The following is a 67,902-nucleotide window of genomic DNA, read 5'->3' as shown; positions in this document are numbered from 1 at the left end:
TGAGCCATCAGACTTCAAACAGCTTTTGTGAGCAGCCCCAAGCTGTTCCCTGGGGCTAGGAAAACCAAAGGGCTGGGCTACCAGCTTGGAACAGGGAGGGGAGCAAAACAATTAACATATCAATACATTATCCTGCCGAGGGAGTGGGTTAGTGACCCTAGCAATGACGCTCTGAGACAGCTCCGAGACTGAAGGGACACGCCAGGGACAGGAGGGAGCTCAGACGAGGGGCACCGGACTCATTCCTAGGGGGTCTCCTCCCAAGGAGCAGAGTTTCTGCCAGACTGAGCCCTGAAGATGGTGAGGAAATTGTTCCAGGAGAAAGGAACAGCAGGTGGGAAGGCCTCTCGGTGAGAGCCAGCAGGGGTGTGTGAAGAACTGACCGTTGGCCTTCGTGAAGGAGGTGGGGCTAGGTGGTGAAAAGCGGAGGCTTGGAGTTCTTGACCATAAAAAGCCTTTGAAAGATATTTACCAAGGGAGTGACAAGACCAGATTTCTGATACAAAACACCACGTTGCTGGCAGTAAAGAATGGATGGGGGAAGGGGTAAAATTGGAGGCAGGGGCGGCGGTTGGCAGGAGCTGCAGAGATCCAAGGACAGTGGCTGCCTGAACCTGGGGCAGTGGCCTTGAGGGACGGCGTAAGAAGACACCATCCACAGATCATTACGAAGAAGGGGCAGGACCTGGGGCTGGGGGTTGGGATTAGGGGAGGACAGGCCTTCGAATGACTATCTGGGGCCAGTCCCCGAGATGGAGCAGATTGGGTTGGGATGTAGGTGCCAGCAGGACACCCAGGGAGAAGAAGGATTTGGGGTGCCATGGACCCCTCCCCCCACCCCACCTCGGCATCCCCCCTGCGATTCCCAAACTTCCCGCTAGATGGAGGACTGGTGCTAAGAGACCGGCTCCCCTCCCATCCTCTGCACCTCACCCTGGGAGGGATGGGCCTTCACTTGGGCCTCCTCAAACCCCGCGTCCCTGAACTCGCCACGAGAGCTCAAGTATTTGGGGCCCTCAGCTGCCCCCGCTCCCCAGGACCGTGGCCTCAACCTCTACGGTCCAGTAGTGGGGGTATCAGCCCAGTGACCTCTGCCCCAGCCTCTTCGGCATACCGCCGTGTGCCCGCGAATACAGCAGTGTTTCGGTGTTCCGAGGGGCCTCAAAAACCGGCGGGCTCCCACAGATACGCCCTCAGCTTAGAGACCTTCCTGGCAAGGGCGCCGTGGTTGACCCCCACCCCGCGACGCTCTCCTTCTCCCCGACCCCACGCTGAGGGAGGAGGCACCCGTTCCTCTCACTTACGTCCCGGCCCCCAGAGGCAGGCCTACGTCCAGTTCCAGGCCGTCAGATGTCCGGCATCTGGGCCTTTCTGGACCTTGCAGACGCGGTGCAAGGTTGGCCAGGGCCAGGCAGAGCCAAATAGGAGGCGGGGCCTAGGGTGGAGTCGACCGTGGGTGTGGCCTGAGGGGGCGTGGCCTGAGTGGTCCGGAGGCGCGGCTGGCGGGAGTGGGGGTGTGTTCGGGATCCCCCGAACTTGGAAGCTTCTTCCTCTCTTTCCCTAGCCTCTTGGCTCGCCCGGGAGCCCCGCCCGCCCTGGCCCCCAGTCCAATAGCCAGACAGACCCGCCGTCGGGAGGCTCCTGGCCCTGCTTAGCAGAGGTCATTTCTCGGGAGGCCGCGCCCAGCTCCCTGGAACTGCCAGGCCTTGCAGGAAGGAGGGTGGACGGGGGATGCATTTTCGGGCCTGCGCCGAAATCCCTGCAACTTCCCCCCACGCCGTGTTTCCATTCTTTTCTAGATAGGCCGCTGGAGGGCCTGGGGCTTGAGCCGGGAGCGGGGAGGAGTTGGTCAGACCCCTGCGCCCCTCCGAGGCCCCCCTTTCCTGCCCCTCCGAGCTCAGGCCTGGAGCCGGCTCTAAAAATAGACCTAGGCGCCTAACGTGCCCACCCAGGAGGGGGTCTGGGATGCCTGAGTCACCCTGCCGGCAGGGCCTCCCCTCATCTCTGGGAGCCGAGGCCAACTTGATGGCCGGGCATCACTCCGACTCTGTTGGCTGCACTCTGCGCTCTTGGCTGTGCCTTGTCCCCCTCCCAGGCCCCGGGAACTGGCCAGGCGATGGCAGGCCAGGCTGGGCGTAGCGGTAGCAGCCACAGCCGGGAAGGATTAGAAGTTCTCGGCCCTGATTTATTTAGTTGTTTTTGTGCGTCTGGCGACGGTGCTCCCCCACCTCCCTGGCGGGACAGTCAGGTCTACACCTGCCCTTCTCTCCCGCCCAGGCCCTCTGGGCTGTTCTAGGCTTCTGGGTGGGGACCTGAGCTCAGAGCTGCAAAAAGTCTCAATGTGGATCTTATAGATTCTGGAGCTACCACCCCATTCTACAGATGAAGAAACTGAGTCCCAAAGAGAGGAAGGAGTCTATCACAGAGCAGACTGTACTGTAAGAGCCCTGGATTCAAATCCAGTTCTGCCTCTTAGCAAGCCACTGTTTCCTTACTGTAAAGTGCTCAGGCTGAGGATGAATAGATGATAGATATGTAGGATTGTCCTGATGATTAAAATTACTTTTTAGAAAGCAGCCGAGGCGTATTGGGAGTTTCACTTGGGTTCAACCCCAGCCCAGCAAGTTCGTTGCCATCACTGTCACCTCTATTTCTCCCCTCTGGATGTGCAGAGGCGGATGAGTGGGTGATCTCCCCTCCTTGGAGCCACTCAGCTAAGGTGGTGTGGGCATGGTCACAGGGACGCTGGGATGGACGCGCAAAACTTGGCTCTGAGTGGGGAGGGGGGAAGGGGAGGTGGCATTGCACCTTGGGCTTTGCACAGGTCTGGCTCACCCGACCCTGTTTCCAGATCTGACGAGGGGGAATATTTGGGTCAATCCAGGTTTAAAACCTGCAGACTTGGGGGCATGAACGGGCTCAAGAGTTCCCAAGTTCAGTTTTACCTCATTGCCAAAGGGTAGGGACACCTCCTCTGCACCCCCCCCCCCCCCCGCATTGAGGAAGCCCTGGCCTTGAACCCTGGTCCACAATCTTAGGCTCTCTGGAAGAATCCACCTACTTCCAGCCACCTGTCCTCTTTGTCAGGCCTTCTCTGAATGGTCAAGGCTGACAGCCCTCCAGTCGGTTTTATTTCTTTATATATGACTTGTTATTTAGGCCGCTTCGAGGCGGCGGGGGAGAGGGGCGGGGGCGGGGGGAACCTGACTTATATCGGTCAGAAATGTCACTGACCTCTCAAGATGACATGAAATCAGCCATGTAAATAGTGAAGGGGCCAGGGTGGGGGTCAGATATGAACATGGATGTGAACTACAGGGCAGGAATGAATTATTAACACTCCCCAATAATAATAATGTTAACAATGAACATTTGTGAGTGTTTACTATGGGCTTGGCTTAGTTTCACATGCACGTATTTAATCCGCCCCCCAATTCCATGTGGTTAGGGTTATCATTAAAACCCCATTTCATAAATATGGAAACCAAGGGCTCAGAGAGGTGAAGGAATTTGCCTAAGAGAACAAAGCCAGGAAGCAGCAGAGTCAGGATCAAACCCTCTCCAACCTTTGATTTTATTTTCTGCCTTGATGAAAAAGTTGAATTTTCACCCTGAACTTCCCCTTCCCCTGCCCAATCCCTTAGGTTCCCTTCCTGGCCCAGTTGCCAGGGTTGACAGGCGCCGCCCCCCTCCCGGCCCCCCCCAGCCCAGCCCTGGGCACCACTGGGAGGAGGTGGGGCAGGAAAACAGCAAAGCTTCTCTCCACCCAGAGATTCCAGGATTCAAGGAATTTACGAGTCCAAATGTCTGAGGCTTTTGCATGGAAAGGAAGAATCTGGGAGTCCCTGGATGCTCTCCTCCTCACCGCACCTCCCCCAGGAGACTCCTTGGCCTGCCCTCCAGGGCGGGGAGTTTGTCCTTTAGAGGGGCTGGGCCCCTTCTTTCATTCATGCGGCAAATATTTATAAGGCGGCTTAGTCTGTCATAGGCTCTGGGGGATAAAATGGTGGCAAAGCAGCTCTTTGTATGGCTTATAGTCTCGAAGGGCACAAAGACACTCAGATAAATCGGTGGCGGGTAACTGATGACACCGCTCCCTCTTCCAAGCTTCTGTTGAGATGTGCCTCTTCTGAAAGACGGGCCCCCACCCCAGAGTGGGCAAGAAGGTGAAGACAGTCTCAAGAAGAGTGTAGAGGGCTGGGGGGCGGGGTGGGGGGAGAGCCTGCCAAGAGCTCGCGCGTGTCGTGGTGGTGAGGGTTACCCTTTCTCATCGTGTGTACGGAATAGCTGCCATCTACGGAGGTCCGGGAACCGAGCTCGGCACTTTCGACGTGTTGTCTCATGTAGCCTTCAGTGCCCCCTTGTGAGCTGCCAACAATTCTGTTTTACCGACAAGGAAACCGAAGCTCCCTGCAAGGGGTGGGGTGATTTGCCACAAGTCACAAAGCTGGTAAGTAAGTGGTGAGGCGGGGTCTGAGCCCAATTATTCTGGGGCTGGAGACCCCATCCTCACCTACTATGCTGAGTTCTTGTTTGATTTTTAAGTGAAGAAACTAAGATCCAGAGGGGACTAGGGATTGGCTAAGAGTCACACAGCACAGCACGATTGACTCGCCTTGGTTGGTGGCCAAAGGGAGGCCTGGGTACTGGTCCAAACTGTCTCCCACCAGGGTCTTGGGAGGCCAACGCTCTCCCCTCCCACCCTCCATGAAAGGGATTACTGGGGGTGGGGCAGAGCTCGGAGGAAGGCTGGGGGCCAGGGGGGCCTGGGGGTCCTCAATGCTGCCTGTGCCCTATCCTCACCATGTTCCTGGAGGCCCTGTGCTGTGGGGTAGAGGCCCTTTGGGGTGCCTTTTCTTTGTTTAAAAAAAATTTTTTTAAAAATATTTGTTTATTTTTGCGAGAGGCAGACAGAGCACGAGTGGGGGAGGGGCAGAGAGAGAGAGAGAGGGAGACACAGAATCCGAAAGCAGGCTCCAGGCTCTGAGCTGTCAGCACAGAGCTCGACGTGGGGCTCGACGTGGGGCTCGACGTGGGGCTCAATGTGGGGCTCGAACTCGCATCTCGAGCCGCGAGATCACGACCTGAGTCGACGTTGGACGCTTAACCAACTGAGCCACCCGGGTGCCCCTGGGGTGCCTTGATCAATGAAAGCTACGTCTACCGCCCCTTCGGTGCTTGTTCTGAAATGTCCCCTCCACGCAGGCCTGGGGCCGTGGCTGGTAGTCAGGAGAAGAAGTGTCCTTCACCTTCCGGGAGCTTCCAGTCTGTCTGGGGAGGCGGGGAGTTGCCTGGCTTGGGGATCCTTTTACCAGTGAACATCTATGAGCATTTACTAGATAGCCGGCACCATAAAAGTGCCTTTCTCTTTGTCATTATCTCCCTTAATCCTTTCGGCAAACTCTAAGTGGTAGATATTGCCGTTATCTCTGCTTTGCAGAGGAAGAGGTTAGGCGACATCCCCTGGTTATGAAGCAAGCAACAACCAGAGCCAGGATTTGAACCCAGGGACAGGAGATCTAATCCCAGGCTCTCCTGCAGGAGTTCTCTATACGGTTTCTGGGCCAGCAGCATCTGCATGGCCTGGGAACTTACTCAAAAAGCAAACTCCACTGAATCAGAAACCCTGGGGGGCTGCTGTCTTTGACGAGTTCTCCAAGCTGGAGGACCTCTGCCCTCCCGCTTTGTAGCTTTGTAGCCCTGGGGCGGTTGCAGGTGACTGATTAGGATCAGGAGCCCTGGGGTCGGGCAGAGCTGAGTTCAAATCTCGGCTCCACCACTTCCCAGCGCTAGGACCTTGAGACTTCAATCTCGAACCCTTGGCTTTCTAGCCCACGAAGAGGTAAGGACGGTGCCTTACCTCCTGCAACGGCTGCTGGCTGGGTTAAGTGAGAGAGTCGATCCCACGTGCTAGGTGGAAAAAGAAGGGAGGGGAGGCTCAGAGATGGAAAAGGACTTGCCCAGGAGTGTTCCCAGCGAGGGCTCTGTCCTGTGGGTCTGTCCCCAAATGACCAGTTCGAATCCATCTCTACCCTTGCCAGCTATGTGACCTTGAGCTGATGACGCACTGCTCTCTGCCTGCGTCCCCACACTTAGAACGGGCAGCGCAATAGTGCCCGGGGCCTCCTGTGGATGATTGTGCGACTGAGATGAGTTTCTCTACGTTTGGTGCCACCCAGTGCTTTAGAAAGGCTCAATAAATCTTAGCTGCCGCTACTAAAGGCCGAGCCGGGATCAACGCTGGTGTCTTCTCACGGCCCCCACCCCTGGTCAGAGCACGAAGAGTTCGCGGGCGGTCAGAGAGCGCGGGAATTCTGAGAAGCAGAATTTCCCCCGTGGCGTAGAGCAGAGCTCCTCCACCTCGGCACTGCTGACATTCTGGCCGGATAATTCTCTTATTACGAAGGGACCGCCCCGCGGGTTTGTAGGATGTTCTGCGGCATCCCTGGCCTCTACGGCCCCAAGTTGTGACCACCAAAAACGTCTCCAGACATGGCAAAATTGGGGAGCAAAATTGGCTCGGTAGAGAACGACTGAGGTAGAGTAGTCAGGCGAGGTGCTTTGAGGTGCTGTCGCACACCAGGTTAGGTGGGTTGATGGGGGATCCTACAGTGCTACGCTGGGGAGGCAGGAGCCTAGGGTCTGCGTAAAGGTAGGACCAGAATCCAGGGCTCTTGTGTGCCTGTTACCTCCCCAAAGATCCCTCGGAACAGGTGCGCTGAGCCCAGGGGACAACCGAGTTGGGGCCCAGGACTGCCTGGCATGTTCTCCCTTCCTCCCTCAGGTGTCCACCTGCCTGGCCGCTGCCACATCTGCATCAGTGCCCGTCAGTACCTGTGTAACAGGTACTTCTCCAGAAGCTCCAGGGTGGTCAGACCAAGCAGGTGCCTGGTGCTATGCGCTGTTGAAATAAGGCCCCCTGGTTGGGCATCTGTAAATGCTGCCAGGGCCAGGGCTGTCTGTGTGGAGGTCGCCGCGGGCCTGCAGGGGAGGTGGGCATCGGCAGAGTAGAGCACTGGCCCAGCCGCTGGGGCCATAAAGCTGCCACCAGAGGTGACAGATGGGTCTCTCTGCCACAGGGATGTGGACAGCCGTGGAGATGTGGAAGCAGGGCTGATTTAAGACGGAGGGAGGGAGAACAAAAACCAGAGTCAGAGAGTCAGAGATACAGAGCCAGAAACAGAGACGCAGGTAGATAGAGACAGGGAGAGACAGAGACAGCGGCCGGGTGAAGAGAAGCAGAGAACAGGGCAACTCTGAGACAAAGAGAGACAGGAGAGAGGGACATAAAGATACAGCAAGTGTAAGGAAAAGGACAGAGACCAGAGACACAGAGAGACAGAGATTCGGAGTTAGGGAGGCAGCTCCCCAAACAGAGGGACACAGGACAGTTAGAAGCAGCAAGACAAAGGCAAGAAGAGAGAGCCAGAGAGCCACAGAAGGGCCAGAGTCACAGGGAAGAAGGCGGGTTGGAGAACCAGAGGTTGACAGAGACACAGAGGAAAGAGGACAGAGAGAGGGGGAGACAGCCAGGGTCATAAGGAGATGGGACAGAGACACCCAGAGAAACCAAGGGAGGCAGAGAGTGACCTTGGCGCTCTGGTCTCAGTTTCTCCTCTACGGCCCAGAAGCTGCGTGCGTGTGGGTATTTCTTTTTTTTTTTTTTTTAATTTTTTTTTTCAACGTTTTATTTATTTTTGGGACAGAGAGAGACAGAGCATGAACGGGGGAGGGGCAGAGAGAGAGGGAGACACAGAATCGGAAACAGGCTCCAGGCTCTGAGCCATCAGCCCAGAGCCTGACGCGGGGCTCGAACTCCCGGACCGCGAGATCGTGACCTGGCTGAAGTCGGACGCTTAACCGACTGCGCCACCCAGGCGCCCCTTCGTGTGGGTATTTCTGCACACGTGTACCTGCATGCCTACGCTTGTGGGGCATACCTCCTGTGGGCGCGCGTCTGTGTCTGAGTGCCTGGAGGGTGCCCGTGTGCATTTACCTGCTACTTCCCCAGTAGATGCCTCTGGGGTGCCAGGCTCAGCTGTCGGTGAAGGGTACCAGTGGATATGACCCCTCGTGGAGCTTCTTGCTTATTAGTAGAGAAAGATGGTACACACACATGCACACACACACACACACACACACACACAAATACCACAGCTACGCAGAGATTTGAAACAGACTCAGGATTAGGAGCGCCTTGGGATTCCTCTGGATCTGGTGGACGGGGAAGGCCATTCTAGGAGGTGACTTCGAGGTGAGGCCTGTCAAAGAGCCAGCCCAGTTAAAGATCAGGGGCAAACCCAGGCAGAGGGAGGGGTTGGTACAAGGGAAAATCAACCTGGCGAATTCAAGACCGAGAACGGAAGCCAGTGGGGTCCACAGCTTCTGGGGTGAGGCTAAGGAAAAGATCTGGGGTTTCACTCTAGGTGAAATGAGAACTGGAAAATTGGAGCGGGAGCGTCAACCCAACAGGTACAGATCTGGAACGGCCTGGATGGCTGCTGGGTGGGAAGTAGGGGTTGGGAGTCTCCCGCAACAGTCCAGGCAGAAGAGCGCATGGCTTGGTCTGTTGTGGCCATGTGTGCGCGCATGTGTGTGCACCTGTGCATGTGGAGCTCAGACCACCTCTGCTTGGCTGTGGGAGCCTCTAGGGCCTGTCCTGGGACCAGGCCCCAGCTTGGCTTCTCACTTTCCTCCGGCTTCATGTACTGCCCCTGCCAGATGGGGATTCCCCAACGGCCAGCTGGGACAGTGGGATGGGTGGCCCTTGGGCACAAGCTGACATCTGGGCATCCTACCCGGGGCCCAGGAGGCCTTGGTAGCCCCACCCGGCAGCGGCAGGCAGGCTCCAGGGCAGCTGGTGGCGATTAGCAGCGTTGATTATCTCGTGGCGATGCCATCTGGGGTGAGGGCACTGAGCCCAGCCCCACAGGATACCCTGCTTGCTGGCGTGTAGAGCTTTCTGGGGCTGAAGCATATAAATGTGTCAGCAATGCTTGTGTGCCTGTATGTGTGTACATGTGTCCGTGTGTGAGTGGGGGGTTTCTGTGGGAGCTGCCCGTGTCTGTGTGCACATGTGTGTGCACCCCGTAGATCCTCGGGCTTCTCGGCTTGCATACGTGAGTCGTGATACCTGTGGGCACGGGTTTGTGTTTCCCTGTGTATGTGTATACATATCTGTGCGTACCTGCATGTATCTGTACGTTCAAGTACATACAGGGCCGTGCGCATGTCCGGGGATACATTTCTGTGGGTTCGTACGTGCTCACGTACGCGTCTCTGTGTGTCTGTTTATGTGGAGTATGTGTGTGCATGTGGTGGTGTAAGCATAAGTGCCCACATCTGCGTGCGACGTCTACACGTGTGTTGTGAGACAGCGTATCTGTATGTTCCTGGATATGTGCACGTGCGCGTCAGAGGGAGGGAGGGGCATAGGTACGTTTCCAGACTGTGCCTGTAGTATCTCCAGGCTTGGCTGTTCTTGCGAGTGCCTTGGGGTGCTACGAGGGGTTATCTGCATTCCACCTTCTCTGGTCCCTCCAGCTCTGGCTGATCTGGGTCCAGCCCTCCCTTCCTGCCTGGGAGAGTCGACTCTGAATGGGGGAAAGTTGGGAGTTGCCCGGGATGGCACGGTAGTTAAGAACGCGTGCTGGGAGTCCAGACTAGCTGGGTGTGGGTCCCCGTCCCACCACCTACTAGCCATGTGATCTTGGGCAAGTTGGGCTGTCCCTATGCTCCAGGTTTCCCCAACTGTAACATGGGGATAAGAATAGAATTCTCCCCGGGCACCTGCGGGCTCAGTCAGTGAGGCACCCGCCCCTTCATTTAGGCTCAGGTCATGATCTCACGGTTTCGTGAGGTCAAGCCCCATGTCAGGCTCTGCGCTGGCCGCTCCGGAGCCTGCTTGGGACTTGCTCACTCTCTCTCTCTCTCTCTCTCTCTCTCTCTTTCTTTCTCTTTCTCTGCCTCTCCCCTACCTCCCTCTCTCATAATAAATAAACTTTATTTATTTATTTATTTATTTATTTATTTATTTATTTTTAATGTTTATTTTTGAGAGAGACAGAGCGTGAGTGGAGAAGGGGCAGGGAGAGAGAGCGAGACAGAACCTGAAACAGGCTCCGGGCTCTGAGCTGTCAGCACAGAGCCCAGTGCGGGGCTGGAACGGCGAGATCATGACCTAGGCTGAAGTCGGACACTCAACCGACTGAGCCACCCAGGCGCCCCATAAATAAACTTGAAAACATTAAAAAAAAAAAAGAAAAACAAGAATAGAATTCTCCCTCCTGGGGTGGTTGTGAGGAGTCAAGGAGTTAGCCTCTGTGAAGTTCAGTTGGCACAGACCCTGACCTATTTGTGTTGCCTGTTAGTTCCCAAGTGCCCCCCTCTGGGACAGCACCCTACCCCGAGGCAGAGCCAGAGCTTACCCACCCCTCAGGCGGGGAGTGCCCAGAAAGCCCCACCCCTCCACTTCCCGCCTGCTGAGCTCAGCATTTCCCAGGCCCCACCACTGTCGTAGCCACATCTGGGACGGCTCCCTGGGCTGGGACCACAGTGGGGCTCCTCTTGTGGCCTCGGTTGGGGTTTCCGCTGACTCAGCGCCTCTGGCTCTTAAGGCGGGAAATCCCAGGCCTGCTCCCCGCTCTCCCGGGTTAGATGGGGCCACAGGGCTACCATTCAACCATGTTGTGTCTACAGGAAGTCTCCCCTGGTCAGGACACCCCAGTTGCACCCTCCTCCCCCCATATCCATTCCTAGGACTCGGGAACCGATTTATTTATTTATTTGAGAGGGCAAGCTGGGGAGGGGCAGAGAGAGGGGGAGACAGAATCCCAAGCAGGCTTTGCACTGTCAGCACAGAGCCCGAGAGCCCGATGCGGGGGCTCGACCTTACAAACCGTGAGATCACGACTTGAGCCAAAATCAAGAGTTGGCCGCATAACCAACTGAGCCACCCAGGCGCCCCCCTCATGAGTCTTTTGAACCCAATTCTGGGTAGTTCCTCAGCCTTGGTGCCCAGAAATTTGGTTGCTGCCTTGGGCAGGGGACCCTTGGGAGGGTTTGATCATCCCTGCCTCTGGATAGAAAGGGACACTGTACCTGCTCCTTTCTGCTCAGAAGTCCCATCGCTGGTGTAGATGCTTGAATCCCGACCTCCTTCCCTCCCGCTACCCCCACCCCTGGCTGGTGTTCACAGTCATAATAACAGTGAATTATTTATTGAGTTCTTTTTTTTTTGTATGATACCATTTTTATTAGCTGACAAACCTAGTTTCTTACAGCTCTTCTTTTTTTTGGGGGGGGGGGTTATAGCTATTCTTGCATGTTTGTTTATTTTTTTATTATTTTTAAGTAAACTCTACCCCCAAGGTGGGGCTCGAACTCACCACCCCAAGATCAACAGTCCCATGCTCCAGCGACGCAGCCAGCCAGGCGCCCTATACTGGGCTCTTTTGTGCCAGACCCTGTATAAGCACTTTCACAGACTAACGGTATACAGGTCATTATCTCATCATACAGATGAAAAAAGGGAGTCAAATAGTAAGTTCCAAGCCACAAAGCTAGAGCCGAGGACAGAGACTGGAGCCCTTCTAACCTCACGGAGTCAGGAAGAATAAGGGAGCTGGCTGGGTCCCACTTCCCCGGGGACGGGGACGAGGCTAGAGCAGAAGGGGTTAATGAAGCGCCCACTCCCACTCCCACACCTGAAGGGGCCCTCCCCCCAGTTCCAACCGAGAGAAACCGACTAACTGGGACTGTGAGGCTGAGAAGCTGGAAAAAGCTGACCGAGGAGGCATGGGCAGCAGCCACGTCACCGCTGCCACGGAACTGGGGAGGAGGGTCTCCAACACCCCCCCCAGCCCCCCCCTCCCGCAACACTCCTCCCCTCCCCCCCCTCCCCCCGCCCGCCCCAGCCTTCTGAAGGCCCGGCCAGGAGAGGCGAAGGGGGTGGCACCGGGGAGGACCTTCACGTCCAGCCGGGCCCTTAAAGGGCCGGACTCCCCGCCCACCCGCCAGCCCCCGCCAGCTGCGGAGCCCCCCTCGCCGGGCAGCTCCGGGCACGCAGGGTCCCCGCCCCGCTCGCTCGCTCGCTCACCTGGCGGGGAGGCGGGCGGGGCGGGCCTGGGCGCGGGGCCAGGCAGGGAGCGGGGCTCTGCGTCCCGCCGGCCGCCTCTGCCACCGCCGGAGCCCCCTCCCGGCCCTCCCTCCCGCCTCCCGCGCGGCGGGCGGGTCCAGCTGTGTTCCATTAGCGGCCCTGGCGAGTCCCCAGCCCCCTGGAACCGCCCCTCTTCCCCCACCCGGAGTGGCCGGCGGTCCCCGGCAGACAGGCGCGCGCTGGCTCGCGGGGCAGCCTTCAGCCCCAGGAGCTTGCGACCTGGGAAGCCGGGGCCCCGCGCCGCCAGAAGTGACCGAGGACCCTCGCAGCGGGCCTGAGGATCCCAGGCCCTTTTTCCCCTGGCTGGCTGCCCTGGGCTGCCTGCATTACTCAGTGAGGTGGGGGATCCCCAGCCACGGTAAGTGGGGGTGGAGTGGGCTGCCTCCGGTGGGGGGCTGGGGACTCGGCGGCCCCCAACGTGCTGTGTGACCTGGGCCAAATGGCATCCCCTCTCTGGACCTCAGTCGCCTTCTCTGTAGGGGAGCTCTAAACTCCATCCCAGGTCTGCGCGCTCGCTTGCTCGCTCCCTGCCCCCAAACCTGCGCCTCCGTATTGGGATGGGATCACATCCTCAGGAAGCTTCTCTCCTGTCCCCGCAGCCCCTGCCGTGGCTGGGGCCCAGGGGAGTGGAGGCTAGAGAGGAGGAGTCGGAAGGGGACACAGGCACACTGATATTCCCGCCTCCACATGCGTCCACATGCCTCCCGCGGTTGGTAGCTCTTCCACTGACTGGCGAGACTAGGAGGCCGGAACAGGGTTCAGCGATGGGATGTGCACCCCACTAGGAGGAAGGATGAGTAGGGCGGAGAAACAGTTCTGCCCCAGGAACAAGGGGTCTGGGGTCCTATCTCCAAAAGTATTGAGGTGAGGGGTTCTTCCTGTGCTCACTCCCTATTCAGGAAGGGTGATAGAATTCCATAACAGCTGGGGGGGGGCGGGGAAAGGAGGTCAGACTTGCACAAGAACTTCCCGGCAGGAGGGCCGACCGGAGGGACGGTCACAGGCTGGCTATGGGCACGTGCGTATGTCAGGGTGTATCCGTGAACATGTGTCTCGGGGAGGATGCCGGTGTGCAGGTAGGTTTGGATGCATGCATGCACTGGCACAGATGTGTGTGTGTGTGTGTGTGTGTGTGTGTGTGTGCCCGTGTGCCGGCATGTGTCATGCTGACACACGAATGACTCCGGGTGTGCCCGCGCGAGCTGCCCGTCTCAGGGGAGGCCGGATGATGTATGGCTCTCCTGGCCGCTCGCTGAGCCTGCATTGATTTATCTGGGCCCATCCATCAGGGTTTAATAAAACTAAGAGACGAGCATCCATCAGCAGGGGAGGTTGGCAACAAGGTCCTGAGCCCGGCGACCTGCTCTCCCACCCACTGTACCCAGGGGGGGAAGCTTCCTTGGCCGGCACACAACTCTGTGATACCTGCCAGGAGACTTGGCCTCTGACCTTGTGGGTGCCTGGCAGGGCTGCCTGGCTGAGCTGGGTGCAGCTAGCCAGGTTCCAGGCTAGTATATGCACAGGCGGTTAAGATCTCGAGATACTTCCGAGTGGCTTGGCAAATAGTCTCTGTCTCGAGGCCCCTCCCTATCCCAACTCACCTGGCCTTCTAGGACCCTCTAGATTTCTCTTTCATGCAGCAACTATCCACTGGCGCCATCAGATACCGCCTGGACCCAGTCTCAATGCTCCGGCCAGCATTCTGCTCTGGCTGGTCGGTGTCCGTGCCATACCGGTGGTTAAATATTTTGAATATCACCCTGGCGAAAAGCCTAGCCCAAGGCCTGTGGTCGGGCCTCTGAGAGGGACGGATGCCTGGCCAGACCTCCTGCCACCCCAGTACTAGGGCCTGGGCCCCATGGGCCGGCTGCTACTCGCCTATGTATGATGCTGCGTGAACTCAGGAATCCGTGTTCACAGTCTCTGTGGTTTTCAGGTGCTGCAGCTGTGGCCGACCTCTCTGGATCAGGATGTGGGCACCTTGGGTTTCTGGCTTGTGGCTGCTCAGTCTCTGGGCCGCCTGCAGCCATGGGGCAGATACAGGTGAGATGACACAGGAGGCTCAGGGTGCCATAGGCCTATGACCGGCTCCTTGAGATACAGGAGCCCTGTGTACATATGTGACCCCGTGCCTCGATCACGTGGGCATTTATAAGGGTCCCAGGCTGGGCTCAGGGTGGTCTGAGGTGTTTGCACCCGTGAGCCTGTGCAGTGTGAGCTAGAGTGTATGTATGTGTGTTTCTGTCTGCATGTGTGTGGACCTCTGAGCATCGCAGAGTCTCTCTGTGCATCTGTACATATCCCTCTGTCCCCGTGTACGAGAGAACAACTCTCCTCCCGGCACGTAAACTCACCGTGCGCACAGAGTGTTGGCAGGGCCGGTGAGGTTCCTGCAGAAGGAAGCTGCATCTTGAGAGAGGCCCAAGCCCTTCCAGTGCCTTTCATGGAGGAGAATCCATCCTCCAGCCCACGTGTTCCTCCTCCACACGGCTGGCCCTGGATCCTGGATAAAGAGCCCGCCTCGAGGCCCAGACGCTGGATGGGACAGAGGGTGCAGCTTTCCAGGGCCCAAAGCCAGAGGAAGTTGACCGGGCAACTTGCCCTGCCCTGCTGGGTGCCCTCTGGGCTTCGTAGCTTAGCTGCCTCGCTGAGCAGAAATAGAACTCCTAGAACCCTCATCTAGCTGAGGGCGGCAGAAAAACCAAGGTGCAGATGTGAGAGGGGTGTGCCCCCAGGGTGCACGTGACTGCCTGCAGGGCTGTGTGCGTACATGTGTGTTTCTGCATGTATGCGCGAGTGCCTTGCTCTCTCCCTTACCGGGTCGCCTGGGGGATGGGGCAGAGAGTTTCAACATCTGTAAGGAATCTGGGCCCATGGCCAAGGGTGAGTCACCCATTGCTGCTGCCGATGCTCAAGACAGTGATAGTCTTTCTGGCCAGACCTGGGGGAGGGAGACTCCAGTGGGGTCACCGGGCCTAGAGATCCAGGATTCCTTCCTCCAGTTAGGCAGCCAGGGAGTCCAGTGCCCAGCTTCTAGGAGTTGTCCTCATTATCCTGTCCCAGCTACCGCAACTGCACTGATGGGAAGGCCTTTTGGAGTCTCGCCTCTAACTCCTGTTATAGCACCTTTCTTAACATTTTGCTCAGTCAGCCTGGAGAAGAGGCAGCCCCATCGTTGCCCATCTGTCCCTTCAGGGTTCTGAAGACCCTAATTAAGCTACCTCCTTCTCTAGGAGCCTCTACCCACTTACCATACCCCGTCTGGACCCCCAAGGTCCTAGTGGTTCCCTTTAGCTTGTGGTCTCTTGAGGCCCTCAGTCTCTTCTTACTGTTTCATAAGGTAGTTATTATCTAGGTGAAAAGTCATTCTGTTGACTCAGGTCTTCTGTCTGGCCTGCCTTTCTGCTTTAGATGTAGGAAGCGAACCCCAGCCGTTGCTGAGAACACGTGTACCAGCTGCACGTGGCATCTCTGGTGGCACGGGTATCCCCAAGTCACACGTGTGCAGACATGCAAATGTACTTGTATATAACACAGGCATGCATAATGTGAGCTTTCTTTACCCCCGAAGTGTTTCTCTGCACCCCCCCTCCCCGCGCACACCGACTAGGGTATATCGAGGAGGGAGCACATGTATATATCCAGCCCCCATTCCGTCTGAGTTCTAGGGCTGCCCCGAGTTTCTTTTGCTCTCTCTCTTGCTGACCTGCCTCCTGAAATCTCGGGGGTTCGGGTTCCGGGAGTTCTCGTCCTGCTCTGCTGTGAAATCAGTGGCCCTGAGCGCAGCCTCAATCTCTGGGCCTCGGTCTTCCCATCTGTATACTGGGGGTCCTCCTGGCTCCCGGGATAGCCAGGGTCAGAAGGCAAGAGGTAAAAACAGCCCCAAGGCAGGGCCTGGTTAAAGGTCCAGAATGGGGAATAAAAACTTGCTTCTCTCCGGCTTTCCCAAGGGCCTGGCTGTACAGCCACCTCAGCCAGAGCTTACTGAGTGCCCCACTGCCAACTCTCTTCCAGGTGAGCAATGCCCACCTTCACACCAGGAAGGACTCAGGTTAGAACACAGAAGCCATGTATCCACCAACGTGACTGGTGAGTGCCCATCTCGTTCAGCCGTCCCTCCTCTACGTCTTCCTGGAGAGGCTGTTACCCCTTCCTCAGCTGCCCAGCTGAGCTCTTCATCTGGTGTCTCCCCCCAAAGGCTTTAATCTCATCCGCCGACTCAACCTCATGAAAACATCTGCCATCAAGAAGATCCGCAACCCCAAGGGGCCCCTCATCCTGCGACTGGGGGCAGCCCCCCTCACCCAGCCCATGCGGTAAAGGCCCCAGTGTGACCACTGGGAATCAATGCTCCCCAGCAACTCTGGACGTGGGGGCCTGAACCCAGAGGCCCCTGTGGGTCATTTTATCCCACCCTTTGCCAGGGGTCGACCTGGTCTCCACCCCCTGGGGGCTTACAGGATAGGCACAGAGGAGATGCCTGGCAGGCCCACCCTCTCCTCTGTCCCTCCCCTCTTTCTGGCTAGCAGTCGGGGGACAGGTCTGTACCCTAAGGGCACTGTGAGGACTCCAGGATGTGTGTGGGAACCTGGCAAGAGCTGTGTGTGTGTGTGTGTGTGTGTGTGTGTGTGTGCCCACACACACCTACATGTGCCCACATGTGAAGTTCAAATTCCTACAAGTCTCAGGGAGGTCTGGCCCCTCCTTCCCTCTCCAGCCTTATCTTCCAAAATGGCCCTCTTTCTTTCTTCCTGCTCTCGTCGGGCTGCATGCTTTTTAGCTTTCTCCAAAACCTCTTCTCCTAGGCCAGCCCCGGTTATTCTGGATTCCAGGGCATCCTGGATTCTTTGGGAGAACTTAAGTACAACTGTAATGAAATGGTGACATGGCCATCCTGGGGAGTCTGTGTTTAGGGCCCTACCTCTCCCCACCCCGTCATCAGACTTGAAGGCTCCGCGAGGGCAGGCACCTTCTCTGTGTTTTCACCACTGTTATCCCCGGCAGCCAGACCCACCTGGCACATAGTAGGCACCCAATAGCTGTCGGTAGAGTGACATGCCCATGGCTGTGTCGGCTTGGAGGAGGGGGCCGGTGCGTGTCCCACGCAGGTTCAGCGGTCCTGAGGGCCCAGGGTGGGCAGCAGCTGGCCTCTCACCTGAGCCTCAGGGTCCCCTCCCTGCTCTACCCCCAGACGAGTATTCCCTCGGGGCCTCCCTGATGAGTTTGCCCTGGTGCTGACACTATTGCTGAAGAAACACACCCGCCAGAACACGTGGTATTTGTTTCAAGTGACCGATGGAGACGGGTACCCACAGGTGAGCCGGACCCCCCGCCCCGCCCCCCCCCATGGATCTTGGGGCATCTAGCATGCCAGTCCGGCCCAGCCTCTGACCCAGCTTGTGAATTCTGGGGCCTCTCTGCTCCATCCCGGCGCCCACCCTCCAGGCTAGCCCTGCCCCAGCGACACCTATGCCTTTCTTTCAGGGCGAACTGCTCTGTGACCCCCACCAGCTTCCTTCTCTCTCTGGGCTTCAGTTTCCCCTCCTGTGAAATGACCTCGAGGGCCCCGAACTTTGCCATACTGGGGGCTCTGGGGCTCTGATTCTCTGTCCTTTCCTTGTTCAATTCCGCACAGATTTCCCTGGAAGTCAACAGCCAAGAGCGGAGCCTGGAGCTCCGGGCCCGCGGCCAAGATGGTGACTTTGTGTCCTGCATCTTCCCGGTGCCCCAGCTCTTTGACCTGCGCTGGCACAAGCTGGTGCTGAGTGTGGCTGGACGCGTGGCCTCCGTGCATGTGGACTGCACGTCAGCCTCCTCTCGGCCTCTGGGGCCCCGGCGACCCATGCGGCCTGTGGGCCATGTCTTTCTGGGCTTGGATGCCGAGCAGGGGAAACCCGTTTCGGTGAGTGCGAGGTCGGGCTCTGGCCTCTGCTCCCGCCTTCTGGGAGCCTGAGTGAGCTCCCGGGGATCTGCATCTGACCAGGTCCTTCCCTTGCTCAGAATCCTCTCGTGGTTCCCCACTGCCCTCCAGATGCAGCCTCAACATATTAACCTCGCATGCAAGGCCCTTCGTGATCTGGTCCCTAGAAATGTCTATGGTATTATCTTCCTTTACATCTCTCCGTACTGTTTGCTCTGGTCAGTTCCTTCCTAGCTGGACATCTCACCTATTACTTCCCCACCCCCACATCTTTGTCTTTGCTGTCACCTCCCCCTGGAATGCTTTTCCGTGCAGACCCATCTGCGGAATATCTACTGGTCCTTCAAGGCCCAGCTTAAATGGAACCTCCTCCGCCTTGTTCCTCTGGGCCAAAGTGAACTTTCCTCCTTCCTCTCCCTCTTTCCTGCGTGTGCGGTTCCGTTTTGCTTTTGGTGACCGCCATATTCTTGATGGTCTCCCCAGGTGAGACCGGAAGGTCTCTGAGGGCTAATCCTGGGGTGGAGCCATCTCTGTGCCTCCCTGGCAGCCAGGACACTGAGCTATTTGGTAAAATGAAGTGAAACTGACTTGTGTGTCCCCTGCAGTTTGACCTTCAGCAGGCACACATCTACTGCGACCCAGAGCTTGTGCTGGAGGAGGGATGCTGTGAGATTTTACCCGGAGGGGTGAGTGGCCCAGCGCCAGCCCAGCTGGGAGGGTTTGGGGCACTTCCCAGGGGCTAGTGTGCTACAGATGGGGAACCAGGGAGGGGATGCGTTGAAATCTTGGGATGAGAGGGTGAGGGGCAATCTGACTTCTGTACTGACCCCAGCCCTTCCCCTGTGCTGGACAGTGTCCCCCAGAGACCTCCAAGGCCCGCCGGGATACCCAGAGCAATGAGCTCATTGAGATCAATCCACAGACCGAAGGCAAGGTCTACACTCGCTGCTTCTGCCTGGAGGAGCCTCAAAACAGCAAGGTAGGTGGACAGGTACCTGTGGCACCTACCACAGGTAGGTACAAGTGGGACTCTCCTCCCCTGACCCGACTGAGGTCCAGCACTGGGTTCAGTTGTTCCCAGGGTAGGGAGGGCACCGGAAGTCCCGCCTATCTATGAACTACCCCTATAGGATTCAAGGAAGCAGAGAGCCCACTGCGTGAACTTGTGCCTACCTGCCTTTTGGCACTGAGGGATGTATCCATCTAGCTCTGCCACTACCCAACCCCTCACTGATGCCACCCCAGACCCTTCTGGTGAGGTCAGGACCAGGCTTGCACCCAGGGGCAGTTTCTCCAGGACAGGGGTACCCGGGATCAGAGGCCCGGCCATACTGCTTCCCTCGGGGCTTGCTCGCTGTCCTGGGCCCAGCCCCAGCCACTGCCAGGCTGGTTCTACACCCCAGCACCATGGCCAGCTGCCCTACCACTCTCAGGTTCTTTAGGGTGGCAGGGAAGCCCAGTTCCTCCCTTAGCCCCACCCCCAGGCTGGGCAGCCTCCCTGCCCGCTGGGCATCGTGCCCAGCCTTTGGCTGCAGGAACACAGGATCCCATTGATTCATGGTCTTGTTTTCTCCGACATCACGTGGGTGGGGGGAAAAGGAGGGGGGGGCCTGTGGGAGTGCCAGGGGCCTGAGCAGGCTCTTGATGCCTTGGGACGTGCCCGCTGAGGGGGTACCTGGGGCCCATGCCCCTACCTGGGTGCCCCTTTCCAGCATGGGCCCCTGCGCTGCCCCCTCTTCAACAGTTCCTGTTTGCTCTCTCTGCCCAGGTGGATGCCCAGCTGACAGGAAGCATCAGCCAGAAGGCAGAAAGGGGAACCAAGGTAGAGACAGTGGGTATAGGGGGAGGAGTTCACGGTGTCCTCGGTCTGCTCTCCGCGCCCTCTGTAAACCCCTTGACTAAGCCACTCTACTCCCACATTCTTTCCACCTGCCCCCACTCCTGGACAGAGCTTAGGATGTATAGGAGCCAGCTCTGGGAAGGAAGGATGACTGGGGGCGAGACAGACAGTAACTGGCACTGTGTAGGGCACCCGCTCCTGGCAGTTCTTGGGTAGGAGTGTTGGAAGCAGTGCTTCGTACCCTCTGCTTCCTGCCCATTACCATGCCCTCCCTCTTCCCAGGCCCGTCAGGAGACAGCGGCCGATGAGGTAAGCCTCCCATCTAGACTGGCAAAGAGGAGGTGCCAGCATGAACCCTTTGGACAAGGCTCTGGGGCACTGGAGGCTGGGCGTAGGGGTTTGGGAGGACTACATAGCTCCCAGCATTCCTTCGGGGCTCAACGCTGGGCCCTGTCCGCCTGCTGCCTCTCTCCTTGGGTGGGTGGGTGGGTGGGGGGTGGGCTTAGTCCTGGACACTCCTGCTGTGTGGGCAGCAAGCGGCCATATGCATCGCGGGAAGAGTCCGGGCCTTGGCTACGGGACCCCAGATCCTGGGCCTCACCCTGCCCCCCACATGCGGTGTGACCCAGATCGCACTGCTCTTCCTCTCTGGGCTACAGTGAGAAATGGCTCTGGGTTGCTGGGAGTTGGGAGATGAGGCTTGTCTTCCTGCTCCCTTGGACTTCACACAGGACACACGTGATGTTCTGTGTGCTCGCTGTGTGTAAGCGGGGGAATGGGGTGGTGAGGGCTGGTCCCAGGCTCTCAGAACTGACCTCCTGGCCCATTCTTCCCTTGCAGTGCCCACCCTGTGTCCATGGTACCCGGGAGAGCAATGTGAGTGAATAGAGCGTGTGCAGGGTGGGGTGGGCGGGGGCTGGGAGTGGGTTAGAGGTTGGCCTGGTAGCTTCCTGGTTAAGCACAAGGGGGTCTTTGTGCTTTTATCACACCGCCTCCCTGCCCATCCCCCAGAGCTGGCCTTGACGCCCACCCCAGCCCCACCAAGGGCTGCACGGAAGGAAGCCTCACGGCTTGTGATCTGGGCAATGCACTGGGGACAGGGTGGTGACTGGTGGGATCAGGACCTTGGTTGATGATCCCAGCTTTCCGTTCCTCCGCGAGGACTCGGGGCCGTTCTGCTTGAAGGCCTCTCACATCACCTTGGAGGCCTCGGGAAGGGGAAGGCTGACTCAGGGTGACACAGCCCAGCACTGGTGCCCAAACACATGTTGACTCCGGACCCCCCTCCTATCCCTCTCCAGCTGGCTCTGGTCCAGCCTCCCTCTGGGGGTCTAGAAAGACAAGGGAGAGGGGCTCAGTGAGAGCACAGCTGGTACCCAACTGTGCTTCCTCTGTGGGTAGCGTGAGTCATTACTTTCCCACGGCCTGACATCCTGAATTGACGTACCACGTTGGTCCGCGAATGGCATGATCCCGGCTGCCCTTGGCTCCAAGCCCCCTGATCTCGGGGGACATCAGGAAGTACCCCCTCTGCTGCCTGGCCTTCTTTCCCTCTGGCCCCCCACCAAATCTGGTGAGGCTGATGGTCCCCAGGTATGCAGGAGTTACCATGGCAACCGCACAGCTGTGCAATCCTAACAACTAGGGGGTGGAGCTAGCCAAAGTCAGGCAGTTTAGAGAAGGTAGGTTAGACCCCTCTGCAAGTCTGACAGCCTTGGGATATAAAGTCGGCGGCGTGGTGCTTGGCCTGGGAGGCAGAGCAGGGGCTGGGATTCAGGCTGTTGTTGGTGCAGCCACAAGGCTGTGTGGCCCTGGCTTAATTGCTTGCCTTCTCTGTGCCCTCGGTCTTCTTTCCATCGCTGCGGTCTAATGTTCTCTTTGCCTCCCCACCCCCCATCCAGGTCACAACTGGTCCTTCTGGACCCAAGGTGAGTCCAAGATGGAGAACAGGACACTCTTGCCCTCTTTGGCAGTCCCAGCCTGTCTCACAGCATGTGACCCTGTGGCTGTGTGTTTCTATTAGGGCTACCCAACCTTATGTGTGTGGGAGGTGAGTGTGTGTGTGTGTGTCTGTGTGTGTGTGTGTGTGTGTGTCGGAGAGAGTAGGGGGTTGTGCACGTGTGTAAGGATGTGATGAGCTCCCCCTTTCTGGCTCCTCCTGGCATCGGGCTTTGGGCCTCACTTGTGCACACGTTGCCTTCCTGCCTCCTCAGGCATCCAGTGGGGACAGGTCCTATTATTTTGCTTCAGAAAACACTGAGTGAGACCCAGCTGTGCCCCTGTGGGGGACTGGGGGTGTCAGAGTGATCGTGTGGGGGTCTGGCGACGTGCTTCCTGGGACCCGTGTTCTCCTGTGCGTGGCCCGCTGTGATGGGGAGAGCGAGCCCGTGTGCCCGTGGGCCCGACAGCCCCGCGCGGCTTGTGAGCGACGGGACAGGCCGTGCACGCGTGAAGGTGCGACAGCGTGCTGGTGCGAGCCGGAGAGTATGTGGCACAACTTCCGGGGGCCGCCTTCGTGTGAGGGCCCAGTGAGTGCCAGGCCCCGCGCTGAGCACCTGGCCTGTGGTGTCACGTTCCGTCCTTGCCACGGCCCCCTGAATCCCTTTTTGTCGTTAAAGACCCTGAGGCTCAGAGAGGTGACTTGCGACTTGCCCTGAGTCACGTGCCAGTAGGTGGCGGGGGCAGGATTTGAACCGAGGGGGCCTGACTCTCGCCATCACCGGCTCTGTCGTTCTACGTGTGCGTGTCCACGCACATGCGTCCATGTGGCCCCGGGCGGGCTGCGTGCGAGCTTGCGTGCTTGAGTAGGGGCGTGGGGGGAGTACCCTCTGTGTGAGACTCTAGATTTGCCAAATATAGCCTCTTGGGGTGGGAGGGCCATATGGACGAATGCATATGGAATCCATATGCTGCGTGCACGGTTGGGGGTTGGGGGCTAGTGTGCTCACTTAAACACCCTTGTGTGGTCGATGTGTAGAGAATTCAGACTGGGAGAGCTTCCTCAAGTCTCCCGTGTGGTCCCTCTGGTCCCAGCCCCCGATTTGATCTCGTCCACAGGGAGGGAGAGGTGAGCGAGGCCTTCCTGGCCCATCAGGCCCCAAGGGAGAGAAGGGAGCCCGGGTAAGTGCCCCAGCCAGGCCCACCGCGGGGCCCTCCCCGGCTGTGCCCTGAGGCTGGGCTGGCTCAGCCAAAAAACCCTGCAGCCCAGCCCACACGGGGGCGGAGGGGTAAGGTCTTTCTAGGAGTTAGTATGGGGAAACGTCTAGTTTTTAGGGGTCCTTAGAAAATGACTGCTGGGACTGCGGGATTCTTGAGCCCAACCTTCTCAGAACAGGGTCCCACCCCTGATCCCTTGTTCCCTACCCACAGGGCAGTGACTGTGTCCGGATCTCCCCGGATGCCCCGCTTCAGGTAAGACCTGGAGGCAAGGCCTACTTCAAGACCACTATGGGGTCAGCCCCCGGGGAAGGCCACAGGGTGACCCCGGAACCCTCTCAACGCCTTATCTCCCTGCTCAGTGTGCAGAAGGCCCGAAGGGAGAGAAGGGAGAGTCAGGAGCCTTGGTGAGTGTGGGACCAGGGATAGGGCAGGGCGGTGGGGCTCTGGCCCAGCCTCGCCCGCCTTCCCTCACCCGTTCTTTTGTGACCCCGCCTTATCTCAGGGACCCTCAGGACTTCCGGGCTCTACAGGCCAGAAGGTAATGGGCGTGGATTTGGAGGGGTGGGTGGCAAGGAGGTGCGTGGGCCTTGTAGACTTGAGGAAAGATGTCTGGAATCTTCCCAGAGGAAGGAGGCCGCCATCCCTATGGAAGGCACAGAGCTGGCACTACTCACTCTCCCTCCCAGTCACCCTGTCCTGTCCAAGTTCCCACCAGACCCAGAGGGCAATGCCATAGACTCCCCGAGAGTGGCCTGGCTGGTTCGAAAGTTCTTTCTGTCGTCTACGTTCCTGTAGTGACTGAAGCCGTTCCGTCTCGGGGGGAGGCAGAGACCAGGGGTCTAGAAGGCAACTGTCCTTCCTCTGGTTCTTCTGGCCCCTTCTTTCAACCCCAGTCACTTTGCCTTTTCCTTCCCTAGGGCCAGAAAGGCGAGAAGGGAGACGGAGGCGTTAAGGGCTCGCCGGGAAAGCCAGGCCGAGACGTACGATGCTGGGGACCCTTCCTCACCACAACCCCGTGTCTCTCAGTGAAATGCTGGATTTTGCCATCAGAACCCAGCCTGCTAGCCTTGCTCCCCAGAAAGGGGGAGGCTGTGCCCCAGGAAGCAGAGCACAGAGGGGACAGAGAAGGACCTGAACCCAGGAGCCCTGGCTCCCAGCCTAACAGCCCCGGATCTCTAATGCCCAGAGGTTGACCTCTGATGACCTTGGGACACAGGGATGGAGTCTGGCTTTGGAGAGGGGCCCTGAGGGTGGGCAGGTAGGTGTGGCCTCTTCTCAGCAGGGCTGCTGCCTCAGGGCCTCAGGCTTTTCTTCCACCTTTCCCGACCCCACAGGGCCGGCCCGGGGAGATCTGCGTCATGGGACCCAAAGGGCAGAAGGTGAGTTGTGGGTATCTGTGCGATGGAGAGTGGGAGGTGGGGCTGGGGCGGCGGCTCTCTCATACCTGCCTTGTGTCTCTGCCAGGGAGACCCTGGCTTTGTTGGGCCTGAGGGACTGGCAGGAGAGCCTGGGCCCCCTGGCCTCCCTGGGGCCCCTGGGATAGGACTTCCTGGGACCCCGGTGAGTACTTCCTGCCCCTTCTGCTATTCTTTTTTTTTTTTTTTTTTTTTAATTTTTTTTTTTTTTCAACGTTTATTTAGTTTTTTGGGACAGAGAGAGACAGAGCATGAATGGGGGAGGGGCAGAGAGAGAGGGAGACACAGAATCGGAAACAGGCTCCAGGCTCTGAGCCATCAGCCCAGAGCCTGACGCGGGGCTCAAACTCAGGGACCGCGAGATCGTGACCTGGCTGAAGTCGGACGCTTAACCGACTGCGCCACCCAGGCGCCCTGACCCTTCTGCTATTCTTTCCTCGGAGACCCTTCTGCTGCCTGGCCAGGGCTGGGGAGATAAGGCTCGGTCTGGGGGTCCTGGTTGAAAGGAGGGGGCTAGAGTTGGTCTTACTGTGATGTGGGGGCTCCCTAGGAAGCCTCTGGCTGATGCTCTTTCTGCCCTCAGGGGGACCCGGGTGGCCCGCCAGGCCCTAAGGGAGACAAGGTAAGCACAGGCAGGGTCAGGGGCGCTTGGGGGAGCTCCCTGCATGATGGAAGGAGAGAGGAGAGCGGTCCAGGGGCAGCAGGCATCCATGGGGGGCAGGAGCCAGGCGTTCAGCTGAGGCTGGCTCAACTCAGCCAGGCCCCTCGGTGGGGAGTGTCCCCATCCCAGTGCTTGCTGACCTGGGAGCCCTGGCCTGGGTTCCAGACATGGGGACAGATAGGCCGAAGTCTAGTAATGACCAGAGAGGCCTTAACTAGAGGGCCCGGGCTTATTTTAGGATCTTGTGCCCTGGAAACGTCTGACTGTCTTGTCTGCTATGGTTCCTCTGGCGTCACCTAGATTCCTCTTGACCTGCTGTACCGGGGAAGGGGTCTACAGGGGTATACAAAGGGAGTCTGAGAAAGGACTAAGTGGGGGAGGGGTGAATGGGCTGAGGTCATGGCCAGGAGCCTCCCCCTTAATACTTCTTCTGACCGCAGGGCAGTGCGGGGGTGCCAGGAAAGGAAGGTCCCGGTGGGAAACCTGTAAGTAAGCCCAGTCCGGTGGGGAAGGGGTGCTGTTGCCCGCCGTGCCCAGGGCTGCTCTACCAAGGCCTCCAGAGAGAGGGGGGCTAGGTTCTTGGGCCCTCTCTTGGCCTATCAGTCCCTCTGCCCGGCACTGATGTTCACTGCTTCTTCTCCAACAGGGGAAGCCAGGGGTGCCGGGGCTGAAGGGAGAGAAGGTGGGTCCCAGGCTGGGTTGCACCAGGGTATGGTGGGAGTGGGATCTCCTCTCTGAGGGCGACACTCTGAGCATCAGGGGTACTGGACCTTCTCTAACAGACCCCATCTTTGTTCCTACGGTGTGTGCATAATTACTAAATCAAGAGCCTGGCTTGGGAGTTAGACAGCAGGGTTTGAATCCTGCCTCGGCCGCTCACATAGTTTATGAATGTGGCAAGTCAATTAGCTCCTCTGCGCCTAAGTTTCCACATCTGTAAATGGGACATAGTGGCTTCTCGTGGCTTATTGTGAGGATATCGTTTTGTGATGTCCAGGAACCGTAAGTGGAGTGAATGAGTCAGTTGAACAGAAGGCCCCTCCAGTGATCCCACTGTCCACCTTGATGTTGGGGGTAGGGTGCCGGCACATCCAATGTCTAGGGCTCCTTGTCTTCCTCGGGGTCTCGGCCTCAACTTGTCTGCTCACGGTCTCTCCCTTCTGTTAGGGTGACCCCTGTGAAGTGTGCCCAACGCTGCCTGAAGGGTTCCAGAGTTTCGTAGGGCTCCCTGGAAAACCAGGGCCCAAGGGGGAACCAGGTGATCCTGCACCAGCCAAGGTGAGTGCCCAAGGAGGGGCGCCATTGAGGGGCACCACAAAAACCTGCAGGCGTGGTTGTGAAGAGGAGTTGGGTACTTGGCAGAGGGACTGGGTACATCTCTTGGCCATAGAGAGATTGTGGGCAGAGGGTCCCTGCTCTCAGCTTGAGGGTAGGGGGGCTGAACCATAGAGTTTAGGGCTGGGCTAGAAGGTCACCCACGTCTCCACAGCTACCTCCTGGGGTTCTTGAGGAGGCTCTAAGATGCCCTTTGGGCAAGCTGGGGTGGATGGAGCCCACCCTTATAGTGAGTGAGGCTGGCCCTCCTCCTGGCGATTGGGGATTGGTTGGGGGTGGAGGAAGGGAGTGGGCTGGGGCGGGTTCGGGTCCTGGCCTTGACTCCCCACCCCACTCCCTCACTGACACTTTCTTTCAGGAGGGCCTGAGATCTGCTGGATGGAAAGGTGATAGGGTAGGTACAGGAACTTTCCAGTGAGGTAGCTTAGCCTGGCCTGATTTCCTCCATCTATTACATGGGTTGATGAGCCCCGGCTCTGGGTGCTAATCTTGAACCTCACAGGACCCTTGGGTATTTGAAGGGTCTGTGGTATGTACCATTGCTGTCCTCGCATATGGCTAGGAAGTTTGGGGTGCCCCGACGTGCCCAGTCTCAGCCAATAAACCTTTTTCCCCTGCAGGGAGACCCTGGCATCCAAGGTCCCAAAGGAGAGAAGGTAAGGGAACACTGGTCCCCTGGCTGCCCCCCTCTGACTCCTGGGAGCCTTTCCAATTCTTTCACTTCCTTCCCCAGGGGGACTCCTGCTTGTCCTGCAGCTTAGCGGTAGGGGCCCAGCATCTTGGGCCCTCTACAGGGACCAAAGGAGACATGGGCCTCCCTGGCTTCGGTTTGCCCGGCCTTCCGGTGAGTGACCAACCCATCTTTGCCACACTGGTGGCTTCCCTGGCCCCACAGCCCCCGAGTCTCAAGGCAGAGACCAGGAAGGAGGCCCTGAGGCAGGTGTCCCAGGCCTGCAGCCTGGTCTCTCCCTCCACCCCTATGCCCCCCCGGGTTGCTTGCCCCGGAGTTCCCTCTTAGAATCTCCAAGTGCCCGGCTGCATAAAAGAAGTAACTGCCCAGCTACCGCTGGGGTTGTGGCATTCGTAATTCCGAGCTGGCCTTTCTCTTTCTGGGGGGACACTGGAACCGTGGGGTTTTGCAGGGGTGGGAGTGGGAAGGTGCTCTAACTGTGACTTGGTTGTTTTTCAGGGGAAAGTTGGGGCTCCAGGGCCAACAGGGCTGAAAGGAGAGAAGGTGAGCTCTGGGTTAGCTGTCAGTGACGCCACGGTTTCTTGGCAGGGTGGCAGGGAATAGGGACGATACAGACGAGAGATCAAACTGTAAACCCACAGTGAAATAAATTCATCCGTGCTTTGCAGACTGGAGTCAATGAGCTTATTTGGAAGAGCCCTTGCCTTCTCCAAGAGAACTCCTTAGTGCCGTGTGTTTATTTTATTGATAATCTAAAACAATTAAGCACGTTTAAGACTACCTTTTAATAAAATAACAATATTTGCCTCTCCTTTACCACTTACGATGTGCCGGGCATCGTTCCAAGTGCTTAGGCACGTATTAACTTGTTTCATCCCCCTAAAACCTTTTGGGGGAGCTACTCCATTATTGTCATTTTACGGATGAAGAATCAGAGGCATAGAAGGCCAAGTCAGCTACCCAAGGTCACATGGGTGTTCGGCTGTAGAACTGGGATCCGAGCCTAGGAATCTGGCTCCAGAGTCTGTAATCTCCGCTGCTCGGCTGGGTTACTCGATTTCAGTGCCCGTGTTCACATTTGTATTTATGATTGTGTTGGGGACAAATGACAGCGTTGAACTTATAATGCGGTGTTACCCAAATGAGGGCTTCCACGGGTGGATGCGTGTCCAAGCGTGAGAAATACCAAAATATATGTTCGGACTCTGCTCTGTCAGGCAAACCACACCCGTCATTTCTCAAGACGGGGCCCCTGTACCCTCACTTCACAGCTGCCTCCTCTTCTAGATTTCTCTGTCCCAGTAAATGGCACGTCCCCAGCTCCTCAGATCCCAAACCTGCAGCAGCCTGGATCCCTGCCTTCCCCCACGTCATCTCCCCCAGTCCTGCCAACAGGCATCTCTGTCAGCTTCCCCCGCTCCTCTCCACCTCTGTGAGCGCCACCGCCATCTGAGTCCCGACCAGTCTCACCTGGACTCTGGCGGCAGCCCCCCAGTCTGGCCTGCCTGTGGCCACCGTAGCTCATCCACAGCCCATTTGACACCCAGCAGCTAACATAACGTGCCCTTGCAAAAAGAACTCGGGTTTCATTATTTCCCTGCTTAAAATCCTTCATGATTGACTCTGTAGCAAAGTCCTGCTATGCTTAACAAGACCCTGGCCGGACCCTGCCTGCCTTCCCGGTTCTTCCGGCTCTCCTCTCCTCCGTTTCCCTTTCCGTTTCCGGGGCTGTGGATGTGCTGGCCTCCTTCCGCTCTGGAACCAGGAATGTCCCCACCTCTTAGATTCTGTACTCGTGGCTCCCACCATCTCGTACGTTCTCTCTCTCTTCCCCCCTCCCCCTATTCTTTCGCTGGATGGCCTTCTTCTCGTCTTTCTGATAATAATTGTGGTCAACACTTCTCCGACCACCCTGTCCAAAATGGCCTCCCTTGTGTCTGTGCCCTTCATAGCCCTCCTGGCTGTTTACACTTACTGTGACTTAAAAACTACTTCTTGTCCCCCACACGTGTGTAAATTGCACAAGGTGTTTGGGCGTGCTGTTCACTGCGACCCACCAGCACCTTGCCCGGGGCACAGCCGTGTAGGCATCCAGTGAACAAATGGATGAGCTAATGATCTTCGTGTGCTGGGTGAGGGCTGCGTGCGGGGCTAGGATTCTGTGAAGTGAGCCTGGGGAACATGCCACAGACTCTCCTGGGGACCTTGGGGAAATCCCTGGCCTCAGTTTCCCTAGCCAGGAGATGAGAGGGGTAGTCTAGACGTCCTAAGAGGCAACTTTTGTGGTTTGTGGCTGGGGACTGACCCAGCACCCTCTCTTTGACCCTTTGCTCTCTGCTTTGCACAGGGTAATTTTGGGGAGGCAGGGCCAGCTGGCCGGCCGGTAAGTGCTCTAGAAACAACAGCTCTTGGGAAAAGGGCAAGACGGAGGTGCTACCTACTACTGGGGGGGACGACAGACATGGACTGTGCCCCAGCATAGCCCAGGCAGGTGCTGGGCCTCACACGTGGCCTCTTTTTTTTTTTTTTTTTTTTTTTTTAATCACACAGGGTCCACCAGGGCCAGTGGGATCCACAGGCATCAAAGGGGAGAAGGTGAGTCTGGCGACACTCTCCCCTCTGCAGCCGGGGTGAACTTCCTAAACACACACTTATCTTGCTCTAATTCAATCCCCACAAGGCTCCCCACTGCCTGAGGGTAACATCTTAGTCCTTAGCATGGCATTCAAGACCCTTAATGACTTGGCCCCCACCTTCATTTCTTGCCTGTCCTCCCACCATCTCTCCTGAGATATCCCTTGCCCAGCAGGGACGCTGTGTCAGGCCCGGCTCCGTTCCCCAGCCCCCGATTCCAGGCCCGGCCTGGTATCCCCCAACCCTGTGTCATCACTTGGCAGGGGGAGCCTTGTGAGCCATGCCCAGCCCTGTCCGAGACTCAGGATGGGGACAGCTACGCGGTGGCCTTGCCTGGCCCTCCTGGAGAGAAGGGAGAGCCTGGGCCCCCGGGCCTTGGCTTGCCAGGGAAACAGGTGAGCTCCCAGGTTGCTGCAGGAGAGGCGCAAAGGAAGGGACGAACCCTGCCCGGGCCTTTTGGCTCCCTGGATGCTGGGGAGTAGGTGGGAGTCGATGGAAGGGTCGGTGCTTCTGTCCCCAGAGGATGCCTCAGCCCTTCATCCTGGGACCCGGCCTGGCAGGGCCTATGAAAGAAAGAGCACCAACTCGGGACCAGGCGGGCCTGGGTTCAGATTCTAGCTCTGCCTTTCACTCACGCTTTGACTTGAACACGTTACCGTTCTCCTCTCTGTGCCTCTGTTTCCTCTGCGTGGTGGTGTTGCAATCACCAACACCTAGGGCCTAGGAATCGCGTGTGTGAAGCACTTCGCGGCATACGATAGGTGTTCAGGATGACCCGTGGTTACCACGGGACTGATTATTATTGTCCTCGCTCTCCTGGTCACAGCGAGCACTGCCATAGCGTATGCTGGGTGCCACACACTGCTTCACACACGTTAGCTCGTCTAATGTCACAAGGACTCTACAGGGTAGAAGCCAACGCCATTCTTAGCATTCCCATTGACAGGTAAGGAAACCGAGTCACAGAGAGGTTAGGCAGCTTGCCGGGGGTCACCCAGACAGGACTCTGGCTCGGCTCCTCTCTTAATCTATCCGGCATTGCTTCGCTAGGACGAGAGAAGAGATTTTGGACTGTTTTGTTTTTTCAACGTTTATTTATTTTTGGGACAGAGAGAGACAGAGCATGAACGGGGGAGGGGCAGAGAGAGAGGGAGACACAGAATCGGAAACGGGCTCCAGGCTCTGAGCCGTCAGCCCAGAGCCCGACGCGGGGCTCGAACTCACAGACCGCGAGATCGTGACCTGGCTGAAGTCGGACGCTTAACCGACTGCGCCACCCAGGCGCCCCAGATTTTGGACTGTTTTGTGCCCTGTTGAGTTCCCTGGGTCTAACACGGTGCCAGACGCTTAGGGGTGTCCGCTATGAGTGAGTGGGTACTAGAAATGCTTTCTCCCCAGGGCAAGGCTGGAGAGCGTGGACCGAAGGGGAACAAGGTGAGAGAGCCTCGTGGGCACGGGTGGGCACCGCCTCTCTGAGGCGCTTTCCACCTCCTTTTCCTGATCGCCCTGTGCCCGCTCTCCACTCCCTGGGCAGCCCCCAGGCCCCAGCAAAGGGCTCTGAGTGCCTTTAGTTCCCAAGAGGCAGTCTGCCCCCAGCTGGGCCACCTCTGCCCTCCTTGAAGCCTGCTCCTTACAGGGTGATGCTGGGAACCCTGGAGATCCTGGAGTGCCAGGCACCACGGGGCGGCCGGGACTGTCGGGAGAGCCTGGCGTGCGGGGCCCCATGGGCCCGAAAGGAGAAAAGGTCAGTCGGGTAGGGGGGACTTTGTTGCCCGGACAAAAAGAAATGGGGCTGAGAGCTAATGAGGTGAAGGACTGCGGAGTCAGGCTGCGAGCCTCGCGGGGGTACCGGAATCGCTGGGTGATGCCTCAGCTCTTCTGCAAGGCAGGGAGGGGAAGAGCAGGGAGGGTCGGGGGCGTGTTTTGATTTCCCAGACCGAGGTGGGGGCAGTGGAGGGGCAGAGCTCTCAGAGGGGCGCAGGGACCCCCCCCTTTCCGGTGCCTCTTCCTGGCCTGCCTGTCAGCCCTGGCTCAAGGACTGCTGGCTGCGCCTCTCTCTGACCAGGGTGATGGCTGCACTGCCTGCCCCAGCCTGCAGGGGGCGGTGCCGAGCACGGCAGCACTGCCTGGGAAGCCGGGCCCCAAAGGAGAGCCGGGCCCAGAAGGTGTGGGCCGGCCTGGGAAACCGGTGAGTTCCGGCTACCAGCCCTCTGGTCTCTCCCTGCCTGAGCTTTGCCTTCTCTCCCACCTGCACCCTTTTCCCTGTGGGACCCATGGGCCACCTGTATCTTTTAGGGCCAGCCCGGTCTACCTGGAGTTCAAGGGCCCCCAGGACTGAAGGGCACCCAGGTAGGTGTGTGTACGGGGAGCCTGGGCTGCAGGTATGTGTGGTGAGGGTTGGCAGTGGGGGGCATGAGCCTGGAGTGGGGAAGATCAGCCCCAGAGAAGGGAGAAGGTGGAGGTGCGGGGGTAAAGGAGAAGAGGCTGGGGAAGAGGCTATTGGGTGAGTGGGGAATCCCAAGCCAAGGTTTGTCCTTCTGTCTCTTCAGGGAGAGCCTGGACCTCCGGGAAGGGGAATCCAGGGGCCGCAGGTGAGTCTCTAGCCTTCCCTTGGCCTGCCTGCCCCCAGCCTCCCAACACTTCTATTAACCATCTGCCCACTCCTATCTGTCCCCAAAACTATGGGGCTCTGCCTGGCCTCCAGTGCTCAAGGGCACAGCTTTGGGAAGAAGAACTGGGCTGTAGCCCTGGCCTGTCATCACTCCTGCGGGCGACCTTGGCTTTGACCCCCGCCCCTCTGACCCTCACGGTCTTGCCGGGGAGCTCTCTTGAATCTGGGCTGGCAGATACCCCACCCCAGACCAGGTCTGCCAGTGGGGCAGGGCCTGTGGCCCAGTCTGTCTTTTCTAAATTGCAGGGGGAACCTGGAGTCCGGGGTTTGCCTGGCATTCAGGTACGTCTGCTTTTGGCCTAGAGGAGTCTGGCGAGGGAAGGGGCCACTTCGGGCCAGGGGTTAAGGAACTGTGCTTCCTTCTGTCTGCAGGGGCTTCCGGGACCTCGGGGACCACCTGGCCCCACCGGAGAGAAAGGTGCCAAGGTGAGCCTCTGCTTCGTAGGGCGCTAGACCTGCGGTGCTTCTGAGGGCCCTGGCAGGGGGGACGGGGACATGGGAGTGAGTGATGCCCATCGGTGGGCCACCCAACACCTGGTCTGATGCGTCTCACCTGCCCGATTGACGCCGTCAGCCTCTGTGCTCTCTCTTCTGCAGGGGTCTCCGGGGCTGAAAGGAGGTGCCGGGCCGATGGGGCCCCCTGGTGCCAGTGTCTCTGGGCCTCCGGTAAGGGTTCTGTCTGTGCTCTGTGCTGGAGGCCCTGTCGGGGCCGGGCTGGTGCTGCTGGGAAGAGGGCACAGGGCTGACTGACCGGGCCCCACAGCGTGGGGAAGGGGAGGAGAGAGGCCCAGCCTCCGAGAAGGAAAGCCGCACTGTCTGGAGGGGAGGGCACCTGAATGACATCACTGATCACCACCATTTCTGGAGCAGTGACTGCGCTGAGGCCTTGTGCTGAGCTCTAAAGCAACAGAGATTCACTTGAACCTCACAACAGCCCTATCAGGGACTGGCTATCATTGTCCCCCGGAAGGCCAGAGAATGAGCAGGCAGAGTCAGGACTTGAACCCGGGTCTGTCTGACTCAAAGCCCATATGTTAACTCACCCACCCCACTTCAAAGCCTGGTCCTTGGGGGCTCATCTAAATGGGTGCTGCCCCATGGAGCTGTCCACAATGATAGAAATGTTCTATTCTGCTCTGCCCGAGAGGGTAGCCGGGAGCCACGTGGTTTTCAAGCGCTCGAAATGTGGCCAGTGTGACCGAGGAGTTAAATTTTACATTTCATTTCATTTGAATTCATTTAAATTTTAAATAAGCACATGCGGCTATTGGCTACCATACTGGCCAGCACAGATCTATCTAGACCAACCTCATTACCCTCAAAGACCTCTCTTTATTCCTGTCCCACCCACGATTCCCATGTTTTATTTATTTCTGAGAGAGAGAGAGAGAGAGAGAGAGACAGAGTGTGAGCCAGGAAGGGGCAGAGAAAGAGGGAGACACAGAATTCGAGGCAGGATCCAGGCTCCGAGCTGTCAGCCCAGAGCCCGACGCGGGGCTCGAACTCACGAAGCATGAGATCACGACCTGAGCCGAAGTCAGACGCTGAACTGACTGAGCCACCCAGGCGCCCCTCATTCCCGTGTTTTAAAAGATGTGCCTATTGAACAAATTGCATAGATTAAGTAATAATAAATGCCTTTCCTTATTTTCATTCATCAAATACCTGTATAATAGTCAGCGTCTACTCCACATGAACCCACTAGAATTTTACGAGATGGTATAATTCTAGCCTAAATCAAAGCAGTGCTACCTTTCAGCCAGGCTGTGCCATGCCAGGTCGTGGGCAAGTGTGTAATTTCTCTTGGGTTTCTGGGAATGTTGAAAACAGCCCAGTGAAAGATATCTTTTCTGTGTTTATGGATCCCTAGAGAAATTCCAGTTCCGATTTGGCAATATCACTGATGGGGTCCTCCTGAGGGTGCCCTGAAGCCCAGAGGGGGCCAGGGACTCGCCCACATCCATGCAACCAGTCTGTGTCGCCCAGACACGGGGTCCCTGGCTGTTCCAGGGAGCCCCTGGGTAAAGGCGGAGGTAAAAGTGAAGACAGTCCCGATTCTCGTGGAGTTGCGAGTCCCGTGTGTGAAGGTGGCATGTCCCACAGGAAGGCAGCCATCAGAATGCCCCTGAACAGCCAGGCAGACTTTTCCAGATCTTCTTCCCTCAGGCTGAACCCCAGCCGGGAGGCCCCCCCCCCCCAGTCCCAGCCCCACACACCGTGCAAGTTGTGTGACCTTAGGCCAGTGACAGCCTTTCCGAGTCTTCAAATCCTTGGTGATAAACTAAGGGCAGAAATTCCCATCTCCTGCTAAGTCATCTGAGATGACCTTTGTGATGGAACGTGTGGCGAGCACTAAAGGGGGAGAGAGAGGGCGCGAACAGGGACTTTGGGCCGCGTATAGCTGGGTGCAGTGATTCTGGTGGGTCTATTACAAAGTTTCTTTAAACCTCAGTTTTCTCACCTGGGAAACAGAACGGGACCGTCCTGCAGGGATGGGAGTGGGGTGCTTGGCCCCGTGTCTGACCCCCCGAAGGTGCTCAGGAAATGCCAGTCTTTCTCCTTCTTTCTCTCCTTGTCTCCTACGCCAGAGTCCCCTCCTCTAGGACACAGGCACTGGGGTGCAGGCTTCTGCTTGTCCCATTGCCCTCCCCTGCCGGTGGGCCACATGGCTGGCTGCTGTCCTGGCTCGCCACTGACCATGGGCTCTCTCCCCTCAGGGCCCCGATGGGCAGCAAGGACTTCCAGGAGCCAGAGGGATTCCAGTGAGTACAGTGCCTCAGGGCGGCAGGAAGCCCCAGCAGGTCTCGCCTCCACACCCCTATCTACTCACCTCACTGTGTTTCTTCCCTGCAGGGTGAAAAGGGACCTCAGGGAGAGAAGGTAAGTCCCCAGGCCCTGTGGCCAATACCGTGGAGAAATTAACAACCCCTATAGCCCCCCACCCCCCACCCCCGCCGGGGGAATGTATGCACACGGTGGTGGACTCGAAGACAGGAGCTGAGGAGTCATTCTGGTCTCCTTGCTACTATTCCGACAGGAATAACAGGTAGCGCTTAGAACTTGAGGGCTGAGTGCTTTCCGTGGGGCAGGAACTCTGTATGCGTTCATCCATTCCATCCTCCTGATGGCCTATGCGTTTGGTGCTATTCTGCCCATTTTACAGATGAGGAGACTGAGGCTTGAGAACAGGGTGCCCAAGGGCACAGTCGTAAGAGGCAGATTCTGGATTTAAACCCTGGCCTCTCCATCTTAGAGCCTGTGCTGCCTCCCGGATGTTGGTTTCCAAAAGGTCCCCCATCCTTGCCCCCCTTTGACAAAGGCTCTTATCTTTTCAGGGCGAGCCAGGGGAGTGCTCCTGCCCTTCTCGAGGGGACCCCATCTTCTCTGGCATGCCGGTAAGTGGTGCTGAGAGCTCTCCCCCCGGCCGGGGGGGAGAGGCCTGGCTTCCTGTGTTGGCTCAACATGCGAGGGCCCCGCAGGGCTTTGCGCCCCAGCCAGCTGCCTCCCCACGCAGCCCTGCGCTTGGTGTGAACGTTGCCTATAACCTCTCCCTTCTTTTGCGACCTCCACTCCCACCCAGGGTGCTCCGGGACTTTGGATGGGCAGCTCCTGGCAGCCGGGCCCGCAGGTGTGTGTCGCTTGTCTCCTCTGTGTCTCCACTTGTCCGCCAGCGCCCTGTGGCTTGCCCACCGTGATGCCGCTGCCCCCAGCGGTGGGGCAGAGCTTTCTTTTGGGTCTGATTGCTTCTTCTCTCCCTCAGGGTCCCCCAGGTGTTCCTGGACCCCCTGGACCCCCTGGAATGCCGGGGCTGCAGGTAAAGGGGGAGAAGAGAATGGGAGTTTGGGAGGCGCGGTGGCAGGGTGGCAGGGTGGCAGGGCTCGGGGTCTGTGTGGGGCCCTGAGTGGGCCGCATCTCCGCCCGACACCGACGCGTGCCATCCTCACTCCTCTGTGTTCCTGCTCCCCAGTGCGGCATGGGGTGGGGGGCGAGGCTCTGAGCCCTTAGCACGGGCTGTGGGCAGTCCTGGACCTTTCTCGAGCAGGGAATACCCTGCTCTGTGCTGGCCCAGACACCCTATGGACACCCGGGCCAACCTCAGGCCTTGGTCAGCTGTCAGGAACCCAGGATCTGGGTCAAATAGTTCCATATACCGTGTGAAGCTCCCCTGTTTTGGAACGGTGTCCAACATTCATTCATGCAACAAATCTTTTTGCACCTCTGCTGTTTTCAGACACTATTTTAGATGCTGGTGCTATAGCAGTGGGCAAAAATAAAAACCCCTCCCCTTTTAGAGTGTGCATTCTAGTAAGAGAGACAGACAATAAGCAAGATAAAAATAAAACACAACATCGCATGTTAAAAGAGCGGTATGTGCTAAGGAGAAAGATAAAGCAGGGAGTGGGGTCAGAAAATGGGAGGAGGGCAAGGAAGATGTTGGAGAGGCGTGTTGGAAGGCATCCAGACTGAGCGGAAATGAGCGAGGGAGAGTGTTCCTGACAGCGGAGAGCAGCAGGTGCAAAGGCTCGGAGGCGGGACTGTGCCTGACAATCGCGTGGAGGCCAGAGACAGTGAGGGGAGAGCAGTGGGAGGGGAGATCCGTGTGGCACTGTGATGAGAGCGTGCATTCCAGAGCCAATGAACCTGACCTTGAAAGCCAGCCCTGCTCTGTGCTAGTTGTGGTGCGATGCTGGGCAAATTCCTTACCCTCTCTGTGTCTCAGTTCCTTCATCTGTTAAGTGGAGATAATTACAGCAAGTACCTCATGGGGCTTTTGTGAACGTGAAGCAAGTTAATGCACGCGAAATGTGTGGGACCATATGTCCTAGCACATAGTAAATGCTTAGAAGGCATTAGCCATCATTAGGACCATGACTTCCATTATTATCTTACGTCCGTACTCTCGTTCGTTTGAGTCTTACATCAACTCCAGCAGGCAGGTGGTGTTATCCCCAAGTCACAGCGAGGCAAACAGGCTCCAAGAGGTGAAATATCTTGTCTGAGGTCATCCAGCTAGGAACCGGCCACGCTGGACAGGGCTTCCCAGGACAGAACATTTGCTTCCCCCTGCCGCTGCCCCGCAGGACGGTTCCCCAAGGGTTTGCACACCAGGTCACATTTCCTGAAGGTCCTAGGCTTCTGCAGGTCTGGCCCCCAGCTCCTGAGGAAGCAGAGCAGAATCCCATGGAAGCTTCTTACAAACGACTCCCCCTGCCCTGGAGATTTTATACATCCCCCGCTGCCACCCTGGGGTGAGAATCTGTTCTGGTGAGTCCCCATGGCTGATGGGAGTCTCTGCCGGGATCCAATTTTCTCTGTCTCATCAAGAGCTCAGCACCAGAGCCAACTCTCAGTCCCCCACGGGCCAGCCACACATTTGCCAAGTGTCCCCGCATCCTGCCACACCACCAGGAAACAGGAATCTGTCTGCAGGGGTCTTTTGCAGTTTGCTTGGGGAAGCATGAGAGTCATTTCAAAGTGACCCATTAACACGCTGATGGAGTGTGAACCCTGCCAAGCCACGCTGGGGGAACAAGGCAGAAAGAGTGACTGCAGAGTCTGGTCCCAGGCACCGGAGTCCTCGTCTGGTGCCAGTGCCGTAGACCAAGCCAAGCTGCCACCAATAGGCACCTGCCCCGTGCCAGGCAAGGTGCAAGTCTTCCTGGCCAGGTTGGCCCTGCAGCCCTTTCAGGGAAGGGAGGCCCGGCAGCTCCTGTCTTCAGGCTCAGAAGTGGGCCCAGAGATAGACAGCATGTATTTGCCCAAGTAATGTAATCCCGCGTAATCCCCATCCGTTTCCCAGCGGGGGAAACTGAGGCAGGGAGGTCAAGCAATGTGCCCGAGGCCATACAGTTAGTAGCTAGTGAGTGCGTAGCTTCTGGCTTCTAACAGTAGGACAACAGGTGGGACGTTTGGTTCCAGAAGGGCAAGAAAAGAAAGTCACCAAGTATCCGGCTTGAAGTAACACACGGGCAGTGGGGAGGGGAGCAGGGGTGAATGATTTAGGTGCATAATGATCACGAATGGATTCGAGGTGTTTGCCCCGCGCCAGGCCCTGTCCTAAGCACATGACCCTGGTAACTCACTCAGGACGCAGAACGAGTGGCACAGGGGTTGCCGGAGGTGGGCCGACCCCAGTCGGCCTCGGGCCTCGCTAGAAGCCTGGGCTGAAATAGGGCGGGCTCGCCGGGGAAGGCGGTGCATTCTGTCACCGGAAGCCGGGACTTGAAGGCAGGCCAGCTCTCAGGACGGGCCAAGGAAATCCCGGTGTGGGGAGAGCAGGGCGAGCAGCAGTGCGTTCACTCGACACGTATTTAATGCATGCCTCCTCTGTGCCGGGCACTGGGGATTGAAAAGGGAACATTCTCCTGGCCTCCACGGGGTATTTAATATGCAAATGTGCACCGCGAGCCTGCAGGGGCGACAGGGAGTCTGGGCGGCAAAACCTCTCGTGTGAGCTCCTTTATGCCTCACCATAAACTGTCCCTGTGTCACAAATAAGGAAACTGAGGCACAGAGCTTTCTTTTTTCCAAGTAGCCCTCCAGAAATTACCCAGGTAGTTGGGGTTCACACCAACTGGCTCCCGAGCCTCCACCTTGCTGTGTTCCAGGGAATGTGTTTTGAGGAAGGTGCTGGAATCACGGTTAAGGGAGGGGTTGAGGCCAGTGGTCCTGACTCTGAGCCTCACCTCTGCATTTTGCTCGTCTTGTGGCCTTTGGCAAGTTACTTGCCCTCTCTGAATTCGTTGCTCTGGTTTCAAGTTGGAGGTGATAGCACCTAGCTGGCCAGGAAGTCTGTGATTAAGGACAATACAGAGGACACGTGTGCAAGAAAGAAACGCCGTTACTTACGGTGCAGAAGCCCCTTTGCCTGATTTCTGATGCCCCTCTAACATGTAGGAAAAACTCCCATCGGACTGGTTTTGGGGGTCACCCTTCTGGGCCTCCTCGGCTCTCCCTGCAAACAGTCTGGAGGTTTTGAGCTAAGAATGGGTGCCAGCCTTTTGCCAGCCAGGCCCCCGGTTCTGCAGGAAGAGAAGAGGCAGTGGGGGTGGCGGGCACGAAGCAGGGTGGCCTTCGGGCTCAAAAGAAGAGCCCGCTCACTCGTGTCTCTTCTTGGCTGCAGGGAGTGCCTGGAAACACCGGTTTGCCCGGACAGCCTGGGCTAACGGCGGAACTGGTAGGTCCCAGCCAGGCGTCACTGGGCAGCCCCCTCCCTGCCCTTCCCTGCCCCTCCCGGGGCTGACTTGTCATGCCAGCTCCCTTAGATGCAGGGGGACCCTCTTCTCTCCCTCGTGCAAGGCAGGGAGAAGCCGGGGTGGCACGGGGCTTCCCAAGGTTCTACCTGATCCCAGAAGTCTCCATCCCCCTTCCCCACACCTGCCTGAGCCCTGGAGCCCTCCTGTCTCCTCTCTTGCAGGGATCCTTACCAATTGAACAGCACCTCCTTAAGGTAAGAGGGTAGGCGGGGAGGGGTAGGAATTGGCAGGGAAGTCTCCTGAGGGGATTATCGTAGGAAGTCTCAGCACAGCACAGGGGAGCTACAGACGGAGCTGTTTGTGGGGAATGTGCATTCCAAGCACCCATCTCCGAGGGCCTAGCACGGCGCCTGGCTGCTGCCAGACCCTCCATTTCACCTGCTGGATGAGTGCGTGAAGGAATCCCACGAAGGTACCCACGTGAGGGATGTTGTGGGTAGTTCCTGCCCACAGGAGCCACCAGTGAGGCCCTGTGCCACCCTGGTCATACCGGGGCAGGGTCCAGCAGCTTCTAGAGCACAGCAGGAGGGTGCAAGTGCAGTTATAAGGGTCATCAGGCAGCGAGCTGCAAAGGTCGCATAGGTTTGGACGGGACTGGGTTGAGGGCCTGGAAGAAGGCTTCAGCTGTCCTCTGGTCAATGCAGAAAGAATTCAGGGAGGTGATGGGATTTCAGGAACAATTCCAGTGGCACAAGAGAGGGGACTTGGGGTCCTGGCAGGGTTGGCCTGTGCCAGGCCATCAAGATCTCACTGGGGGCTCTGGCCTGGCCTCCCAAGCTGGGCTGGACCGAGGGTGACGCGGGTCTCCCTCGCTCAGTCACCTTTGGAGATGAGGGCTGGTCTCTTTTCTCCTCCAGCCCAGCGACTTCTGGGGCCCTTCCCTTCTAGCACTGACTACCCAGTGCCCTGGACCTCCCACTTCCCCCCGTGGGTCCTGGTCAGACCACAGCATGAGGACTGCCTGGCCGGCCCTTGCTCTGGACAGCAGATGTCTCCAGAAGCAGCTTGCACTTAACCTCATGAGAGCTTAACTCAGGGTAACCTCCTGACAGCAGCTATAGGTTGATCACAGGGGAGTGTGGCACCGAAACCCCAGTTCTTCTCCCTTAGGCTCCTGGCAAGCCCAGGGTTCCCCCAAGTCCTGCCCCCCGGGCAAGTGATTGCACGACTCTGTGTAACATGTCACCTGACGGCTTCTTAGTCAACGTGCTCTGTGGAGGACCCCAAACCGGAACCGCGTGTGGTCTGGAGAAGGGCTCAGATGCCACCCCGGAGGAAACCCGGGCCCGTGGACAGAGTGCCAGCTCTGGCCTCAGCACAGCAGCGCCCAGTACAGGCTCCCACTTACCTGAGACAAGTCACACTGTCTCTTTGAGCATCGGCTTTCTCATCTCCGGAATGCTTATAAGATTACCTGCCTCATTGCACTGTCAGGGTTGAATGTGATAATGTGCACAGGCCTATTCCGATGGCTGGCATCACGGGCGCTGAGTCAGTGACAACCATCATCCCCGGGCTTTGCAGCGAACAGTGAAGGTGGAGCGGGGGGCTCCTGACGACGGGTCCAGGGACCCCCCCCCCCAGGGGTGGGTGAACTGGGGAGCCCGTGCCAGTCGGGATCTGCTGGGGCAGGAGGGCAGACCCCATCCCACGGGGCGTCTGCAGAGGGCCTGGCTCCTGCAGCCGCTCCTTTGCTCCCTTGGGCAGAGAGGCTGGTGTTTGGGGCCGGCCTTTTCAGCCTGAATCCTCACGGCGTGTCCTCACAGTGGGTGCAGGTTGCAGGAACAGCCGGGACAGATGGTCCCTCTGCGGGCCCCTCCGCCTCCTCCCACACGCCTGTCTGGAAAGTGGCTTTGGCTTGGCCCCACAGAGCTGCTTCCTGGAGAAAACTCAAAGCCAGTGTTGGGATTGGGTCCCCTGAGGATGGAACAGAGCCGCCACAGGGATGTGGCTGGGGAAAGAGAGAGTGTGGGCGGGGGGTGGGGGGGGAAGACTGCCGGGCAGGGCGCCTTGGCTGAGTTCAGGGTGGGGTTCCCCCGTTCGGCCCGCCCTGGCCTTCTGGGACCCACGCCCCACTGCCCTCTCCTCTCTCTTGTCAGAGCCTCTGCGGGGACTGTGTCCAGGGGCGGACGGCCCACCCGGTGGCGCTCCTGGAAAAAGGGGAGAAGGGGGACCAGGGCATTCCCGGCGTGCCAGGCCTGGACAGCTGTGCCCGGGTAGGAGGCCGGGTTCAGGGGCGGCCTGGTGAGGGGAGAGCGCCCGGCCACCTCACCTGACGGAGGGTTTCCTGTTGTCCTCAGTGCTTCACAGAGCGGGAGCGCCCCAGAGCCGAGGAGGCCCGGGTGAGTGCACCCGTGCCCGCTTCCTGCCCGTGCCCCGGGCCCCACAGGGAGGGCCCTGGCCGCTCAGCTCACCGTCCCCATCCCACTCCAGGGAGACAACGGCGAGGGGGATCCTGGCTGTGCTGGAAGTCCTGGCCTGCCCGGTCCTCCAGGACTGCCCGGCCAGAGAGGAGAAGAGGTAGGACCAGGCCCTCATCTGGGCAGGGCCCCAAGGGGGCTGGCGTCTCCATGTAAGCGGCCCTCAGTTCCTAGGGGCGGTTTCATTCCTGCCAGATGTCCTCCTGGGCCCTCCGGTGGCTCCTTCAGGGGTCTCCGAGCGTCAGGCCATCCGGTGCCTCTTGCGGCTCTGAGCCCCTGGCCCTGGTGGCACGCTGGCTGCTCTTGGCCCGTAGGACGCCCTTCCGCCCCTGCCAGCCGCTTCCTCTGCCCGCAGCTCTTCTCCAGGGCTCGTCCCTTCCCCCCCGACCCCCTCTGCTCAACTATCACTTTCGCAGGGAGACCTTCCCTGACCACCCTCTCAAAAAGCTGACCATGCCCCACACCGTCCCTAGAAACCCTAGTCCCCTTCATGCAGTGCACGTGTCACCCTCGGAATACCGTGTAGTTCACTCATTTAGGAACAGTCCACACGTATCCACGGAGCACGAGTCAGCCCCTGTTCTATTTGTTCTTGCCTACCTCTCCCGTAGAGTTGTCAGTGCCACAAGGCAGGGATTTTTATGTTCCTTTTATTGCTGTGTCCCCAGCACCTGGACTAGTGCCTGGGACATAATAGCTGCTCAGTAAGTGTGTGTTGGATGATTGAATGAACTGAACGAAAGGTTTAACGTCAGCTGAATGGCCCCGCTTTGAAATCTACCAGCCTCTGTTGACTCTGGCCGTGGTGAGCTGGGAGGAAGGCTGCAGAGACCCTGGGGCTCTGTGGTGGGGCCCGGGCCTCTCCGTCCATTTCCCTTGGCTTCCTTTGCAGGGTCCGCCTGGCATGAGGGGCTCCCCGGGTCCTCCAGGCCCTATTGTAAGTATCCGTGGTTTCCTGGCCCACTTGAGAAGCTCTCAAAGGGGTCACCACGCCCAGACACCATTCTACTGCCTTGTATCCGGGAAACTGGGCAGGGCAGAAAGAGGGGGGATTCTGCTGCCCACTCCTTTCCCTCATCAGAGCATCTGTGGGGACTGTGGCCCCCCCTCCATCGAATCCCCTGGAACTGGCCTGCTCCGTCCCACTTTGCCTGTGGTCCTGCTTAGGGGAGGCCCTCAAGGGCACACTCGTGTCTCCCTGTCCCCGTCCCCGCAGTGTCCTGCACCACGGACCCAGGCTGCCCTGGCAGGAAGGCCTAGGCTCCTGGCTCATGGTCTCGGCTGCCAGCAAAGCGTATGGCAACCTGGCCAGATCTCTTCATGCCTCCGTGACACCAGTCACTACAGGGGCCAGCATCGCTGCATTGCTCTGTGGGGCCATCTCTAGGACAGGTCTACGAAGGCCAGACCAGGGATGTCTGGTGTGGCTATGGCAGGAAAATAGAAGTGACCAGGAAAAGTCTGGAAGAACCGAAAATGCTTTCTTTGGAGAACAAGTGGCTGGTGGGAGCCACCTTAGAACCAGGGAGCCACCCGGCCGGGGGCCTATGGAGGTCAGGTGGCAGGCATGATGGGCTTGCTGTCCAGCTAGATAGACTCGGGGGGACTCTGGGGGCTGTTTCTCATCTCTGCCGACGGCGGAGCCATTCTTCCCGGAGCCGAGGGGAGGAGCGGCTGCCTTCACTGAGTCTCTTTTCCGACTGCCTTGGAAATATTCCTGTGACCTCCTCTCCCCATGACCCCCTGCCCCCGACTATGTCCAGGGTTACTGTGCTTGTGAGTTGTGACCTGCCTGTTTCTCCCACCAGGGCCCCCCAGGTTTTCCTGGTGCTGTTGGCTCCCCCGGATTGCCTGTAAGAACCTAGCGCTGCTCGACCTCCCCTTCCCCCGCCAGCCAGGTCTCTGTGGCTTTTGCTTGTGTCCCTTCCTGTTGAGGCCTTGCCCCTCCTCCATGTTTGTCTCCGTCCCCTGCAGGCACGTAACGACACAGGTTCCCCCCCCCCCCCAACCGAGGTCCCGGCGGCTTGGACATCCTCCCAAGTCTCTGACTCCTTTCCCCCTTCCCTTCTCCCCCTGCTCCTGCTTTCTTTCATCTTCTCTCTTCCACCCGCCTCCCCTGCAGTCTCCGTTTTCTCTCCCCTAGTCCCACGTCACTGCCCCCCCACCCCCCACCCCCAGGCCTGCTTTACCTTCTTATTTGAAGCCGGTGCCTCCAGGGGCCTCTTTACGCCTCCCTTCCCACTTCTGCCTCCTGCTTCTCCCACCTTTGCTGTTGGCTGAAGATTTGCTGGAAGTAGTTCTTGGGGCCCTGCCAGGCGCCTGGCACAGAGCCCGGCAGAGATGCCAAAGCTTTAGGGCTTCACATCGCAGGCTGGCACAGGTTGCCACCCCGCTGCTTGGCAGGGCCGTCCAGAGGCGCCCCGGGGATCCGAAGGCAGCCACGCTCGCACCTCGCCCAGCGTCCTAGAGGAAACTCTCAGCTTCCTCCTCTTCCTTTCCTCTCCCTTGGCTCCGGGCCCGGTCTGCTCCAAGGCTGGGCAGGTGACGCCAGCCGGTTGGGTTTCTGGGTGTCGTGGGGCCCTGCCCCTCTGTGCCCGGTGCGTTGGCCTGCCCCTCCCGCCAGGTGTCGTTAATTGCCCTGCCTCCGTCATCGTCACGAGTGTGTTTAAATCGTCCCCATCGTCACTGTTGCTCCCTCCTGGGTCACGGAAACTAACCTCCTGTTTGTCAGATTTGGTGTTCCTGGGGCCTGGCTCCTCTCCTCCCGGGCCTGGTGATGGAGGCTCAGGGAGCGGGGCCCCTCCTGTCACAGCTCCATCTGTCCCCATGTCCTCATCCTGGCCGGACCTTGTCTGTTTCTGCTTGCTTGGGTGAAGGGGCCATCTGTCCGTCTAGCCATCTGTCTTGTGTTGTGGAAAGGTGTGGGCACCGTCTCTCGAGGGCGTGAGGGAGAAGGGGCAGAGGCAGCCCCTTAAGGCTGTGGCGAACCCACAAGGGTCGGGGTGGGGGCTCTGGCTTTGACTGAAAGTGACATCCCTTTCCACCCTAAAAAGTGACAGGGACTGCTCTGGAGGGAGCAGTGTGCTCGGGGGGCCTTCCCGTGCCTCTCCCCTGTCCCCCTCAAAGAAGGTGATTTGGGGCTGGGGCTGGGGGGCGTACAGGTAAGTGTTGGGTATCCGGTGATACGTTTTGGCAGAGGAACGTCACTGTAGGGATGCCACTCCCGACAGCTGCCCCTCACGGGGAGCACACACGTGTCAGCCTCCTAAAGGTACACCCCAGCCAGTTACCAAAATAGGGCACACCGATGACAGTCACCTGCCTGACAGGTACCCTCTGAGGGTCACCTACCTGGGTGGGGGGGGGTGCATATCTCTGCAGTTACCTGTCTTGGGGGTATGCTCTTGAGAGGCACCCCTAGGTGGGAGTTTATACCTCTCACAATTACCCTTCTGGGGTACACCCCATGGTCACCTTGCCAGGGACCCTAGGAAGGGCATCAGGAAAGCCCAACTCTGCCCGGACCGGGGACAGAAGGCTGCAGAGCAAGGAGAAGGAGTCGGGGGCTGGGTGGGGACTGCCCTCCCCTGTAGGTTCTCATGATTTTTCTCCCCAAGGGTCTTCAAGGAGAGCGAGGCCTCAGGGGCCTGACAGGAGAGAAGGGGGAACCGGTAAGAGGGGGCTGGCAGGGGAAGGAGACGGATCAGGAACCCTGGGGAGACAGAAGTTGGGCCCCCAGGGATGAGTGGAAGATGGGAGGGGGACTCCTTTTGAAACTCTCTGCCCCTGATCCCTCAGATTGGGGGGTTTTCACACCCCCCACCCCGGGATCAAAGGAGGCTGATCTCCTTGTACCTTGACTCCCCCCGGAAGGGGCAAACAGACTTGCCCCCTGGCTTCTAGCAGCATCCTGGGGGCTCTTCTCCCTCCCTCCTCCTGCAGCATTTAGCTGCCCCTTCCACACCCTCCCCCCCTCCCCCCCCCCCCCCCCCCCCCCCCCCCCGCCACCCTGTCCTCATCCTCCCTGCTCTGGGCCTTTCCCTCTGCCTCAGCTCCCAGGGTCCTGGCCAGGCTGGCACCTGTCATCCAGCCCAGCCTTGCAGTGGCGGTCTGGACCAAAGAAACCTGGGCCTTTGGGAACTGGTCCGAGGTGGTGGCTGTCCTGGGGTGGGTGTGTGTGCCTCCCGAATTGGCAGCTCAGGCATCCTGGCTGCGGCTACGCTTTTTGCCTGGGGAGGGGTTCATAATGTCTACCTTTCTTTGTAGGGTCCTCCAGGGCAGCCTGGTTACCCAGGTGCCATGGGCCCCCCAGGACTGCCTGTGAGTAAGGGGATGCTGGCTCTGGAGGTAGCAGAGCCTGGGGATGGTGGTCAGGACAGGACCAGGCTGGGGCATCCCCCAGCAGCTCCCTCCCTTCCAAGCATACCAGCCTGTCCCTCTGCTAGGCTGTCCCTGGAGAGGTCCCCCAAGTCCCTTTGGTAGTGCAGCTTGGCCCTGCCCCCTCCACTTTGCGAGTCTGCTGCAGCCGCTGCACACAGAAGGCCAGATTCTCAGAGCACACAGACCCCAGCCCTGAGATCTGCCCCTGGGGGTGGGGGTGGGGTGGGGCAGGAGAGCTGGGGAGGCCAAACCCATGCAGGAGGCTGCTGGGTGGGCGGGTCCCGCTTTCCACTGGGGGCCACAGCGGCGGGTGGGAAGCAGCCCCCCTCCTCCTCCCCCTGCCGTCGTCATTGGTGCCACCTGCCTGTAAGTGCCAGCCTGTGCCAGCTGCAGTCTCCACCCCTCGCATTAGCGCCATGACGGGCGGGCCACGGGGCTAATTCAGCTCTCTCTCTGCTTGCTTTGTCAGGGCATCAAGGGGGAGCGGGGCTACGTCGGGCCCCCGGGAGAGAAAGGGGAATCGGTGAGTCTCAGCTCAGGGCAGGAGGAAGGGATCCGAAGGGAGCAGTCCCTGCCCCGCCTCCACCTCCACCCGAGGAGACTTTCCCAGCAGCCTGTGAAGGGGGAGACAGGACCCCTGCTTCCCTGCCCCCCTGAGTCCCTCCAGCTGCAGCTCAAGCAGGCAGCGCAGGCTGGTTGCTGCGGAGGCGGAGGGGAGGCTGGAAGGAGGATCCCAGCAGGTTTCGCGGAGACGGGCTGGGGGCTGGCTGGCCGCGGCTGCCAAGGGGCAGGGAGCCTGGAGTCGGTGGGCAGGAGAATCTCCTTCCCCCCCAACCCCGCCCCGCCCCGCAAAGGCAGGCAGGCGGGCAGGACAGCCTGGGGAGAAGCAGGCCTGGAACCCTAGATCCAGCGTGGAGCCTAGCCTGACCCGGCAAGCCCTGAGCGACCCTTCCCAGCCTGGGTGAGGGCAGGAGCTGGGGCTGTTATCAGGCGAGGACATCACATCCGTGAGGTTATCCCTGAGGCTCGGGAAGTGGCATGGCTCACCCAGCACGCTGCAGCTAGTTAGCGAGTTAGGGCAGAGCCTGGACTGGAACCCAAGTCTGTTTGTGGCCAACCTGCCAAACCTTAGTCTTATCTTCTGTTCACACATCGGGCCCCGGTGGGATACAGCAAACCCCACGTGCATTTATGCAATAACGGACATTTCTCATGGGCCTTCTGGGTGCTAGGCTCTGCCGTGAGGGTGCCGCAGTGAACAAAACAGGCACTTGTGTCCCTTCACCGCAGGGAGCTCACATTCCAGCGAGGGAGGCAGATAACCGATGAATGAGCCAATACACATAAATGATGAGAAAGCAATAGAGAAGATAGAGCAGGGCAAGGGGCTGGACTGGTGTATGGGGTGCCAGTAGGCAGAGGATTGGGAGATCTGTCTGAGGAGGTGGTGTTTGAGCGGAGCCCTGAATAGAGTTGAGGGCGGGGAAGACACGTGGCTATCTGTCCTGGAGAATCCCACAGCGGGAGGCCCTGGGTGGGGGCACGTCGGAAACAGATTGGAGCCATCTAATCCCTGGGTAAGGTTTTAAAGGCCCTGGAAAGGATGGGGGTAATGGTAGGCATTCTAGGTAGAGGAGACAGCTGTGCAAAGGCCCAGGGGTATGAATGTATAGAGTATGTTTAGAGAACAGCGGTCTGACCAAGCAAGGCAGAAAATAAGACAGGGAGAGGGAAGTGGAGCAGGAAAGGGTGGTTGGGCCAGATCACGGGATGCCTCAAAACCCAGCACTGGTGGAAATTGGGCACTTCATTCAGTGGGGCAGAGGGGAGCCATGGAAGGTTTTGGAGCAAGAAGAGTGTTATAATCAGAACTATGTTGGAGAAGAAAAGATGGCAGCCAGTTGCTGGCTGGATTGACGTGAGCCAGGAGGTGGCAGGACTAGTTAGAAGACTGGTTCAATAGCTCAGGCAAGAGAAAGGAAGTCGGGGTGAACCAGGGGGAGGTGTCCTGATGGCTTGGAGGGGCCTCCCACCACATCCCCTGCATCTACTCTCTGCCCTGTCCCCTGCCCCGTCCCCTGATCTCCCACTTACCCTAGTCAGAGTGACTGATTCCACTCCTTTGTGTCCCCAGGGCCCACCAGGATCTGAAGGCCTCCCAGGTCCCCCAGGCCCAGCAGTGAGTAAAGGAGGAGACGGGAGAGTGGACATGGGGCCCCCTGGTCCTGGTCCAGCCCTGGGGTCTAAGGGCAGAAAGACTGGGTCCTAGCTTCATTGTTCTCTGTGGCGACAGGGTCCCCGAGGAGAGCGAGGACCCCAAGGGAACTCGGGAGAGAAGGGTGACCAGGTGAGTGACCACAGGACCTGGCTGGCTGTCCTGACCATGAGGGATGGCTTGGGGGGTGGGGGTGGGCACAGGGAAGGGGTCCCAGAGGCTGGGTCCTCTCCCTGATGGCCACCCTCATGTGTGGAGGGGTGACCAGCTCTAGCCTCCAGCCCTCACCCGCCCTCGTGTTGCAACCTCCCAGCTCATGGCTCGAGTTTCACCTGCCGGTCATCTTGGGCAGAGCGGAGGGCAAGGCCCCATGGCTCGAGGCAGCCTCACCCTGTCACTCTTTCCATTTGGGCAGCCAGGCGGGAGGGAGTGGGCGGCTCAGCAAACTGTCCCTCGCTTCTTCCTCTAGGGATTTCAAGGCCAGCCAGGCTTTCCCGGCCCACCGGTGAGTGGAGACACAAAGCCAGTTCTGTCTGATGTGATCCTGTTTGGGAGGGGTAGGCCTGACCAGGCCAGGCTGGGCGAGGATGGGCCTGGGGAGGGGAGGGAAGAGGCACGGGAGGAACGGCCTGGGTGGCCAGGCCTGATTCCAGGAGCCGGGACCTGGAGGGCAGAGCCTCCTGGGTGGGCCCCGGACCAGCAGGCCAGCCAGCAGTAATGCTCCTGGGTGGTGTTTCTAGGAAGTCAGAATGCATCGCATTAACCACAGTGAAGCAGACCCAGGTGGAAGAAGGAAGGAGAGCTCCCCCCCCAGGCCCCGCTCTCATCCTCGCCTGCTCCTTTGTTGATACAGGGTCCTCCTGGATTCCCGGGCAAAGCTGGAGCACCTGGCCCCCCTGGCCCACAAGCGGAGAAGGTGAGCAGGACCCCAAGGTGAGGTGGCCGCCGCCGCAGATCTGAGCCATGCAGTTCCCACACCCCGATCCACCCCCACTACCGGCCCTTTGGAAATTCAAGGAGTGGCTCAGTTACGTCAAGGGTGGGGAGAGAGATCAGCTGCCTCTGAGCAACAGACCAGTGGCCCCCAAGCCCAGGATACCCGCTGGCCTTTGTGCTGCCAGAGTCCCCGCCTGGTGGGGATGAGGCAGGGGACGTAGTCAGAGGCGGGGACTCAAGGGGGAGGGGGAGGAGCTGAGCGAAGGAGGGGAGCACATCCAGACTGGAAACCCCACAGTCCTGAAGCCAGAGCAGCTTGGCCATTTGCCTTCTGGGTCTGACAACAGCAGGAAGGAAGCATGCTCAGATTGTCCCCAGGGGCCCAGGGGGGCCAGGCATGGCCTATGAGCTGATGACAAGGGTCAGAAGGACAGCAGCCTGGGAAGCCCCTGCGCTGGCTGCCCTGGGTTTGGAGACTAGCTCTGCCGTGGCCTGGGGGCTGGCACTCCTGTCTCGGCCCAACCCTTGGGCTCCCCAAATGTGATGGCTGGGTAGTGTAATGAGGCCCCAAATTGACTTCTAAGCTTGGGGTGGGGGGGTGTTTATGACCCAAAGGGAGAGGCAAGAGGCCTACAACCTCGGACAGAGCCTCTTTCCTCTGAAAACACACGCCGCACAGCTCTCAGAGCTAGAAGGGACTGCTGAAAGGGCCACCTTGGTCTAACTTCTCACTGTCCCGGTGAGGAAACGAGGCTCAGAGAGGTTAGGGGCGTCCCAGGGGCACACAGCAAAATAGCAACAGAGTTGAGACTTCTCTCCCAGCCCCGGTGAGCCCCCAGGCGCCTCCCCGCCTCCCCAGAGCCAGCGCGCCTATCAGCCGCATTAGAGGCGGTGGTGGGTGTCACCTCCCTTCTCAGTGGGAGCCCCTGCCAGAGCCCTCCGTGCTGGCTCTGTACCCCAGCACTGCCTGCTCTCCTTAGGCCGGTCACTGCAGAGAATCCCAAACCTCTGGCCAGCGGTTCTCTGTCCCGACTCCCTGTGGGACTGACATTTTCTGGGGCTGTGCTGACCCCTCCTGGTAGCCGATGGCATTGCAATGCCACGGGGGGCTTTCCTCCCCACCCCCCCATGGGAGGGTGAGGGGTGTCTCTAGCTAGATCATTTCCCCTTGGCCAGCTCCACAACCACTGCCCCAGGGCAGCTACCCTCTCTCCCCTGGGGTACCCAGCAGCCCTCCACACCAAGCTGCTTGCCTCCTCCCTTCTCCGGTGAACATTCTACCTCACACCTTGGTTCTCATCACTCCCCTGCTTTGAACCATCTGTGGCTCCCCAGTGCCTGTCGCAGTGGTTCCCAGACTTTATGTTGAAGTTCCTGAGCCCTGTCATCACACAGAAGCTCCCGTGAACTCTCAATGTATTAAACAGATATGAGTGGAGCTGCTCGGACTGAGGCGGGAGCAAGGGTCTTGGGTCCCACCCTCTGGGCTCCCACTTTGTGCCCCCATCTCTGACGCTCCTCCAGGAACCCCCAGGGCTCTGAGGAGTACAGTGTGAAAAGCACTGGTCTGTCGGGTAGACTCTGGCACGGTGTTCCGGGCACACCCCCCCGTCAGGCTCTACCTAGAGCCTCCAGGCTTGCCTCCCACCCCTCCTGTCACACTGGCTCCCCAGACATCCTGGCCAGGCCAGGCATGTGACCACTTCCAAATCTGTATCGTTCTCTGAAGTTCCCTCCGGCAGGCTCTTTTCTACTTGTCCACTTGCCCGAATCCCACCTATCCTTCAGAGTCTAGCATCTGGTGACGCTTCTGTGACACTCTCCCTGACCCCTGGCCAGAGTGAGCGGCCCCCTCTTCCGAGCTGGACCGTGAGCTCCTTGAGGACAGGGAAGAATCAGAGGCTATATAGTGCTTGGCACTTTGTGGGGACCGACGCGCGCTGAATGTATGCCTTCAGTCAGTACACGTTCCTGCACACCCACTGTGCCAGTCCCTGGGTCAACCCTGAAGAAGGTGCTAGACCGAACAGGCTCTGTCCCTTCCTCATATCATAGTGCAGAAAGAGGGATGCTTTGCAAAGACAGATCCTTCTGGGGGAGTGGTGTGGAATACATCCAGCAGAACTGGGGCTGGAAACCACTGGTCTTGACTTCCAGTAATCATCAGAACCCGGCGCCTAGGGCCTCATCCCCCACGGGTGAGGGCTTGGGTGGGGGGGGTGGGCAAGGCCCTGCTGACTGTGTTGTGGGGGTCGGCTCCTTTCCAGGGCAGTGAAGGCATCCGAGGCCCACCAGGCATGCCTGGTCCCCCTGGGCCACCAGGATCGCCTGGGATCCAGGTGAGTGTGTGTCCCCCTGGCCTGCCAGGTACGTGCGGCGTGCATGCGTGTGTATGCATGCCTGCATGTGTGTGTGTCTAATCCGGGTGGGAGCTGGGTGAGCGGTGGACAGGGTGGAGGGGCTGGGTCAGGTATCTTACCTCCTGGGGCTCCGGCAGGCATGCACACATTCCTTTTTCCTGTTTCTAGGGCCCTGCCGGCCTGGATGGTCTGGATGGGAAGGACGGCAAGCCTGGCTTGAGGGTGAGAGGATGGGCACCCTTTCCCTTCTCTTTCCTCCTCCGAGAGCCAAAGTCAATGGAACCCCGATGAAGGAAACGGAATCCCCTCCCCCCACACCCCTGCCTTCCCTCCACCTGCTCCTGGCCACACCCCCCTTCTCTGATGGCACCGGAGGCCTTGGTTCCTTGGTTCTTCTGGTAGCCTTAACCAGGTTGGATGAGCCGGTTGGTCTCACCAAAGGCAGGCAGTGAAGGGGGGTGGGTTTATATCCAGAAATTCAGGATACTAAAGATACTAGGCCGGGTGTCAGAAAAACAGGCCGCAGACCTGGCAGGACCTGAGCAGCCCTGGATCCCTGGGTCTGGTGCTGCTGGGGAATGTGAAAGGGATGCCACATGGCAAAGGGCAGAGCATCAGAGTCAACCCCCTTCTGTACCCAAAAGAAGGAAAATCGGGGCTCAGAGAGGGCTGGGATTCACTCAGGGTCCACAGCCAGTCAGAGACCAAGCCCAGCTTGGATTCTTCCCTCTGCCTCCCATGACATTCCCTCCACCCTGGGATAGCCAGGGGAGGGGCTGCTGAGAGGGAAATGAGTGCTCATCCTGTCTCAATGCCCCTGGTCTCTTCCACAGGGGGACCCTGGCCCCGCTGGCCCTCCTGGACTCATGGGACCCCCGGTAAGTTGAGCTGCAGGAAGGAGTTGGGAGCGGGGAGGTCCCAAAGCTGACGGGTGCGGGCTCTGCCTTAGAGGGTGGGCAGCCCGAATCCAGATCCGCTGGGGACCAGGTTGTGACTTTGGGTGGGTCTGATTCCTTCAACCTGCGGAAGGAGGCAAGGGAAGTCGCCTCTGCTTGAGGCGAGGGCCGTGGCAGCCTCCCACTTTTCCTTCCAGGGCTTCAAGGGAAAAACGGGACACCCTGGCCTCCCGGGACCGAAGGTAAGGAAGGGCCTGGCGACTTCTGCCAAGCAGGTGTTCTCGGCCATACGCAAGGCCTGACCCCAGGCAGACATGGCAGCCTGGCACCAGTGGGCTGAGACGCCATCCCAGCATCCAAGCCTCCTGAGACCACGGGGGCCTAGAGGATCGGGTCAGGCTCTGCCGTCCACCAGCCCGAGAGCATCCGAGGGCTGCTGGCCAGAGTCTGGGCAGGGGGCAGGACTCCTCGGATGTGGGGTCGCCTTGGGGCTGGGGGAGCCAAGTAGAGGTCTGTCGAGTTCCAGCTGGCCCTCTCTCTTGCAGGGTGACTGTGGGAAACCAGGGCCCCCAGGCAGCAGTGGCCGGCCAGGAGCAGAGGTAAGGGCTGAGGTCCATACGTGCTACCTTCGGGCAGCCTTTCGGGCTCTGCTGAGTCCAAGACTTACTGGCCAAGGGGCTGCCTTCCCTCCTGGGCCTTCTGGGGGAGGTTTTGCCCCAAGATACACACCTTCACCTCCTCCTTCCTCCTGCAACTTGTTCCCCTCCCTGCAGGCTGTTGGATCATCACTCACCTAAAAAGCAAGGCCTGGCCTTCTCAGGCTGGGGGCTCTGATATCTGTCTCCAACAATACTCGTGGGCAGGGCTGGTCCCTCGGGCCCCAGAAAGCATGGGCCTGGAGGCCAGGACCCAGCTCAGCTCCTCTATCGGTGTCCTACCTGCTCTGCTCAGCCTCCTTCCCACTAACAACCCCGTGTGTGTAAGTCTGTTTCTGTATTGCTTTTTTTTTTTTTTTTTTTCTGGCTCCTATAGGGTGAGCCTGGTGCCATGGGACCTCAGGGAAGACCCGGCCCCCCTGGCCATATTGTGAGTTAAACCATTTTTGCCTCTGCCTCTATTAGAGTTAGGATCCTCTTGGGGCTGGGGTGGGCAAGCCGGTGATGGCCTGAAAGAACTGACCACAGGGGCAGCCCTACAGAGCAGCAAGGGGCCTTGGGCTCACCTAATCCAGTGGTCCCCAGGCTTTCTGCCATTTTCTTATTTTCTGGGCACATTTGAGTTTACTGATCAAACAAAGATCATTCAGTTATTCGACAAACAATAATTGAGCACCTGCTCCATGCCAGGCACTGTTCCAAGCATTGGGCTGTGGCAGGGAGCGAGACAGACAAGGTCCCCTGATCCCAGAGCTTCCACGCAGGTCCAACAAACAAACAAATTAATGCGAAAGCTTCAGGCAGCCATGTGATGTCACCGGGAGGGCCTGGGAGGCGCCTTTAGAGGAACCTTTACTGCAGAAGTGGCATTTGAGCCGAGGCCTGAATGACAAGAAGGAGCCATCTGTCCAGCAGTCGGGGGGGGGGGGGGGGGCGGGGGGAACGTCCAGGCAGGAGTCGGGGGGCGGGGGCGGGGGAGGGCAGCTGACGCAAGGAGCCCGAGGCAGGGAGGGGCCCGGTGTGTCCGGGGAGCTCCAAGGTCAGCGTGGCTGGAATGGAGTTTGAGAAAGGCATGAGTGGGAGCCAGAAAGCTATGCTTCCAGAGGACCTGGTGACGACCTCGGACCTTGGAGGACCTCAGGAGGCGAGGGGCACGGGTGGCAGCCGAGGTGTCCCTGGATGGTGGATGGTCGGGTGGAGCTGGGGTGGCAGATGGGCTGTGTTTGGAGTACTTGCTGCCGACTTGGATGGGGGAGGGGCGGGGAGCGGTGGAGGGAGAGGAGCCAGGGATGACTCCTGCGTGTGGGTGGGCGGCTGGGTGCATGGGTGGTGCACTTACAAAGGTAAGACGACTTGGAGAGGACAGTTATTAAGCAATAATGAGTTTCCCATCTGAATTTACTCCTCAGTAACATAGATGGCTGCCTATGGGCGCCTTTGATCAGTGTGACAGCTAGAGCTGATGGGGTTCCTGAGCAAAGGAAACACTCTGGCGTTTGATTGCAGCCCTGTTGTGGCAGATGTACAGTTTCCAGGAGGCTTCTGGAAGTGTTAAAAATAGCTCATGATCAAAAAGAGGAACTCTCGGGTCCTCATCAGTGCGTGTATGGATCTCAAGGGGTCTAGCGGCCCCGGATTAGGGACCCCAGGTCCAGCCTAGTCCCTGTTCACACTGCAGATGAAAGGAGCCACACACTGATTTGTGATCCCACTGAAGACTCATCGGGGGGCTGGGGAGAGGGGGCACAAGTTTCCTCCTCTCACCTCCGTCTGCCCAGCTTCAGCCCCTGCTCCGTGCCAGTCCCAGTGCCGGGCATTCCCGCCCCCAGAAGACTTGTGATGAGCGGAACAGAGTCCGTGCCTCCAGAACTTTCCATCTGGGAGTGTGGAGGGACATGCTGGGAGAGAGACCTGTGTGCCCTGGGCTTCAGAGGGGTAGCTCTGGCCAGGGAGCTGGCACTTGAGCTGACTCAGAGCTCCACTTGACTTGAACTTGAACTTGACTCAGAGATGGGGATGGCATTCCAGCCCCGCCCCAGCCCAGGAGGGTGACAGCACTCTGTGTATTGAGTCCCACCGCTCTCCAGGGACAGCAGAGTGGGAGACCCAAGGCCTGAGGCCAGGCTTACACACTGGGTCTCTGGGGTTCGAGTTGAGCCCCTGCTTCTCGCACAGAACAGGAGGAGAGGAGCTAGGAGGGCCTCAGAAGACCCCAGGCCCACATAGTTAACCTTCAGGCCTTTGCCCCCCGCCCTCGGCTCTGGCTGTGGTTTCCAGATCATCCCTTTGGCACAGCCCAAGATGAACCACTCAGTGCACGGCAGGCATGAAGGTCCTGTGAGCTCGGGGACCCCCCCCCAGGTGTCAGCTCTGGCACAAGTTTTTTGGGAGAAGCTCAAGTGCGAGACCGGAAGGGAAGGAGGGTTGAGGGAAGAGGGATGGAGTTGCTGAAGTTCTGGGCCTGTTCCTGCCTTTGGTCCCTCGCTGCCTCCTGGGGGGGCCTTATTATCGGAGACTCTTTCCATCCCTCTGTCTTCATGTTTCTTTAGGGGCCACCGGGACCTCCAGGCCAGCCGGGCCCAGCTGGGATCTCTGCAGTGGTGAGTGATCTACTCCCCTCGTCCCTCCCTCCCTCCCAGGACTCTGGCTGGGGCTTCTTTCACAGAGGGGGGCGGTGAGAACAATTTGTGCCTGTCCCCCTCCTTCCCTGCCTTCAGCCTCTCCCACCTCCTGGGTCTCCCCAGGTGGCATTCAGTAAAGGCCTTTGGAGAGGGCTGGAGGCCATCACAGGCCCCGGCCTCAGGTTCAGGCCACACCACCCTGCCCCACAGGGCCTGGGGGGTGGGTGCATGGTCCCTGGCGTACAATCACGCCTGCCTCTCTGCTCTGCGGGTTTCACTGCCGTCTCTCCCGTCCCCTCTCACCACCCACCTCCCTTCTCTCCAGGGCCTAAAAGGAGACCGGGGAGCCCCTGGAGAAAGGGGCATGCTAGGCCTTCCAGGCCAGCCTGGGACCCCCGGACACCCTGGCCCCCCGGTAAGACCCCACATCTTACTGCACAGCCCCGAGGGAAAGGGACATTTGGCTTTGTCAGTCGAGCACAGCCCCACGCATCTGGGGTCTCCAGGGGAGGAGAGGCGGTTAGCAGGGAAGATGGCAGCCCGACGAGATCACATCACATCCGGAAGAAAGGACAAGTTTGCAAGCCAGCGCTTGCCAAGCGCACCCCAGGCCGCTGCCTCTGGCCATGCACCACCCTAGGGGTCAGGCCGGGGAGACTTGGCGCCTGTTCTGCCCCTGCCCTGCCCCCTCCCTGGGGGAGCTCTCCGGTAACCACAGAGAATCTGTGCATGTCAGGAGCCAGAAATGCAGAGCCGTTATCACAGCCCTCTCGGCAACTCGCAAACCGGTCCTTGGTCTCAGCTAGTGTTTAGTACTAAGACCTGTGACATGTTGGTCACCGACAATGCACTGAATGGTGAGCCAAGTGCTTGACATTTGGCCGTTTAATCCGTACCGCAATCCCGTTTAGTAGGCCCGATTGTTCCCATTGTACAGATGAGAAAACCAAAGCTCAGCAAGGTTAAATAGGTTGCCCACCGTCACATAGCTAGCGAGTGGAAAAGCCTGCCGGATTCCTGAACTTGCGTCGTCCTTAGCCACTCTACAATACTCCCTCTTTCCAAGGTTCCAGACAGTTGACCCACATCAGGTGGATGGATTGCCAGTCTCAGGGATGAACTCTCCTGGGGAAATTGAGGCAGGAGCCCAGGTCTCCTAGCCCCCGGGTCGGGGGATTTTCTTCTGGGAGCAGTGGCCATGACCCTGGAGCTGGTGGCCTCAATGGGGTGGACGACTCCTGCCCGTGCGGGGGTGATGGTTGGTGCATCCGCCAAGAGGGTCGAGTCTCACCTGCTCACTCGGATTCTCGCCAGGGCCCCGGGGCAGGCGGGTCCCTCCAAGCCTCTGTCCCTCCCTGCCCGTAGGCTCAGGAGCCTCCAGGGTCCCTAGCTGAATCTGCCAGTTGCCTTGCAATCCCAGATTCCTCTTCCCCACAATCATACCAGAAGCAGGCTGGGCCCAGGGTGTGTGGCCTGTCCTGTCCTGAGGAGGGAGCAGGCTCAGGCCACCCTGGCCTGTCTCCGGGACCTCACTGAGGACAGAGGTTCACAATTACCGCCTTTGTTTGGCAAACGTGTAACAGAAACTCACAGCTAGGGATCCCGCGAGATTCTAGGACCTCAAGCCAGGAGCCGGGCAGGCGCAGTCTGCTTGTCCCTTGCATAGCGCAGTCAGGGAGGCGGCCCGGGCTGCCAGCGTGGGGCTCCGGGACAGGCTGGAGTGTGGGGTGGGGTTCTAAGTTTCCATGGCCTGTGTCCAGAGCGGCTGAGGGTGAGGGCTAGAGGATCATGGTTCCTTCGTGGCACAGGGGCTGGGCATGCGTAGTGGGTTAAGGGGAGCCAGACGCCATGCTGGGGTGGTGCTGATGGCTTTTTACCGCTCTCTACTCCACAGGGCGAGCCTGGTGCGGACGGTGCAGCTGGCAAAGAGGTACTGTTGTGTTGGGTTTCTCCTTCCCTTGGGGATGCTGCTGCTTGCCCCTCGCCTTGCCCCCACCCTGCTTCCTTCGCTCAGTAATCACTCCCCGAACGCCTTCCAATATGCCATGCGCTGGCCCTTTCATTCTGACTTCTCACCTCTTTTTGTCTGTGACAAGGGACCCAACCAACACGATGATGCCCTAGGGGACATCATTCTGCCTTCTAGCTGTCAGCCAACAGAAGGGAGGCTGTCGCCCTTCCTCACCCAGAGCTCAGCTGGACACAGCCCGGGCCCTAGGGTTGTGGCAGGTGGTCCTTTCATGACACCTGCCTCCCCAGGACGGCTCAGAGATGCTGCCTAGACTTGACCCCTGACTTTTGCTTTTCTCTAGGGACCCCCTGGAAAACAGGGACTTTATGGACCCCCCGGTCCAAAGGTGAGTGGGCACTGGCTGGTTTTGAGATGAAAAACTCACGAGTGATTAAGGCCAGCTCCAAGCTACGACTTTAGCCATGGAGAGGAGACACAGGAAGGCCAGCGGGCAGGAAGAAAAAAGTGGGCAGAACTCAGAATTTGCAGCAACCTCATCTCTGCAAGTTTCTCACGGGGGCCTATTTCTGAGCTACAATTGGGAGGGTGGAAATCTCAAGTTCATTCACTCATTGACCAGTTGATTGAGTCATTCATGCTGCTGGCACCTGCTCCCTCTCATGTTCCAGGTCCTCTGTCCCAGCTTTGGCTAAACAGAGGTCTCTGAACAGTAGCCACTCACTTCGTCCAGCCACACTTATGCTAGGGCATGGCAAGCTTTACAGAAGATTAGACACAGCACCCAAGTCAGCCCGGGGAGTCAGGGAGGCTGTGCATAGGACAGGAGCATTTCAGCTGAGCAGGAGGAGTGAGCCGGGTAGGAGGGAGAGGGCGTTCCACGCAAGGAAGGCTAAGACAGCGTGGCTGAAGTAGAGACATAAGCAGTGAGGCATGGCTGTAGGTTCGAGGGCAGGGAGATGAACCTGGAAAAGAGGTGATGGGAACCACATCATGAATGATCTTGCGTGCCTGGCCAAGGAGTCAACTCTTTAGCCTGAGGGCAGCTGGGAGGCATCAGAATTTCTAAACAGGGAGTAAACAGCATGAAGAACTGTCTTTTCGAAGGACCCGGACTGCTCTGGGAGCTGTGAGGCCAGGCAAGCTTGTAGGATGCTGTGAGCACAGTCAGAAGAAGATGCCAGGGGCCGGTTGGGGGGATGGGGAGAGAGAGAGAGAGGGTGAGAGACAGAGAGAGAGGCTGATTGCTGAGACATAATAAGGTGGACGTGATAGTCCTTGGCAATGCTGGTTATGGCTTCCTGTCCTTGTAGGGTGATCCGGGACCTTCAGGACAGAAGGGCCAGGCAGGAGAGAAGGGAAGAGCTGGCATGCCTGGTGGGCCCGGCAAGAGTGGCTCCATGGGGCCCGTTGGGCCACCGGGTCCTGCAGGAGAGAGAGGCCACCCTGGATCTCCGGGGCCTGCGGGGAGCCCTGGATTGCCCGGGGTGCCTGGCTCTATGGTAAGGGGAACGGCTGGCAGCCAGGGGCCCCGCCGCACAGAGCAGGCATCCAGGGTGGAGCAGAGACCATTGTAGAAGCCCCCGAGGGAAAGAGCATGACTCCCACATAGGTGGTCCTGAACCTTGCTTGGGAGAGCCGGGAGGCGTGGGAACCCTCTCCCCAGGAAAATGCACTGATCCACGAAATGTTATGCACCAATTCGGGGGGGGGGGGTTAGGACCTTGGATTAAGTATCTGTGGGACGCTCCTAGAAGCTTTGTTCCCTTCCTTATCCTTTCTTTCCACAAAGTCTATTCCCAGGGGGAGAGTATCAGGCTTCGAAGGATAATTGAGGCAGGTTTTCTTTTCTTTTCTTTTTTTTTTTCCTCAGGGAGACATGGTGAATTATGATGAAATCAAGAGGTTCATCAGACAAGAGATCATTAAAATGTTTGATGGTAATTGGCAGCTGGCTGGGCGGCGGTGGGTGCTGCTGGCTTTTCCCCACTGTTTCTCTGCCCTGCCTTGGCCTCCTTTTCCTTTAGAGCCCAATCCTCTGCCCCAGACCCCTCCTTGCCCACTTACAGGCATATGTTCAATCAGACTTCAGACCTTCCTTATCACCTGCTCTGCCCTGAGATACAATGAATCTCCCTGCCCTCCCCGAGCCCCCACTGCAGCAGAGGAGACAGGAAAGCTGAAATCAAACGAGTCTGCATGAAGCGAGCTCTAAATAGAGGGGCAAGCAGCAGCCATAGGCTAGCTGGTGTGGTTTCGCTTCTAAGCTTTTTTCCCGTGCACTTGTTCATCCGGCATGGCCGTGCTAGGGCCTGGGGAGAACGTGGCCCCTGTCCTGATGGTGCTAGCCATCTTGCTTGGGAAGCAGACCTTGAATGCAAAGCAAGGAGTCCGGACCTTCTTGTGAAGCCAGCGGTAGACTAATGAGGGTGTTGGAGAAGAGGGAGGCCCTGATCAGGTCTGTGCTGTCGAAAGACCAGCGTGCAAAGGATAGTGAAGGCGAGGGCACAGGAGGCGTGTTCCTTGCTCTGACTGCCCTTTGAAGAAAGGCGGCTTTGGACTCCATGCTGGTGGCCCGTCTGCATCCGTCTGAGTCCCTGGGACACCCTGGGACCTGTCCCTGTGCTTTCTTACAGAGAGGATGGCTTATTACACCTCCAGGATGCAGTTCCCCATGGAGATGGCCGCAGCTCCGGGACGACCAGGACCCCCAGGAAAGGATGGGGCTCCGGGCCGGCCAGGCGCTCCGGGATCACCAGGACTTCCTGGTCAGATCGGCAGAGAAGGACGCCAGGGTGTGCCAGGAATGAGAGGTAGCTCTACCCTCCGGTGCCCCCGAGGTGCACATGTGACTCTTTGGGGCAGACAAGAGCATTGCATGAGGTCCATTGCGAATATGATATTTGTGTGTGTGTGTGTGTGTGTGTGTGTGTGCATGTGTGTGTGTGTTTCAAATAATCTCACTGGGGTGTCATTTCGCCGCTCAGGAACAGGACTTATTTTATTCCTTTTGTCTCAGGATTGCCTGGTACCAAAGGTGAAAAGGGGGACATTGGTATTGGCATGGCTGGCGAAAATGGTCTCCCCGGCCCCCCAGGTAGGAAGAGCCAGAATCTGAGAGCATGAATCTCGAGCAGCTGGTATCTGCTTTACTTATGTTCCTTCTACAGTACAATACAGTTGTGTAGAACCTCAAATAACTACAGGTCTATCACGGTAATGCCAGTGTGTGCCGGGGGCGGGGGGGAGGGGAGCAGGAGGCCCAGGGCCCGTCCCCAGGTCCTAAACTGGGCTAGCAGGACACAGGGGAAGACAGCCAGATATGGTGGGGCCAGCGAATGAGAGTTCGTGTCCTGCTCGGCGCCACGCTGGCTGTCGAACCTTGAGAAGGTCGCTAAGTCAGGCTGCATAGCCTAAAAGAGAAGTGACCAAAGCCCGACGGCCTGGCTCTGAGACCCGGCCTCCCTGAACACTCGAACTCCCAAGTGTGCGATCTCTCTGAGCCGGTGTCCTCATCTACAAAATGAGGTAATGGTTTCTTTCTCACGGAATGGTCGTGAAGATTCATCGACTTATGCATCAGAAGCACTCGCCTGGTGCCTGGCACGTGGAAGCTCCCAGTAAAACCAGCCAGTGATGTTGTTACTGTTAAATTAACGGAAGGATCAGATCGGGTGTCCATGAAAACCTGTTACAGCCTGACAAATATTTATCAAACGTAAGGTGTTAGGTACCGTGACCAAGATTTCTTCTTTGTCGCCTGGGTCTCCTGACCTCCCCTCTCTGACTCTTCCCTCCCTAGGTCCTCAAGGCCCTCCAGGGTATGGTAAGATGGGCGCGACCGGACCCATGGGCCAGCAAGGCATTCCGGGCATCCCTGGCCCTCCGGGTCCCATGGGCCAGCCAGGCAAGGCTGGCCACTGTAACCCCTCCGACTGCTTTGGGGCCATGCCGATGGAGCAGCAGTACCCGCCCATGAAAAACATGAAGGGGCCTTTCGGCTGAAATCACGGCCTCCGTCAGATGAAGGATTCCATTGGGAATAAAGGGCCGACACGTACAGGACTCTGTGATGGGTTGTGAATGTTTTGTGTTTCTTAATTGCTATTAATATTTTTTTACCAATAAATAAATAAAACTACATGCAACCCCACTTCCAGTGGGGTTCTCTGGTGCTGCCCCTGCCTCTCTGTCATCCCCCTTCTGTCGTGTGGTCCCAGGGTCAAAAAAGGGCATTTCCCACGTGTCTGTGGCCAACCAGTGGAGTCGTGGAGTTGTGGGATGCTGCTGTATAGGGTGCCCCCAGCTCAGCTCTCCTCTCTAGATGCTTCGAGTCATGCTTCGGTCCTCTGTGGACTTCGGGTCCTGCCCTTCGTGGCGCGCCTCTCAAAGTCAGAGTGGGGGCGTCACTCAGCCCGTCCTCACCAATGAGCCAAAAGCAGGTACGAAGGCCCAACTTATGGCTCATAAAGGCCCCTCCCTGTTTGCTTCTGAGAGAAACCAGTGCTCAGTTCCCCACCCACCCTCTGCCCACCCTTCTGACTTCTTGAGCGCGGCCCAGAGCCAATCCACGTTGCCCCTGGGGAAATGCCACCCAGCGCGGAAAGCTAGGCTTCAGCCCCCGGCCTAGGCAACCAGGGACCGCTTCTCCGGGAAATGAAATGGAACCTTCTGCCTGTACCGGTGCATGGCCCTGTCACCAGCTCTCCTGGACCCCAAATGGCATCTTTTGTTAAACCTTGTTCATCTAACGCGTGTGGTGCTTTTCCCACACGTCTCAGCCGAGGCCTTCAGAAACAGGTTGCATCGGCGGAAAGGGCACAGGGGTCATGGGCAAGCCATGATCAGATCTAAGCGCAGGGTCTTCAAAGTCCGCTGGGAATTTGGTGATCTATCTGCCGTCTCCTTCTCAATATATAAAAAGGCCAGGAAGAAAAGAAGACAAAAAAAAGAGAGAGAGAGAGAGAGAGAGAGCAAGTTGAATATTATGGAAACATTCCATCTCAAGCCTCTTCCTTCTGTCTTTTTCACATCTCTTGTGCTGATGGGCTGACTGCCCTGTGAGAAAGCAACAGGGCACGTCCAGAGGGACTTCTAAAGAAAGCCTTTTGACTGGTCCCAGCTTTCTGGAGGGTTTATTTAAGTTGGATAAACTTCAAAGGGATCACAGAGCAGGCTCAGAAATGTACCCAGAGTCTAGATGCTTATCCAAACTGCCTGAAGCCTTCAAACTGGCTGTCATCTCTCCGGAGCTGGCATGTCCAGCATAGTTCTGAAAACTCCCTCCTCCAGTAGGGCCCCAAATGCCGGGAGACCAGCCCACCAATGGCTTTTCTGAACCTTTGCCCTATTTTCCTCCTGCCAGGAGCAGAGGTGTGCCCGTGGCCAGGGGAATGATATCAGGCAGGCTCTGGAGCACGCCTCGGTGTCTCCCATGATGCTTTTAGATTAACGAGGTGCCGATTCTTATTTCGTCCCTCATCAGCAATTCTCAGCTAACCCTGGTTCTAACATAAAACATGAAAAAGCAAACGCGTCATATTTGCATTGAAGTAGCAGCCAGCATTGGACAGCGGATGAGGACAGATGTTAAAACGTTCCCATTGGAAGGCCCGCTTCCACTTTCGGCCCAGTCTGCGAAGCGCTAACTGATGACTGGCCTCGTGATAAGGACGCTGGCGTGAGTAGAGAGAGAAAAGCAAGACCAGCTGTTGGGTTGAGCGCATTGGCTTTGAAGGCCAGAGGGGAATGTTACTATGGGGAAACGTCACACGCATCCCCCTTTGAGGGCCCCCAGGGAATCCATCCTTACATAGTAAATGAGGCTTTCTTTCCTTTTCTTCCAGAGTCAGATTCATGCTACTCTTTAGGGGAGTGCCTAACAGGCTGGTTTAAGCTGTCGTGATTTGAGTGCTTGTCTCCCTGGAGTTTGGAATTGCTCTATTTTCTTGGACCATGAAGAACCAGATGGAGAGCTGGATTTTATAGTCTCTTCTGTTACTGTGGTCAGCAAAAAAAAAAAAAAAAAAAAAAAAAAATCCATGGATTTTGCTCCTAAGTTTGGGAGTTGGGTAAGCTGAAGAGAAAGGAAGGAGGGGCGTACGATTTCCACTCCTTTTAGGCGGCTCTCTCACATTCCTGCCCCGTTATTCTTCGGTCTTCATTTCTCAGTATATTCCAGGCTTTAAAGGCAGCATACAGAGACGCCTGGGTGGCTCAGTGGGTAAAGTGTCTGACTTTTGATTTTGGCTCGGGTCATGATCTCACGGGTTCGTAGGGTCCAGCCCCATGTCAGACTCTGCACCGACGGCAGGGACCCTGCTTGGGATTCTCTCCCTCCCCCTCTGTGCCACGCCCCCGCTCCCATGCACTCTCTCTCTCTCTCTCTCTCAAAATAAATAAATAAACTTAAAAAAAAAATAAAGGCAGCATACAGATCATTCAAATTGGCAACATCTAACTTGGTGAGCCTGTTTTCTCTCACTGCTCTGTGCCAGGAACTGTCACAGGGAGTCCGGGGCAAACAGGAGAGATGTGGCCCCCGCACCCACGGAAAACAAGCAATTACAACAAAGTGGAAGAGTGGGGCAGTACCAGGCGCCAGGGGAGCGCAGGGCTGAGGGACCTCAAGCAGAGGGAACACCATGTGGCAAGGTCCAGAGGTGGCTAAGCACAGCGTGCTGAGTGACAGGGGGACCGTGTCTTGTGGTTGGAGTGTGGATGGTGGGCAGCACAGGCAGTGGGAGACGAGGGTTTTATGCAGGGGGCTGCTGGGTCAGGTTTGCCTGCTGGGGACTTCACTGGCAGCAAATTGAAAAGTGAGAATGTGAGAAACGCTCCGCTCTGCGAGAGGGAGAAAAGGCTGCTGCACGCTCTTTCCGCAGAGAAAAATCTCCAATTTGATGCCTTCTGGAATTTAAACCTTCCTTTTTTGTCATTAATAGTTTCCCCTGTCACCAGAATTCAACAGAATCTAGACGCTTTCTTCACATGTGGTCTGGGAGCCCCATTACGAGACTAGCTTTTTTGTTGTTGTCCTGAATAACTTATGGGAATAGAATATATCAACGTAGTCTCTATATGATCCCATAATGGAAAAGAAGTGTGGCCAAAATGCCGCGTCTGCTGTTCTCATTTTTCTGTTGGTTCTGCGGCAAGCTGCGTATCAACCTCTCCTCCACAGCATCCGACTGCAATTTAAATTTCAGGACTGGCTCTAGTTGGAATCAAAGAGAATTAATTCCACAATAATTAGGTGACCGTCGGTATTCCTTCTCAGTAAGCAATACTGGAGCTTGGAGCTGAGCCAGGATGCCAGGGCGCGGGGGTGGGGGGCGGATGATGTGTCCCTAGGGGAGGTGATATTTTCCAGTGGATGGCCCTTCCATTACCAAGCTCTGCCTCACCTCTAACTGGTCAACCACAGAGCTCCCACGAACTCAGCAAAGTGCTCTGTGCTTTACAAAAGGACTGGAATCCAAGCGTTCCCCTTTGGCTGAAGCTGAAACAATAACAGGAACTTCCCCACCCACCTCTGTCTGGCTCAGGTAGTTGAGGTTTTGGAAATGAGCTGATTGTTTTTCGGTCTTTGGAAGATCCTGACCCCCCCTTTTATCCAGCGTGCTCCAAAATAAACACACCTGGGCCTGCCCCACGTCCTCCGAGGCACAGCCCTGGATGTTGGCGTTGGCTGGTCTCAGTACCTGAGAGAGAACTTGGATACTCTTGCCCCTAAAAAAGCGCAGACATCCAACAGGACGTTCTCCTGGGAACCTAAAAAGCAAAGACATCCAGCAGAATGTTCTCCTAGGAACACTTTGCTGGGCAGAGGGGGTTAGGGGTTTGAGATTTTCATAGACATTTAATCCTCAGCACCTAGAACAGAGCCTGGCAAGGGGTGGGAATGCAATAGGTTTAATATTTTTGTGGAATGAAATGAATGGGCATCTTGCCGCCCAGGTATCACCTATTTTCTCTCCCAGCAAATACCCCTTGACCTTCAGCCCACACTGCAGGACTTCTTCCTTTCTGAGATTTTGCAATTCGATTCTACCCATTTTGGGGGGGACTGGGTGAAAGGGAGGCGGTTTACAAAGTTAAGACAAGACTACTAAGTACTGAGTAGTCAAAAGATGTGCACCTGGGTTTAAATCCTGACCTCTCCATTTATCTTTTTGATAGTAAGGAAGTCACGTAGCCTCTTTTCAGCCTCCGTTCCTCATTATAAACGAGCAGAAATATCTATCTCAAAGTGCCGTAGTGGAAATAAAACAACACATTGTACTTAGCACAACAATGGGCACATAGTTAGCATTCAATACAGGATGACGGTGATGATGGTGATGTCTAATAACATTTATTAAATTCATGCCAGGCACTATTCTAGGCACTGGGGATACAGGAGTGAATAAGAAAAGAACAATCCTGCAATATGCATGTAAACTTTAAATAGGACATTCAAACAGTGACAAGTAGTATGAAAAACTAAAACAGTGTGAGATGATAGATGACTAGAATGTGGGGGAACAGTGCTACTTTAGATGTGGTGTCAAGGAATGTCCCTATCCCCACAAGGGGATATTTGAACCGAAACCTGGATGGCAAGGTAGGGGCCAGCCAGTGAAGAGTCAAGGCAGGAGCATTCCAGACAGAGGGAAGAGCTAATCCAAAAATCCGGAGGTAGGAATGAGCTCCGTTCCATGGGTGAAGACCAGGTCAGCATGGCTGGGACAGAGGGGGACAGCAGGAGCAGGAAGTGAGGGTGGAGACACAGGCAAGGTGTTGGTCACATGGGGCCATGAAGTTCATAAGGCTGTGTTTAGCTTTTATTTTAAGAGGTATGGGAAGCCTCTGGAGGAATGTAAGCCCAGGAATAACACGATCTAATTTACATATAAGACAAACACTGTGGCTGCTCCACCAAGAATAGAGTGTGGGGAAAGAGTGAAAGCAAGGACATTGACCATGAGGCTACTGCAGTGACGCAGGCCACAGATGACGGAGTCTTGGATTAAAGTGATAGCGCAAACAGGGAGAAAAGAGTCGAGGTGGGTCTACTTTGGAAGCAGAGCAAATGGAAAGGGGAAAATATGCGGAGAAACAGAGGCCACCCTAGAACAATCCTAGGTTTCCGGCCTGGGAGTCTGGGTGAATTTTCTGAGATGAAGGAGAGGAATGAGTTTTGGGGAAAACATCAAAGAGAACTCTTACACGAGGCAGGCTGGACTACAGCACAGTGACAGGACCAAGTGCCAATGAGACTGGGTCACACTGTGAAGGGCCTGGGGTGCCGGAATGAAGAGGCTGGGCCTTTTTTGTAGGTGCAGATGAAGAGGAACCATTGTAGGCTGCCCAGTGGGCAAATAGCATGATCAGCACAATGATTTTGGAAAATGCCTGGCTAGATGGTTAGATAGATGGGCTGGAATGGATAGCACTTCGTAACACTTCCTTTATTGAGTTTTTAAAAACTACAGTGCGGGGCGCCTGGGTGGCGCAGTCGGTTAAGCGTCCGACTTCAGCCAGGTCACGATCTCGCGGTCCGTGAGTTCGAGCCCCGCGTCGGGCTCTGGGCTGATGGCTCGGAGCCTGGAGCCTGTTTCCGATTCTGTGTCTCCCTCTCTCTCTGCCCCTCCCCCGTTCATGCTCTGTCTCTCTCTGTCCCAAAAATAAATAAACGTTGAAAAAAAAAATTTAAAAAAAACAAAAAA

The 67,902-nt window shown here is 57.8% G+C and overlaps 1 protein-coding gene and 1 long non-coding RNA gene across 7 annotated transcripts; one reads left to right on the top strand and one right to left on the bottom strand.

The window, feature by feature from the left end:
• The first annotated feature begins 12,192 nt into the window (after window positions 1-12,192).
• On the top strand, window positions 12,193-62,333 carry COL16A1 (collagen type XVI alpha 1 chain). 6 transcript variants are annotated; one of them, XM_006934524.5, is made up of 72 exons: window positions 12,211-12,515; window positions 14,094-14,200; window positions 16,172-16,246; window positions 16,356-16,473; window positions 17,349-17,472; window positions 17,793-18,059; window positions 18,683-18,763; window positions 18,931-19,056; window positions 19,846-19,899; window positions 20,200-20,226; window positions 20,758-20,793; window positions 21,819-21,845; window positions 22,975-23,037; window positions 23,287-23,328; window positions 23,436-23,480; window positions 23,579-23,614; window positions 23,994-24,056; window positions 24,411-24,455; window positions 24,541-24,636; window positions 25,075-25,113; window positions 25,593-25,637; window positions 25,799-25,834; window positions 26,320-26,430; window positions 26,846-26,881; window positions 27,108-27,143; window positions 27,221-27,331; window positions 27,677-27,721; window positions 29,526-29,561; window positions 29,729-29,773; window positions 30,076-30,207; window positions 31,211-31,246; window positions 31,449-31,556; window positions 31,878-32,000; window positions 32,108-32,161; window positions 32,362-32,403; window positions 32,730-32,765; window positions 32,856-32,909; window positions 33,081-33,149; window positions 35,201-35,245; window positions 35,337-35,363; window positions 35,819-35,878; window positions 36,064-36,111; window positions 36,244-36,297; window positions 39,607-39,660; window positions 39,901-39,933; window positions 41,839-41,955; window positions 42,040-42,081; window positions 42,173-42,259; window positions 43,052-43,096; window positions 43,968-44,012; window positions 45,777-45,830; window positions 46,426-46,479; window positions 47,009-47,062; window positions 48,674-48,718; window positions 48,833-48,886; window positions 49,224-49,259; window positions 49,608-49,670; window positions 51,958-52,029; window positions 52,219-52,272; window positions 52,884-52,928; window positions 53,144-53,188; window positions 53,492-53,545; window positions 53,979-54,032; window positions 56,152-56,202; window positions 56,549-56,638; window positions 58,118-58,153; window positions 58,536-58,580; window positions 59,506-59,694; window positions 60,066-60,132; window positions 60,829-61,005; window positions 61,212-61,289; window positions 61,995-62,333. In XM_006934524.5, the coding sequence occupies exons 2-72, from the start codon at window positions 14,128-14,130 to the stop codon at window positions 62,195-62,197; spliced, it is 4,869 nt and encodes a 1,622-aa protein (XP_006934586.2). In that variant the 5' UTR covers window positions 12,211-12,515; window positions 14,094-14,127; the 3' UTR covers window positions 62,198-62,333. The 6 variants fall into 6 exon arrangements, with proteins under 6 accessions (XP_044891393.1, XP_044891389.1, XP_044891390.1 ...); XM_045035454.1 differs by lacking the exon at window positions 26,846-26,881 and having other exon boundaries at window positions 12,208-12,515; XM_045035455.1 differs by lacking the exon at window positions 29,526-29,561 and having other exon boundaries at window positions 12,210-12,515.
• On the bottom strand, window positions 36,657-44,948 carry LOC109502205. Its single transcript, XR_002744397.2, has 2 exons — window positions 44,349-44,948; window positions 36,657-37,641 (listed from the first exon to the last, which is right to left on the bottom strand). It is a non-coding gene; the product is annotated as an uncharacterized LOC109502205 (long non-coding RNA).
• Window positions 62,334-67,902: the final 5,569 nt, after the last annotated feature.

This window comes from Felis catus, chromosome C1 (assembly GCF_018350175.1).
Source record: "Felis catus isolate Fca126 chromosome C1, F.catus_Fca126_mat1.0, whole genome shotgun sequence".
NCBI classification, from domain to species: Eukaryota; Metazoa; Chordata; class Mammalia; order Carnivora; family Felidae; genus Felis; species Felis catus.
The sequence above is the reverse complement of the archived record's forward strand: the minus strand, read 5'-3'. Positions and strand labels throughout refer to the sequence as shown.

What these genes read in the sequence shown, in the direction of transcription:
- COL16A1 (XM_006934524.5), top strand. Translation starts at nt 14,128, where the DNA reads ATGTGGGCACCTTGGGTTTCTGGCTTGTGGCTGCTCAGTCTCTGGGCC. An exon ending in AAGGTCCCAAAGGAGAGAAG is followed by an intron (nt 27,144 to 27,220) that starts GTAAGGGAACAC and finishes TTCCTTCCCCAG; the next exon opens with GGGGACTCCTGCTTGTCCTG. An exon ending in GTGGACCGAAGGGGAACAAG is followed by an intron (nt 31,247 to 31,448) that starts GTGAGAGAGCCT and finishes TGCTCCTTACAG; the next exon opens with GGTGATGCTGGGAACCCTGG.